The 68,391-nt window shown below is 64.3% G+C and overlaps 2 protein-coding genes across 9 annotated transcripts in view; both read right to left on the bottom strand.

The window, feature by feature from the left end:
- The window catches only part of USP36 (ubiquitin specific peptidase 36), a 37,763-nt gene extending 27,874 nt beyond the window's left edge, over positions 1-9,889 (bottom strand). For 2 of the 3 annotated variants that reach the window (XM_070060220.1, XM_070060223.1), the window contains exons 1-3: positions 9,733-9,889; positions 5,238-5,499; positions 4,664-4,885 (exon numbers count right to left, since the gene is read on the bottom strand). In XM_070060220.1, the coding sequence (XP_069916321.1) occupies positions 4,664-4,885; positions 5,238-5,490 (475 nt within the window). In that variant the 5' untranslated portion in view covers positions 5,491-5,499; positions 9,733-9,889. Of the gene's footprint in view, positions 1-4,663; positions 4,886-5,237; positions 5,500-9,702 lie in introns of all 3 variants that reach the window. The other variant, XM_070060221.1, reaches the window with a different exon arrangement.
- Positions 9,890-17,661: 7,772 nt separating this feature from the next.
- TIMP2 (TIMP metallopeptidase inhibitor 2) lies at positions 17,662-60,275 on the bottom strand. Of its 6 annotated transcripts, XM_051829929.2 has the most exons (6): positions 48,361-48,494; positions 47,682-47,793; positions 28,599-28,699; positions 27,453-27,561; positions 21,669-21,793; positions 17,662-20,314 (listed from the first exon to the last, which is right to left on the bottom strand). In XM_051829929.2, coding segments are annotated over exons 2-6 (534 nt in total). In that variant the 5' UTR covers positions 47,683-47,793; positions 48,361-48,494; the 3' UTR covers positions 17,662-20,116. The 6 variants fall into 6 exon arrangements, with proteins under 6 accessions (XP_051685889.1, XP_069916316.1, XP_069916312.1 ...); XM_070060215.1 differs by lacking the exons at positions 47,682-47,793; positions 48,361-48,494 and adding an exon at positions 59,769-60,275; XM_070060211.1 differs by lacking the exons at positions 17,662-20,314; positions 21,669-21,793; positions 27,453-27,561; positions 28,599-28,699 and adding an exon at positions 37,526-41,007 and having other exon boundaries at positions 47,682-47,890; positions 48,361-48,690.
- Between the last annotated feature and the right edge of the window lie 8,116 nt (positions 60,276-68,391).

The following is a 68,391-nucleotide window of genomic DNA, read 5'->3' as shown; positions in this document are numbered from 1 at the left end:
CATCAGCCGGATCAGGAGAGGGCAGCTGCGACTGGAACCGGTGCTCACACAGGATGTCGGCAAACCAGGCAGCGGCCACCACCACCCCCTCCGATTTTTATATACTTCAAGTAGACCGCTAAGTGGCAACAAAGCAAGCCATTTGTAACATACATAGAAATAAAATATGTGACATGAGTTCAAAGGTCACATTTTTTTCTTTCTTATTTAAAGATTTATCTATTTATTCCAAAGCCAGAGAGACAGAGAGACCTTCCATTATTACCTTCACTCCCCAAACGGCCACAGCAGCAGGGCTGGGCCAGGCCGAAGCAGAGCCTGGAGCTCCTTCCTGGTCCCCCCCCCCCCCCCCCCGTGTGGCAGGGGATCAGGCACCTTGCTCACCACTGCCTTGCCAGGCACATCAGCAAGCCGGACCAGCAGCGCAGCGGAGGCTGGAACCGGCCGTCTTAAAGGCGTGCCCGGGTCTCAAACTACCGCACCACAGCCGGCACCTCTGCCTGATTTCTAAAAAACCATTTTCTTTAGTTTTATCACATGGACATGTAGCTAAGTACTAACTTGTCCTGCTTTCCAACTCACAAACAGGAGTTTACACTCTGTAGTCCTCGGGGAGGCGGGTCCCCAGTGGCCGCCATGGCTGGGAGGGGCACCCAGCAGCTGAACCCCTCCTCGGCCCACCGGGCCCCGCGCCCACCAGGCCGCCACTCTGCTGCAGACCTCACTCACTGCCAGCCTTCCCAAAGGCTCCAGTCGAACGTGCTGGGTAACGTTTTCTGAAAGGAGACAGCCGACTCTGCCCGCCCAGGGAGGGAGCGTAAGTCAGGGAACTCCGTCCTCTGGGCGCCGGGACTTTGGAGCTTCTACACGACGCCGTGAGAAACAGCACCTGTGGCTGCCACGCCCTCCCCGACCGCCAGATCACCGCCGGCCTGAGCCCCGCTTCCAGCCCCCCGCGAACGCCCCTCATGGCTTCACCTATCTTTAAACAGGTCTCCCCCCGCCTGGTGGCTGCTCTGTCTGTATTCTCGATGCCGATCCTGACTGCTGCAGCGTCTGTCTTCCAGGGTGGGGCTGGTCCCTTTAAATGGTTTTTTTTTTTTCATGAATAAAACTCAATTTTAATGCTGTTGAATTTGTTTTCCTTTTACAGCAAGCACTTTGCATCTTGCTTAAGAAATCCCCCAGCCCAAGGTCAGAAAGATACATCTGTAAGTTTTGCTTTTGACAGTTAAGTTCTTAATCCATTTTTTTCTGACAGGCAGAGTTAGACAGTGAGAGAGAGAGACAGAGAGAAAGGTCTTCCTTTTCTGTTGGTTCACCCCTCAATGGCCGCTACGGCTGGCGCTGCGCCAATCTGAAGCCAGGAGCCAGGTGCCTCCTCCTGGTCTCCATGGGGTGCAGGGCCCAAGCACTTGGGCCATCCTCCACTGTCCTCCCCGGCCACAGCAGAGAGCTGGACTGGAAGAGGAGCAACCAGGACAGAATCCAGCGCCCAAACCAGGACTAGAACCCGGTGTGCCGGCGCCGCAGGTGGAGGACTATCCAAGTGAGCCAAGGTACTGGCTCCTTAATCCATTTTTATGCAAACGATGTGACACGGGAACTCTGTTGCTCCCCATATGTAAAACCAAGTTTTGTTTTTTTTTTGTTTTTTTCAAGTTCCATTTATATGAAATGGTAGATCCGCAGGCTGGCATTGCGGTGCAGCATGTTAAGTCGTCAGTTCAAGTCCTGGCTGCTCTGCTTCCAGCCCAGCTTCCCATTAGCGCACCGGTGAAGGCCTCGGAAGTTGACACAATTGCCCGGGCCTCTGCAGCCCCCGGGAGACTACGATGGACTCCTGACCCTGGCCTCGGCCTGACCCAGACTTGTCTGTCGCCGCCGTCCGGGGAGTGAATCAGCAGACGCAAGATCTGCCTTTCCGTTTCTCTCTGCTGCTCTTTCAGATAAATAAATAAATAACCAACCACAGTTGGGAATGAAAGATGCATGATGAGATGCTCATATAGCGTTCTAGAAACCCTTTAAATAAATAAATACATAAATAGTGCAGCCATATGGGAATTCAGAATGCAGCCACATCTCTGCCCCTGGGCGCCCACCCTGACCCCGGTCAGCGTGCCGGCCCCGGGCTAACACACGACACCTCAGCCTCCGTCACTTCACGGATGACTCATCCCCTCCCCTCTCCTGTTCTTCTTAGACATGTTTATTACCGGAGCCAGCACTGTGGCACAGTGGACTAAGCCTCTCCTGAGGCACCAACACCCATAGGAGCACCTGCTCATGTCCCGGCTGCTCCGCTTCCGATGCAGCTCCCTGCTGTGGCCTGGGAAAGCAGTGGAAGATGGCCCAGTCCTTGGGCCCCTGCACCCGCATGGGAGACTCGGAAGAAGCACCTGGGTCCTGGCTCCTGGCTTTGGGGCAGCCCAGCTCATCTCTGGCTGTTGCGGCCATTTGGGGAGTGAACCAGTGAATGGAAGACCTCTCTCTCTCTCTCTAACTCCACTTCTCAAATAAATAAAAATGAAATCTTTAGGGGCCGGCGCGGTGGTGTAGCGGGCAAAGCTGCCGCCTGCAGTGCCAGCATCCCATGAGCGCCAGTTCCAGTCCCGGCTGCTCCTCTTCTGATCCAGCTCCCTGCTGTGGCCTGGGAAAGCAGAAGATGGCCCAAGTCCTTGAGCTCTTGCACCTGCGTGTGAGACCCGGAGAAGCTCCTGGCTTTGGACTGGCTCAGCTCTGGCCATGGCAGCCAACTGGAGAGTGAAGCAACTGATGAAGACCTCTCTCTCTCAATCTCTCCTTCTCTCTGTGTAACTCTTTCAAATAAATAAATAAATATTTAAAAATAAGTAAATAAAAATAAAATTTTAAAAAGAAAAAGGTTCCTTTACGTCTTCAGAGAGATATTCCATCGCTGGCTCACTTCCCAAATGCCCACAACAGCGGGGGCTGGGCCAGGCGGAAGCCAGAGGCTGGAGCTCCACCTGACTCCCACACGGCGGCAGAGGCCCAAGCAGCTGCCTTCCCAGGATGCACATCACAGGAAGCTGGGTCCGAGTGGAGCCAGGACTTCCTCCCAGGCACCCACCACGGCACATGGGGGCCCAAGCAGAAGTCTAGCCCACTGCTCCTCAGTGCCCTCCACTTCCGCTTTAGAATCAACTGAGCTAGCGTGACCTGCACACGCATACGCGGAGAACAACATGGCCACAGTATTCCTCTCCCCTGGGGAGGCAGCTACAGCTCACTACCCTTCAGGGAAGCGTTTCTACACACATCTTGCTAGACGCGGGGCTGGGTCCTTTCATTTTGTGTCATTTTAAATCTTCAAAATAGCCAATTTCTCACCAACTGTTGTGTGGTGTAGGTGAACTGGTAAACCGGTGTACACCGGTACCTTTGGGTATACTGGTGTCTATGGAGCCACGCTGCCACACTGCCTTGGCCAGCGCCCTACTCGGCTTCACGCTCCCGTGTCTGCCACGCAGAAACACACCGCGCGCCTGACGGGGTGACCCGCCCCGCTTCCTCCTCACTCCCTGTGTGCCTGCCCTGCTGGGAGCACAGCACGGTCAGCACGGGCAGGGGCAGCCCTCCTGGCCGCAGCCCTGGCTTTGAAGGGCAGCTTCCCAGCACCTCCTGAGGCCGGCGCCCTTCCTGGTCTCAGGGCTGCGCTTTCTTGGGTGAAGCGAGCACCCTCTGTCAGTACTGTTCAGTCATGAACTCGGGAAGGGGGAGGCATCTACTTCCCTGGGACTTTGCTCTTTTAGTCTGTTAATGCAGAGACAAGCATTGACTGAGTAGCAAAGCTGGCAGGGACTTCTGTGCGCTCCCTGTGTACCAAGCAGGACTCCAAGCACTGGACAGAGCTCGTCTGCACCTCACACAACTCCGTGAGGAAGACAACGCTATCATCAACAAAACAGGAACAGAAGGCGTAGCAAGGTCACGGAGCGGTCTCAAGGACACACAGCGGCTCCGCGGCAGAAGCAGGTGCAGAGCCGGCAGGCCAGCCCCAGCCTCACGCCGGGACCGCTCGCTGCGCGGACTCCGCGACCGGGTCACGTAAGGTTACGGAAGCGTGTGAGCTGCTCGGTGCTGTCAAGTGTTGCTCTGCTGGTGTTGTCTGAGTTTTTATGACTACGTCCCTGAGCACGACAGGACTGCATTTTTCTTTCTCATCATCCTCGTTCACTTCTGTCGTCCGAGCGTGGGAGAATCCCATGAGGTGAGCTGGGAGGACTCCTCCTTCCGCTCCGCGAAACTGCCCCGGCCTGGCGTCCCTCCGAGGGAAGACTCCAGCCGCTGCGTCGGCTCCTCACACTGTGAAAGCCTCTGCGGGCTCGTGCGCTCCTCAGGTCCCGTGAGTTTCTATCTGACCTCACGCTACTCTCTCCTGATTTCTACTTTGGGGGCTGTTTTACAACACACATTCAACACACTGGCGCACCAGATAAAGTAACTGAAAACACGTACTTCAGAAGCAGCATCTCTGAAAATCCTGGCTTCTGTCTGGCTAATTACTGGCAGCAGAGTTTGGAGAACACGACCCCACCTGAGTGACTGGCTTTTGTGGCCCATTCTGCAGCAGGCACCGCTCAAAACCAGGTCTTATCAGTTCCGCCACCCCACGCGCGAGGGCGCGGGGCTCACTCACAGTTGCGTGCGTGCTCCTGGGAGAGCAGGTAGTTGGCCAGCGGCGGCGTGTAGGTCAAGCACTGCACCGTGGAGTTCAGGAAGCAGGTGTTGCCCAGGTTGTGCAGCCCCGCACCCACGCGGAAGACGCGCTCCCAGCTCAGGGACAACCGCTCCGTGGGGAAGAGCACTTTCTGGGGGGCTGGGACCCCGTCACTGCCCCCCTCCAATGCATTCTCGCTGCCTGAGAAAGGGCGAGGGAGAGAGGAACAGCGTTAGCTCAGTCAGGCAGAGAGCAATCTCTGACACACACTGGACACAGTCCCGCGGGGTGCGCTCTCCCGGCTGGCCGCCCCCAGGCCCCCAGACGCCCTGTGGATGACAGGACCTGACGGGGAGGAGCAGCTGAAGGAACCAGGCCCAGGCACGCCCACACACTGCGTCCCCAGTGCAGCCCACCCATGTCCCCTTCTTCCTGCCAAGTCCCGCCTCTGTCCCCAGTAATCCCAGGGCAGGGGTGTCGAGGGCCGGGGTGCCTTCCCACCAGACCGTATCATCACTCTGCAGCCGTCCTGCCACCGCCTCCGCGCCCGTACCGGGTCTCCTGGCCTGGGGCGCCTCAGCACTCCGGGGGCGGCCGGCCCCCTCTGTCCTGGGGCTCAGCAGCACGTATCTGCTCTTCAAGGCGTCCAGCTGGAAGGAGAGGCTCCTGCGGGCGGGCTCGAACTCGATCCTCTGCAAGAGGACCCTCTTGGCGGAGGACGCCAGGAGCTTCCCCAGGTCCCCATCGTCGGCCGCGTCCCTGCGCCCGGGCTTCAGGGCTTCCTTCAGCTTCTCCACGATCGGCATGGCGCAGCACTGCGGGGACAAGACAGCCACCGCCCGTCAGCAGCGCAGTCCCGGCAACGGCCGCGCTTCGGCGATCAGGACGCCGGCCCGGAGGCGCGTCCCTGGGTCCACTGCCAGGCCTTGGGGAAGCGGGACAGGGCCCAGAGCCCCCAGCAAGGACAGGGACGGCACCAGGGCGCCCGACCGTCCGGCCGTGCGTGCCCCTCCACAGACACTCATCGAGGGGCTCTGGCCGCTGCACTTGGAGCCACTTCCTTCAAAAGGCCATCGAGCGGTCCTAAGCACTTACCGAAACTAGGGACGCACTAATCCGCACACCCACCGGCTACGCGGGCACACAAATCCACGCAGCAAGGGAACAAGTCTGCACGTGGGACACGCACGCACGCCATACGGGCTTGGGCTCCTCACCAGGAAGGCCACAGGCCACATGCGGCTACTGAGCACGTGAAACAGGGCCAGTTCAGAGACGCGCCGCAACTGCTGAAGCACACACCAGGGGCGGCACTGTGGCTCAGGGGCTAAGTCATCGCCTGTAACACAGCATCCCATGTGGGCACCGGTTCAAGTCCCAGCTGCTCCATTTCTGATCCAGCTCCCTGCCAATGCACCTGGGAAAGCAGTGGAAGATGGCCCAGTCCTTGGGCCCCTGCACAAATGTAGCAGACCCAGAGGAAGTTTCTGGCTCCTGGCTTCGGATCAGGCCAACTCTGGTCGTTACAGCCATCTGGGGAGTGAACCAGTGGATGGAAGACCTCTCTCTCTGTCTCTGCCTCTCTGTAACTCTAGCTTTCTAATAAAGAAATTTTTTTTTTAAAGGCATATTCCAGATATCGAGATCAAGAAAAGAATGTAAAGTGGCTCTAAGTTTCAGGCCTGCAGTGTCTTGAAGTGGGATTTTATACACAAGGGTTAAATAAAGTAAATGACGGCAGCTTCCCCTGCTTTCTTTCAGTGCGGCTACCGTACACTTGATCACGTCTGTGGTTTGCAGCGTATTTCTACTTGATGGTGCAGGACAAATTCCATCTCAACGTAAGGGGAGGGAGCACGGGGCAAGGTGGCAGGCGAGGGAGAGTGCCGCGGTGGAGAGGAGCTGGGGGCTTCACCGGCGCTCAGGCGCTCACCCATGTGGGGCGGCCAGGTCACAGGGGCCTGGACTGCCCCATCGCCCTCAGCTGTGAAACCAAGGACAATGCCTTCAACCGCTCCAAGCCTCCAATTCTTCACCTGCAAAACAGTCACCAACTTGGTTCAAAGGGGATCAGACACAGACCCTGGGAGAGGCCCCTAGTGCACACAGGACCCTGGAGAGAGGCTCCTAGGGCACACAGGACCCTGGCCTTGGGAAGAGGCCCCTAGGGCACACAGGACCCTGGAGAGAGGCCCCTAGGAGCACACAGGACCCTGGCCTTGGGAAGAGGCCCCTAGGGCACACAGGACCCTGGAGAGAGGCCCCTAGGGCACACAGGATCCTAGGGAGAGGCTCCTAGGAGCAGACAGGACCCTGGGAAGAGGCCCCTAGGTGCGGATGCAGAGACTGTGGCAGGAAGACCCTCACCCCCCGCCTCCCATCGCCACACTGGCCTCACTGATCTACCACCCTCGGCTGGGAGCTCAGAGCCCAAGCTTCAAATAGTTAAGCCACATCAAAAAAGCATGTCCCGGGCCAGCCTTCTGGCACTGGGGATGAAGTCGCGCTGGCGATCCTGGCTGCTCGGCTTCCAATTTCGCTTCCTGCTAATGTGCCTGGGAAGGCAGTGGGAGATGGCCCACCTGGGGCACTGGATAGTTCCAGGCTCCCGGCCCAGCCCTGACCCTTGCAGCCATTTTTGGAGTGAACCAGGAGAATGGAAGATCTCTTTCTCCCTTTCTCTGTAACTCTGCCTTTCTAATAAATAGATAAATCTTGAAAAGAAAAAACGAGAGCGAGAGAGACCAGGCTGGGCTAGGGTGAGTCAGGAGACAGGACTCGACCCAGGTCGCCCCTCTGTGGGACAGCCCAGTCAGCCGGGCCACCACTGCTTCCTCCAGAGGCCTGCGCTGGCAGGAAGCTGGCGTCAGGAGCCAGAGCTGGAGTTCAAACCCAGGTATTGTGGTGCAGGGCACGGGCACCTTAACCTCCAGCCTAAACACCTGCTCCAACACTCACTCGCAAGAAAACCAGCGTGAAAGTCTTTCCGAAGGGAAAGGACTTGAGGCTGCTCACCAACCAAAGGGTCCCTGCCGGGTCTCGGGGGTAACGGGCTGGACTGTAACCAGGGCGGAACCGTGCCGGCCCACCTGGGTGTCTACACACCGGCCGGGTCTCAGGGGTAACAGCGTGCACTGTAACCAGGGAGGAACCGTGCCAGCTCACCTGAGTGTCTACACACCAGCCGGGTCTCGGGGGTAACGGCACGCACTGTAACCAGGGCAGAACCGTGCCGGCCCACCTGGGTGTCTATGTACCAGCCGGGTCTCGGGGGTAACGGCACGCACTATAACCAGGCTGGAACCGTGCCGGCCCACCTGGGTGTCTACACACCGGCCAGGTCTCAGGGGTAACAGCGTGCACTGTAACCAGGGAGGAACCGTGCCAGCTCACCTGAGTGTCTACACACCAGCCGGGTCTCGGGGGTAACGGCACGCACTGTAACCAGGGCAGAACCGTGCCAGCCCACCTGGGTGTCTATGCACCGGCCGGGTCTCGGGGGTAACGGCATAGACTGTAACCAGGGCGGAACCGTGCCGGCCCACCTGAGTGTCTATGCACCGGCCGGGCCTCGGGGATAACGGCACACACTGTAACCAGGGCGGAACCGTGCCAGCTCACCTGGGTGTCTACGCACAGACCTGCAGCTTCGGCCTGCACCATGGAGCGGGTCTGACCGGCCAGGTGCTGTCCTGGGCCCTCAGAACCGGCACTCCTGGACTCAGCACAGGTGTCGGCGCCTGTGGGGAGCCCAGCAAGACCGTCACACACGGCGACAGGCGCGGGCCCAGGCTGTGAGCGCGACCAGGAAGAGTCAAAGTTACAGGTGCACTCACTGCCCCTGCAGACACGCGAACCACGGCCAGCCGCTCCGTGTCCTCACCCCGAAAACCGAGAAAGTCAGGGGCCGAAAACCCCCGCCCAGCGACGTCCCCTGCGGCCTGACGCACTTCCCGGGGCTCAGGGGCATTCAGCTGAAGTCTCCAAGCTCATGGGTTCACTCGCTGCGCGGATCCACAGCTAAAACCATCACGGTGACCGCCCAGACCGGAAGTCCTTCGGGGCTGACGTCACAGGGCAGCAGGTGAAGCCGCTCCGCTCCAGCTCCCTGCTGGGGCGCCTGGGGGAGCAGCCGCCCACGTGGAGTCCCGGGCAGCCCCGCCCCGTCCTCGCAGCCAGGGCACAGCACTCCGCCCCGCATCTGTCATTCTGCCTTTCGAATAAAGCAAGCATGCGTTTTTTAACTGAAGTACACACAGCGGAAGTGGGCGCTGGGAGCGCGGCGGGCACCAGGGGTTCGGGGCCCCCTCCGGCCAGTCTGGGTCCTCCCGTCCCGGGGTCGTGCACAGCAAGCTTCTCGCCCATTACTCCGCCCGACCCCGAGGTGCGACAGGGCCCGCAAAGGCGGCCCGCCTGGCAAAGCCTCCCGAGCCGACCACCGGGGCGCAGGGGCTGGCTAAGGCGCGGGAGCCCCGAGCCCCGCCGCTTAGGTCAGACTGGACACACACAACTTTCCGAGTCGTGACGTCAGCCTCACTCCGAGCAGTCACCTTAAAATGACACCGCCGCGGCCCGGGAGCCGCCCCCCGCAAGCCCCCGGGCCAGCTCGGCCTACACAGCCCCCACCTCCTGCCTCCACAGTCGCCGCTCCAGGGCCACCTGCTCCCGGGGCTCAACCGCGAGCTGCGGGCAGAGCCGGGGCCGGGGAGCCGGGGAGCCTCTCCCCGACGCGGGCCGCGGGCGTGCGGGCGCCCCCCGCTGCCGACGCCGCTCCCGCCCGGCCCCGCGCCCCCAGGCGCGCTCCCCGACCCCGCACCTGCGGCGCGGGCCACCCTGCGCCCCGCGTCCCGGCGCGGGCCCGCTCGGCCTGTCCAGTCTCCCGCCAGCGAGCTGCGGGCCCCGGCGCTGGAGCCGTCCTCGGGCCCTCCGAGACCCCCGCTGACAGCGCCGCCGGGCCCCCGGTCCCCTCTGCGCCGCGCACCCGCGCCGTCCCCGAGCGCGCCCCCGTGCCCACGCACCTCCCGCGTCCCGATGCAGCCCCAGCCTACCCAGGACTCTCGGCCGGGCCGCCTCAGGCCGCGCGGCGCTGGCCTCAGGCTCGCGGCTCCTCACAGCACCATCCGGGCCTCCGGCGCCTCACACACGTGTCACGGCGGCGCTTAAAGGCGCCGCGCGCAGCCGCCACGCGGTGCTCCCGCCGGAAGGCCCGGGAGCCTTTAGGAGGCGGACCTAGCCCGGACCCTCCCGCCCCGGACCCGCCCACTGCGGCCCTACGCGCCGCCTACGTCACCTCCCCACGCCGCGTCCCCGCCCGCCTACGCCGTGACGCAAGCGCGCAGAGCCGAAGCCGCCCCGCCCCCAGGCCGAGTCGCGCGAGCTCCTGCGGGCGCCGCGCTTCCGGGTCGGCGGGCGGGTGGGCGGGGCGCCGGGCGGGCTGCGCGCGCTCGGGTGCGCAGAGGAGCGAGCCCCGCCCCGGAAGGGGAGACGGGGCGGCCCCGCGGGGCTCTGGGCGCGTCTGGGGCTCTGTCCTCGCGGTGGGCGCGGCGTGGGCAGGGGTGGCGAGGGTGGTCTCCGGCTGACCGCCGCCACTCTGGGACCCCAGGGCACACGGGGCCGGCTGCTTGGCACGCCGCATCCTCTGGGCGCCTGTTCGAGTCCCGGCTGCCGCACCTGCGGGCCAGCACCCTGCTGACGGCCTGGGAAGCGGCGGAGGCCCCTGCACCCACGCGGGAGGCCCAGAGGAAGCTCGCGGCTGCGGCCCGGCGCAGTCCTGGCCGTTGGGGCCATTTGGGGAGTGAACCGGCGGATTCACGATCTCCCTCCCTCTCTCTCTGTCACTCTCCTTTTCAAATAAATTTTTAAAAAATGCAAACGCAAACAAGCCGTGCGAGGCGAAGCCTGTACCCCGTCCACGCGCGGCTCCCGGCTCCGCTCCACTCAGACCGGGCCTGCGGGGTGGGGGGGTGCGTGGACGGTGGGCGCAGCTGGGTCCGCCAATTCTGCCCTCAAGACTGGGGTGCTGGGGCACTTACCCAGGCCTCCCGCACCTGGGGGGCGCCCCGCGGCGCCTCTGATTCCTGTAGTTGTCACTGCTGGTCCCCGGGACCCAGCCGGTCACTGGGACCCAGCCGGTCACCGCGGCACAGTCTCCGCAGCCCACGGACTGTCCCTGTCCTCGTCCTCGTGCTACAGGGCGACAGCTCAACCCGCTGGGCGCGAGGTTTGAACCCGTGTCCTCAGAGTTCACCCCAAGGCAGCAGTCGCCAGAAAGTGCAGCCGGGGACCCTCGGGGGACCCCGGGCCCGGGACCCTGGGGGCACACGCCCCCTCCCGGCTCAGGGCTCCAGAGACCCGGGACGGGCACAGTTCGCGCCAGGATAAAAGTCGGGGCTCGGTGTTGGAGAGGCCCAGCCTTCGGGGAGTATAAATGATGCAACTGGTTTGGGAGATAATTTGGAGGTTTTAAGTAAAACAAGCAGCTACCCCGCGAGCGGGCCGTGGCCGTAACCACAGTCGGAACTCCAGTTCTGGGCGTGCGGACCCTTCCTCCCCCAGCGCCCGGCCTTGGAAGCAGGGTGCTGGACAGCGCCCGCGAACGTCCTGTGCGCACTGCAAGGCACCGTGTCCAGGAAGGGACGCACCCCCCTCCCCAGGGCGGCCTTCCCCCTCCCCAGGGCGGCCTCCCCCCTCCCAGGGCGGCCTCCCCCTCCCCAGGGTGGCCTCCCCCCTCCCCCCTCCCAGGGTGGCCTCCCCCCTCCCAGGGCGGCCTCCCCTCCCCAGGGTGGCCTCCCCCCTCCCCCCTCCCCAGGGCGGCCTCCCCCTCCCCAGGGCGGTCTCCCCCTCCCCAGGGCAGCCTCCCCCCTCCCAGGGCGGTCTCCCCCTCCCCCCCCAGGGTGGCCTCCCCCTCCCCAGGGCGGCCTCCACCTCCCCAGGGCGGCCTCCCCCCTCCCAGGGCGGCCTCCCCCTCCCCCCTCCCAGGGTGGCCTCCCCCTCCCAGGGAAGCCTCCCCCTCCCCCTCCCCAGGGCGGCCTCCCTCTCCCCAGGGCGGCCTCCCCCCCCCTCCCAGGGTGGCCTCCCCCTCCCCAGGGCGGCCTCCACCTCCCCAGGGCGGCCTCCCCCCTCCCAGGACAGCCTCCCCCTCCCAGGACGGCCTCCCCCTCCCCAGGGGGGCCTCCCCCCTCCCAGGGCCGCCTCCCCCTCCCGCCCTGGTGCCTGCTTGGCCTGAAGCACTGGGACAAATCGGGTCACAGCAGGCCTGACGCACGCTGGCAGCGTTTCCAGGTTCCTTATGAACTGGTTTCCAAACGGCTCCAGCTGCTGGGGCGCTGGGGGCACTGGCGGTGCTGAGGGGCGTAGGGAAGGGCAGGGCCTCTTCTGCCCCCCCCCCCATGGCTCCCTGCCGCTGTGGCTTCTGGGTCGTCCACTTCCACTCAGGCATCTCAGGGAGTCTTCTCGTCAGGAGATAACCTCAGGTGATCGGTGCCTACACTAATCCCTGCTGTTCTGTTTACTTTTTAAAAAACATTTATTTATTGAAAGAGTTACATGGGGCCGGCGCTGTGGCGCAGCGGGTTAATGCCCTGGCCTGCAATGTCGGCATCCCACATGGGCACGGGTTCGAGTCCCGGCTGCTCCACCTCCGATCCGGCTCCCTGCTAATGCCCCTGGGAAGGCAGCGGTGGTGGCCCCAGGGCTTAGGCCCCTGCACCCGCGTGGGAGACCCGGACGGAGCTCCTGGCTCCTGGCTCTGGCCTGGCCCAGCCCTGACTGTTGTGGGCATTTAGGGAGTGAGCCAGCGGATGGAAGGTGTTCCCTTCTCTGTGTCTGTCTCATTATCCGTCGCTTTACCTTTCAAATAAATACAAATAAACGTTAAAAAAAGGCAATAACCAAAATGAGTCAAATTCTTTTTTTTTTTTTTTTTGGACAGGCAGAGTGGACAGTGAAAGAGAGAGATGGAGAGAAAGGTCTTCCTTTGCCGTTGGTTCACCCTCCAATGGCCGCTGCGGCTGGCACGCTGCGCTGATCCGAAGCCAGGAGCCAGGTACTTCTCCTGGTCTCCCATGGGGTGCAGGGCCCAAGTACTTGGGCCATCCTCCACTGCACTCCCGGGCCGCATCAGAGAGCTGGCCTGGAAGAGGGGCAACCGGGACAGAATCCGGCGCCCCGACCGGGACTAGAACCCGGTGTGCTGGTGCCGCAGGTGGAGGATCAGCCTAGTGAGCCGCGGTGCTGACCTTTTTTCTCTTTCTTTCTTTCTTTCTTTCTTTCTTTTTTTTTTTTTTTCAAATTCTAACTGACCTCAAGGAGCATCAGGTGTGTTTTCCCCCAGACGTCGCCTCTTGGCTCCTGCCCTGGAGGTCAAGGCAGAATCCGCCGGGCCCCTCCCTCCAGCTCACACCCATCTGGGAGAGGCCGAAGATTTGTGCCAATTTCTGACCAGACCTGCGTCGCGTGCTTGATTCTAAGTGAATCACTCCTTTGGGACATCAGCGCCGGCCGAGGTGCATTTTGGTTCCAGGGGCTGCTCTTGCCTACACCCCGGCGATTTCCAGTTTCTTAGCCAAATTAAGACCAAACGCTGGTCCGGTTGAGCCCACGGAGGAGGCGCCGTGTGGTGGGGCCTCTCGTACCCTCTCCGCTCCGGGCACTTTCTCCCAGACGCGTTTGGTGGGTTGACGCATACGTGGCCAGCAAGCTTTGAGCCGGTGTGCTGGCCCCGGGGGAACAGCCTCTCAAAACCCTCACCCGCCATCCATGACGGCTGTGTGCCTCCTGCAGCACCGGATCGGCTCCTGGCCTTGCAGCTGGAATTCTGCCTGGATCTGCCCCTCCTCCCCATGCACCAGCCACTCCCTCCACCCAGCCCGGCTGCCCTCGCCTCCTCCCTGGGGATGCTGCCAAAGCAGCTGGGTCTGTTTTCTTTTCGGTCCCAGGGGTGCTTCGTAATCCAGCGTTGCTTTGCCCCCCTCCTCTTGTTCTTTCCAGGGCACTGCCTGTGTCTGTGGCCTCCGGGATCAGAACGCAGGGGTGTGGCCCTTTCAAGACCCAGTCTTGGACCTGACCTTGTACTGAGACCGATTACACCCAGGAGGCCCAAGTAGACAGCTTCTCCCTGCCAGGTCTGGGCCCCCAAGAATGAAGCGGGGACCAAGGCCAGAAGCTGCCGTTCTGTGTAGGGTTGAGTGGTCGCTGCCCCCTACCCCGTGCCCCGCAGATGCAGCCCGGTACCAGTGCAGGTGGCTCTGTTTAGAAACAGGGTCTCTAGGAGCCAGTGCTGTGGCATACTGGGCTGAGCCTCTGCCTGTGGCGCTGGCATCCCAAATGAGTGCCGGTTCGAGTCCCAGCTGCTCCTCTTCTGATCCAGCTCTCTGCTGTGGCCTGGGAAAGCAGTGGAGGATGATCCAAGTCCTTGGGCCCCTGCACCCGCATGGGAGACCTGGGAGAAGCTCTTGGCTCCTGGCTTTGGATGGGCTCAGCTCTGGCCTTTGCGGCCATTTTGGGAGTAAACCATTGGATGGAAGACCTTTCTCTCTGCCTCTCCCTCTCTCTGTCTGTAACTCTCTCTCTCAAATAGATAAATAAAAGCCATCGTTTGTGTGATGAGAGGACACAGAGAGACCCAGAGAAGCCAGGTGAAGACAGCCAGGGAGCGAGGCAGCTGCGAGCCCCGGAATGCCGGGGCCACCAAGTCTGGAGGAGGCGGGAAGGGTCCCCCCGACCCCGAGCCCTGGGAGACGCTCGGCCCTGATCTCTAACTCCCGGCCTCCAGCGCGGGGACGTGCAACCTGCTACCATTCTGAAGCCACAAGGAGCTCAGAGGCAGCCCACAGGGCTCGTTCCCGACGGCAGTGGGTGGGTGAGCTGGGGCGAGGGGGCCCAGGAGGACGCGGGGCTCTGCAGGGAAGAGCTCTGCACCAGGGTCACCAGCACCGGTGCCGGGATATTCTCGTGGGGACCCCGGGGGAGCGGAGTCTCTAGGGAAAGCCGGACGTCCGTGCAGGGCACACACCGCCCGCCCGGCGTGCTCAGTGCTGGGATGACGACGCCACAGCTGCTGCCCAACCGGCAAGAGGGCTGGGGCCGGGGCTGCCTGCTCCCCGGGGGGACCTGTCGGGAGCCCAGAAGACCCCTGTGTGGGCTCAGAGGCTGAGGGCTCCTTCCAGGCCGCCCTGCTGTGCTGAGTGTACCAGGGCTGGGACCCGGCTCTCCAGGGCACCCAGCGCTGCTGGTCAGCCGTCGGGAGTTCCGGTAACGGTGCAGTCTGTGCGGGGGGCGCCGCAGCCAGAGCCCCCCATCCTGAGTGTGGGCCTCGGCCCAGATCACCTGGGAAACCGTGGGGAGCCAGCATCCCCCCCACCGCCCTGGTGCCCTGCTCAGAGCCTGACCTTACCTGGTCTCAGGGGAGCACGCTGGGGGAAGTCCCGCCCTGCAGGGCCCGGGAGTGCCAGTGCGGGGTCTCACACTCAGGGGAGGGCTGCCGCGTTTCAAGGGGGCAGTTACATGTGCCCGGGTAAAATCGGGGAAACAATACTAAAACCGAGCATGTTTTAAAAGGCCATGGCAACAAGTACGGCTCCATCGATGTGAAATGTCCCAAATAAGTAAATCCACGGACAGAAAGCAGGTTGGGGGCGGGGCTGTCTGGTGGGCTTCCTTTGGGGCGATGATGACTTCCTGGGGTAGACGGAGGTGAGGGACGTGTGAGCTCACGGCTGTCCTGGCCAGTACCAGCTGTGCGGTGTAAAAGGTTAAAACGGTAGATCTAGGGTAACAGGAATTCTATCCCAATAAATGAACTACTCAGGCAAATTGCCCGTAATAAAGGTGGCGCCAGTGACAGCTGGAACCTCACTGCTTGCGTTTGATTTTTTACGTTCGCACAAAAACAGCCATCAGTAATCAGGAGGGCTGGCCTGGTGGCGCAGTGGGTTAAGCCATTGCTTGCAACACTGGCGCCCACCTCTGAGTGCCCATGGAAGTCCCGGCTGCTCTGCGTCCGATCCAGCTGCCTGCTAACGCACCTGGGAAGGCAGTGGTTGACCCAAGTGCTTGGGCCCCTGCACCGGCGTGGGAGATCTGAACAGAGTTCCGACTGCTGGCTTCAGCCTGGCCCGGCTCCCACCACTGAGGCCATCTGGGGCGTGAAGCAGCGGATGGGACCAGCTCTGTCTCTGTCCCTCCCTCTTTCTCTGCCTTTCAAGGATATAAAAGAACCTTCTAGAGAGAGGGTAGCCCCACTACTCTGTGTGAGATCCAGTCCTGCCCGCAGCTTGAGGGGGCCTACGCAGCCCTGCCCCCAGGCCTCGGGGGGGGGGGGGCAGCGCGGCGTCTGTGTGTTTCCACGCACGGCCCACGTGTCTGGCTGTGCGGGCCGGCAAGCCAGGCTGTCCACCGTTGTCCCCATTTGCTTCTCTGTCTCAGAATGAGCAAGTCTGAGGGTGGAGTGATGTGGTCTGGTGGCGTCCCTCACAGTCTGGCGTCCCCATATGTGGGTCTACAAACACACGTCCGATTGTTTGCAGGGAGCGCGAGTGGGATGGCGGACGCCACACTGGCTCGTGGACATGTGCGCCTGTTGCAGCACGCTCAGCACTTTGTGTGAGTAAAAACTTTCCACAGCGGAACTTCTTTTTTTTTTAAGTCACATTTGAGCCAAAGCCATAAACAAATGGGAAGCTAACATCGGGTGTGATGTTTGCTGGGAGCACAACCCTGGCCTGTTCCGAGGCCGGGCTGACGCAGCCAGACTGCCGGCAGCGCCGCGGCGTGCGGCCGCGCCCTTTTCCCACCGGGAACAAGCCATCCACGGGTCCTGCCGTGGGCGAGGATCGGCGGGTTTGCTCGTGCCGTTCAGGCAGTAGCTGAGCAAAATGGGAAACACGAGCCTTCCCGCTGCGCCTGGCACCGCGAGTCCCGCACAAGGGCCAGCGGGCAGGGGCCTCCGAGTAGACCCGCCTCGGGGGCTCGAGCTGGACTTCTGATTACAGTTTGGACCGCGACAGGATCATCCTTCCAGCACGAGACGCAGTGCGGGGAAGGAGGAGGAGCCTGCAGAATAAGAGACGCGGGAGACAGCTCGGGTCTCCCTCGTGTGAAATGCCTCGGGCGCACCTCAGATTCTGCCATAGTAGCAGACACCTTGGGGACGGGACCCAAGTCTACACCCGAGATTACGTGCATTTACTTATGTTGTATTTACCTTCTTCACACAGCTTGAAGGTAGCGTTAAGCTGTGTTTCTAGTAACTTTAAATATGGAACAGAGTTTCACACTCAAGGTCTAGTGTGAAAGTTCAACTTAGGACGCCATGTTGCTGCTCAAGAACCTTCCCGTTCTTTAAGCGCTGATTCTCACCTACGGAAAGGGCGAGCGAGACAGACAATCTCCCACCTGCTGGTTCACTCGCAAGCGCCTGCAGGAGCCAGGGCTGGGCCAGGCTGAAGCCAGGAGCCAGCAGCTCCATCCAGATCTCCCCCACAGGTGGCAGGGACCCACGCACTTGGGCTGCCCCACTTCCGATCCAGCTCCCTGCTATGGCCTGGGAAAGCAGTGGAAGATGGCCCAAGTGCTTGGGCCCCTGCACCCACGTGGGACACCTGGGAGAAGCTCCTGGCTCCGGGCTTTGGATCAGCTCAGCTCCAACTGCTGCAGCTGTTTGGGGAGTGAACCAGTGGATGGAAGACCTCTCTCTCTCTCTCTCTCTCTCTCTCTCTCTCTCTCTCCCACCCCCGCCTCTGCCTCTCTGTAACTCTGCCTTTCAAATAAATAAATTTTTGAAATCACACTGTCAGCCCTGTCTCTGCTGCCCCCCCGGCCCCCCACCCCCCAGAGAGCACCCAGACTCCTGTCTGACTTGGGGACAAAGCAAGATCTGTCTCTTTCCGGCTGGGGCGGGAGCTTTGCTGCTGCTCAGCCCCCAGTCCGAGGCTGCCAAGCGGCAGTGGCGCCGGGACACAGCCACACAGGAGAGCCGGTCTCTTTGATAACACTGTTTATTGTCCATTGACCGAGCGATCACTCAAGAATGATACAAAGCGTCAGAGACATGCGCAGTTGCTTGTGGACCCTCAACGACTCTCACACGCGTTCCCGGCACAGACTTCGTGTTCCAGCATCAGCACATTGCTCCCCGACAAAGAAAACCCCAACACAAACAAAATCAACAAAGCTTTAAATTACGGCAGCAAGTCCGATAGCTCTTAATACTTATCAAGCGGAGATCTGAACGTACTACAATGTAAACTTCGTTTTCAATATTTTCGAGTTGTTCGCATGATGAAAAGAACAGAGGGAGGACAGAGTAGTGCTCAGACTATAACATAAATTAAACAATGCCAAATGGAGATACACAACAGGGCAGCCATCCACCGCGACCGGATCCGCGCGAACTCGGGGCTGCCACGGGCACGTCGCCTTCTGTGTTTTGTCTGCTCAGCGTGGATACAAGATCGGAGAGCGAGGCCATCTTTGAAAGCCAACTTACCCAAAGAGCCTTTACTTTGAAATAATGGAACCAAAGGGGGAATAAGGGGGTGGGGGATGGAGCAGGCAGGGGTGCTCACAGAACAAAGCCAAGGCATGAAGGACCCACCGCCGTAGGCCGGCTCCACGCCACGCCCTCCACTCCGGGTCAAGTGCTTCCTCCAGACAGAAACCTCTTTTCAAAGTGCAAGTCTCACACCTACCAAGGGCAACGGAAACACAGCACGGGAGGGGTTACAGCGATGTCAGGGACAAACCAGAACTCGGCAGAACTCGGCAGAAGCAGGAGCCAATGGTACATATGATATCACCATACAGGAAGCAAACGGGGCGGGGGTGATACTGACGGGAGGGCCCAGCGGTGGTGCCTACACGGGAATCAGGGGCTGGTCCACTGGACATCTCACCGGCTTTACAGAACTGTACAGCATGAACACGCCTCTGGGGGTGGGGGGCTGGTGCCTGGGTGGTCTCACGGTCTGTGCTGACCAGGTCCCGGGTGGGCGCGGGGGCTGCGTGCCCCTCGGGGGCCAGGAGTCTCACGCCGTGGCTCTGGGGTCACTGCAGAACATGACAGGCTTGGGAGACGACGCCCAGGGAGCCGCTGTGCGGGAGGCGCACGCGTGGGCTGCCCGGCTCCGGGCTCACGGTGTGCGTGTACACGTGTGCACGCTGCTTTATGCGCACGCGTGTCCTTGGGACGGTTTCTCTCTACCACACAGGCGGGAGGGCAGAAAGAGATGACCTTTGTCTCACCGAGCAAGCCTGCCTGCCTCCCCCCATCCTGGGAACCGGAAGACCAGTTTGCAGGGAACAAGTGAGCTCCCGTGAGGTTCTGAGACTGGGTCATCCTTGTGCTACAAGAAACAGAAGCATGGGCGGCGCTCTTGTAAGGGGTTCACGCATGATCTGAAACTTCGTCTTTACAAAAATAAGATGTCTTCTCCACCAGGCCACGGCGTCCTGGGGGCGTGGAAGGAAGGGGCAGGGTGTCCCGAGGGCTTCCCTCCCCAGGCGGGACCTCGTCCACCTGCAGACGCCTGTTTTACGCGCCCTGCGGCACCCAGCGAAACCGGCTTCTTACGTCCTCGGGACCGGCAAACCCGGAGCAGAGTCGGTCGCTGGCGCCAGCCACACACAACCCCAGGAAAGCAAAGCCCTGCGGCTCAACCAGGCCGCCTGGCTGGAATGGGAAGGGGAAGCGCCCAGGACACCTGCCCCCAGACGGCCGCCCCCGGCACAGGGGCTGGGGAGTGCAGGCGGGGTGGGGGAGGGGAGGGGCCCAATGATTTGGCTGAAGCTGGAAGTGGCTCAGAGAGGGCTCCTGCTCCCACGTCTGTACACAGCCCCAGAGGGAGGCTCCCAGGACTCTGCGAATTCATGGGCTCAACCGGGGCTCCAGGGCCGCCCCTGGACGTGCGGCAGTCACAGGCGCAGGGGGTCCGAGGCAGACACTGGGGCTACCAGGGGCAGGGTGGGGGGCTTGCTGGGGGCAGGGAGTGCCACCCTGGTCAGAGGGGTGGTCGCTGCAGAAGACGAGGGACACGCCCCTCCTGAGACGAGAGGGACCCGGTAGGCCTGCTACCAGTCTCGCAACGACCCTCAGAAGTTGCCACAACGCGCGTGTTTCCAGGCTCTGCCCACGCCAGGCCAGGGAGACCCCTCAGCGCCGCCTGCTTGGCGTTGGTGATGGTGCCAGGTGGGGCCTGGGCGGGAAGTCCGTGTGTCCCGCCCCTGCCCGCGACCTGGGCTGGCAGAGGGAGCCCGCCTCTGCCCCCAGACCCACAGCCACGCTGGAGAGGGACGGGGGCGGGGGCAGAAGCACACGGATTTGAACCCACTTGGATGACAGTTTTATTCATGCTGTTTCCAGGAAGGGATACCAGAGCCGGACCAGGCTAAACCCTCGCAGGCTTCTCCTTCGGCCACAGGGCTGCCGGCGGCGGCTTACGGGTCCTCGATGTCCAGAAACTCCTGCTTGGGGGGCGCCGCGCCGCGGTACCACGCGCAGGAGCCGTCGCTCCTCTTGATGCAGGCGAAGAACTTGGCCTGGTGCCCGTTGATGTTCTTCTCCGTGACCCAGTCCATCCAGAGGCACTCGTCCGGAGAGGAGATGTAGCACGGGATCATGGGGCAGCGCGAGATCTGGGGGCACAGCAGGCAGCCTCAGGCCGGGCCCAGGCCGCTCGGGGCGAACCCAGGCCCAGAGGCGCCCGGGGCCACCTTCTCCAAACCGTGGCCAGTGGAGGTCTGGGGGGAGCCTGTGCACCCACCCGCCTGCCCACGGACCCCGTGCACCTCCCACGGATGCAGGTGTGACCTCTGCTCTGAGCACAGCCCACCCTCTCGGGAGCCATAACAACAGGAGGTCTGGAACCTACCGGAGACAGATTTTTTAAGAATTTTTTTTTCAGATTAATGTAGTTATTTGAAAGGCAGAATGATAGATAGATGATAGGTAGGTAGGAAGGTAGATGAGAAAGAGAGAGAGGATCTCCTACCCACTGGTTCACTCCCCAGATGCCCACAACGGCTGGATTGGGCCAGGTAGAGCCAGCAGCCGGGACTCCTTCTGGGTCTCCCACACGGGTGGGAGGGGCTCAAGCACCCAAGCCACCGCCTGCTGCTTCCTGGGTGCATTCGCAGCAAGTGGAGGCGGAACCCGACCCCAGGCACGGAGCTGTGGGGGGTGGGCACCCCAGATGGCAGTTTAACCCTGCTGTGCCTCCCTGCCCCCCTGCAGACAAATGTGAACCCGATACAAAGCCCCCAGCCCCGCTCTCAAGCCGGGGCCCTGAGCTGATGGGCAGCTGGTATTTTACCAAAGGAACCGAGGCAGCCAGGGGCACCACGTTCAGGGTCGTGTAGAGAGAAAGGAAGGGCCGCTCTGGACGCGCTAAGGGCTGGGCTGGCACCAGCGGGGAAAGACGGAGGCCCCACGGCGGCTCCGGCCACCCAATCCTGCCCTGGCCCGGCGTCTCCTGGTGCCAGACTCTCATCTGGCAACACCAGGGTCCCTGGGGCTCGGCAGTGCGTCCTGTGCCAGGGCGGCGGGGGCGGCAGCGGCCCCGGCTGCAGATCTCTCACCTTCCCTGACCACACCTAAGGGTCAGCGCTGCCACAGGCGCCCTGGGCTGACTTACGTGCACCCATGCTTGGAAACTTCTAGAATGTTGGGGAAAGTACAATGCATGAGGCACTCACTCACGCGGCACACGAGTGTCTGCACTTGGACATTCGTAGAAAAACTCAAGACCAGTCCCCCCACCTCCCGAGTGCCCCTCCCCAGAAGGCTTCTAGAAACTTCTAGACGCTCTGGGCTGCTTGGCCAGACTTGAACGCTCGCCATCCAGGCCCCAGCTTCCCTGTGTCCCTTGGTAGAGGTGCACTGGGGGCAGTCGGCACTGGGCCCAAAGGCTCCGCTCCGTTAGCTGGCGAGCAGGCCACGCCTTCCGAGGCCCCGCTGGCAGGGCGGGAGGGCCGGCACGGCGTCACTCACCTTGCACTCGCAGCCCATCTGGTACCTGTGGTTCAGGCTCTTCTTCTGCGTGCTGCTCAGGGAGTCCCAGGGCACGATGAAGTCACAGAGCGTGATGTGCATCCTGCCGTCGCCCTCGGCCTTCCCTGCGCAGAGAGGGGCACGGCTCAGGGCGACCCACGAGACCCACTCCTGCCCGGGCGTGGGGCTCAGTTCTCGCAAGCCCTGTGGATGGGTTATTCTTTTTTCCAAAATGATGAATATTTATTTAATTGAAAGGCAACAGTAACAGAGAGAGAGAGAGAGAGAGAGAGAGAGAGAGAGAATCTTCCATCCACTGGTTCATTCACTCTTTGAATGCACACAACAGCTAAGACTGGGCCAGGCTGGAGCCAGGAGCCGGGAGCCAGGAGCTCCATCCAGGTCTCCCATGCAGGTGCAGGGGCCCGAGCCCCTGGGCCATGTTCCGTTGCTCTCCGGGCCATAGCAGGGAGCTGGATCAGAAGTGGAGCAGCCGGGACTCGAATTTGCGCCCACATGGGATGCCGGCCCTGCAGGCGGTGGCTTTACCTGCTGTGCCACAGTGCCAGCCCCAGGACCTCCTCCTTCATCATGGCTCCTCCCATCCCTGACCACCAGCCCCACCCCGGCCCGCCCTGCCCATTCCCGACTCCGGACCAGCATCCACGCCTCCTGGGCCGTTTGCTGGCTTTCTGAGGCATCGGCTTGCTCCCCAGAGATCACAGGCACGAAGCGTAGAGGTGGGGCCCAAATGCTTCTGCACCCACAGCTCCTCGCGTCAGCGGCTGCTCAGTGAAACCTGACTGATGGCGTGGAGGGGCGCCTGCGCCAGCGATCGCTTCCCGTCTCCCTTTCCCTGCTGCTTCTCTTGGGCCTTTCACCACCAACGCCAGGAAGCCGCTTCCTGCCACCCACGTGGGAGACCCGGATGGAGCTCCAGGCCCAGCCCCGGCTGTCGGGGACATTTGGAGAGTGAACCAGCAGATGTCTCTCCATCCCACCTCATCTCTCTGTAATTGTGCCTTCCAAAGAAATAAAATAAGCCTCTCTTTATTTGTATGTATCTCATAATAAAACAAGTCCTAAAGCAATAAAGAAGATGGCCTTTCGGGTAACAGACTCCGTCGCACACACAGGATATGGGCATCTGTTGTAACATTCTGCTTCTGTCTGTCCTGGATACAGAAAAACAAGGATCAATTAGAATGTGTAACCGGGGGTTGTCTGTTTATTCTTCCTTTGAGAGGAGAGGACTGTAGCAGGAAATTACAGGGCCTGGCCTGTGGCCGTTCCTGGACACGCGTCTCACTGTGCCCGAGTCAGCAGCCCGTGGGGAGGGGCCGCACGGGCTCGCCGGGTCTCCCGCCCTGGGATTTCTGGCTCGCCCCTGGCTACCGGGCCCCATGCCGACTCCAGGTGCTGGGCCTCAGGAAATAAAGCCCAGACTGGACCCCGTTCACTGGACCGTGCCTGGGAGAGAAGCCAGACCAGAGCAGTGCCGAGGGCGAGGGGCTCCGGAGTGGGGAGTGAGGCCCCGCACCCCCACTGCCCGCGGAGACGCAGAACCGCTGGCCTCGGGAGGAGAGACCAGAAAGGTCTGCACGGAGGACAGGGCAGGCTGCGGAACACGGCCCCACTCAGGGGGCGCGAGACCCTCCCTGCGGCACCCCCAGCTCGCTCCCCTGAGCCTGCAGGTGCACCCTCTCCCACGCGGGGCTCAGCCACACGCACCCATCACCACCACCTCTAGCGGAAGAACTGGAATTCTCTGCCACCCCCGAGGAGGCCTCGACCACGGTGCCCAGACCCCAGGGAGTCCCCGCTTCCACGCCCTCCACAACCCCAGCAGCACACACTCCCGCCGCTGCGCCCAGTACGCACAGACAGGCAGACAGGCAAAGCCACTTGGCCAAGGACACCGGCTGGCCAGGCGCCAGAACCTGGGACCGGAGCAGGCGTCCCAGAGCCTCCGTTTCCATTACACGGACTTGTTCTCGACAAGACACCATGACCACTTGACACGGAGTGAGTGCCACATCGCCAAAGGTCCCCGACGGCTCCTGGGAACACTACGTAGCAGAAGTGCTGAGCTAATGTTAACAGCAGCGAACACACGCAGAATTCAGCCGACCACCACATTCAAAACAAAAAACCATCTGCACCGGAGCTGGTGCCGGGCTCAGCAGTCCCACGTGAGCTCCAGCTGGAGTCTCGCCTGCTGCATTTCCAATCCGGCTTCCGGCTAAAGCGCCGGGGAAGGCAGGTGCTGACAGCCGCACCACCGGGGGCCCGACACCCACAGACCCAGGCCACTTCCTGGGTGAGCCTTAAAGACCTGGTGCTGAGGGAAGCAGGCCCTGGCACAGGACACGCGCTGTGGGTCCCACGGATCCGAGCTCCAGGACCAGTCAGTCTTGGGGACCCAAAGCAGCGTAGGAGCGGGGAGGGGGACAGAGCAGTGCTGGATTTTTGGTTGACAGGGATGATGAAAATTCTGGAAACAGTGACAGTCACACAGCACTGAGCACGAGCTATTATTACTGTAGTGTTTACTTATTCTGGGCCGGCGTCGTGGCCTAACGGGTTAACCTGCAGCGCCGGCATTCCACATGGGCGCTGGTGTGAGTCCCGGCTGCTCCACTTCCCATCCAGCTCTCTGCTGTGGCCTGAGAAAGCAGTGGAAGATGGCTGAGTGCTTGGGCCCCTGCACCCGCGTGGGAGACCCAGAAGAAGCTCCTGGCTCCTGGCTTCGGCCTGGCCCAGCCTCAGCTGGTAAAGCATTTGGGGAGTGAAGTGGAGGATGGAAGATTTCTCTGTATCTCTGCCTTACAATAAAAAAATAAATATTTCTAAAAAGATTTATGTATTTGAAAGGCAGAGTCAGAGAGACACAGAGGGAGGGACAGCTCTTCCATCCCCTGGTTCTCTCCCCGAAGGGCCACAACGGCTGGTGGGCCAGGCCGCACCAGGAGTCTCCCCTGGGTCTCCCACCACTCTCCACGTGCATCAGCAGGGAGCTGGATGGGAAGTGGGGCAGCCGGGACTGGAACCGGCACTCGCACGGGAGCCGGCGGTGGTTAACCGCTGGGCCCAGAGTTGCGAGTTTCCAAGGTTACAGCGGCCAACTTCACGTTGTCTATCTTCTACTGCAGCTTCCTCGGGAGCGGGCCACGCGCCCTTTATCGATCCCGTGGGACTAAAGCGCACGGCTTGCTCTGGGTGTTGAGTGCGAAGGCGGCTTTGGTGCCAGGTACGCAGTCGTCGTGACAGCATTTTCAGACGTCTGGCACGTGGGCTGTACGTGGGACCAGAATGTGGGCGGTCCCAGCTTTCAGCCAGCTGAGACTGTCTCCTTGCTCAGGTGGGGACAGCGACGGACCCTTGTGTGGCAATATCGCTGCACACATGCTAGGGACGATCTCAAAGAGCTGGGAGAAAAAAAACAAACCCAGGGGCTGGCGCTGTGGCGCAGCGGGTAAAGCCACCGCCTGTGGTGCCAGCATCCCATAGGAGCGCCGGTTCAAGTCCTGGCTGCTCCACTTCCGATCCAGCTCTCTGCTGTGGCCTGGGAAAGCAGTGGAGGATGGCCCAGGTCCTTGGGCCCCTGCACCCACGTGGGAGACCTGGAGGAGGCTCCTGGCTCCTGGCTTTGGATAAGCACAGCTCCGACCATTGCGGCCATCTGGGGAGTGAACCAGCAGATGGAAGACCTCTCTCTCTGTCTCTCTGTCTCTCTCTCTCCCTCTCTGCCTCTCCTTCTCTGTGTAACTCTGACTTTAAAATAAATAAGTAAATCTTAAAAAGAAAAAAAACGAATCCAGAGATGTGTCTGCCGTGGTGGAAAAGTCCACACGGCTTTTCCTTAGCCTGCGTTGTCCACGAACTCGGGGAGGGAGGCCTCTCACGTTTTGCTCGTTCAAAAACCTTCGATAGCAAACACGAGGGGCTGAGCACCCATGTGACAGAGAACATAGCCAGGCCTCTCCCCGTACGGTTCTAGAACATTCCACGCAGACAGAGCGCGCTCCGTGTTAGCGGCCTCTCCCACTACTGCGTCAGCAGGCAGAACAGAGGCGGCACGGACCCCGGGGAGGTGGAGCGGACGCGGCTGCGGCTTGAGCCACACACCACGGGGGCGCTCGGGCCAGGGCTGCTGACTGCTGGGCCTCGCCCAGCTCCTGGGTGGTCCTGCCCGGGCGCCAGCCCCGCAGGGCCTGGGCTGACCAGTGGCAGCGGCTCTGGAAGGCCGCTCCTCCTTTGCTCGGAGCAGGGAGGGTTCTGTGCAGACGCTGCCCCCGCCCCGGCTTCACGCTGGACTCCTGAGGGAGACTGAAAATGCGGATGTGCAGGCCCCGAGCTGGGCTTTCCCGAGCTCCCCAGGGAACTGAGTGGGCACTGGGTCAGAAGCAGGGTCCTGAGAATTCCGAAGCCTGCACCGAAGGAGCCCGGCCCCGCTGCTGCCCACGCCTGCGGCTGCCGCACCACAGCTGAGCCCGCAGGCCGCCCCGCCCGCCCCGCCGGGGCAGGAGCTCCAGTTTGCAGCACCGGCCGAAGTCAGCCACAGAAATGCTCCCGCCATGGCCGGCTTCAACTTGGCACCGCCAGCTCGCCAAACTGCAAACTGGGTGCTCGGCTCCCGATAGCCGTGCCAGCGGCTCTCGATGTTCGCCCGGGGCCACAGCAGGCGACTGCACCTCAGTTTTCCTCATTTGTGAAATGGGCACCTACAAGCGCCTTTGTCCCGAGGAGTCGTGAGGACAGAATCGCCAAGAGTTTGGGTCAAACCTGCACCACTGCAGTGCCCGGGGAAGGACGTGCCTGAGGGCCTGGTGTAGGAGTCAGCCGCGGATGTCCCAGGCCACCGGACTGCCCAGGGGCCACCTGTTCCCGGCCCCTCTCTTTGAGAGAAGCGCCTGCAGCTCTGCAGTTCGACCAGAGGCCCCTAGAGGGCAGTGTGGAGAGACAGGGACTTTACCAGGTTGTCCTGGGGCCGGGACAAGAGGACTTGGAAGCTGCTGGACTGTTAGGGCCATGGGTTCCCTGCACCACAGAGGTGTGGCCACTTCTCCCTCTTCTCCGGATCCTACTTTCTGCTCAGTACAGCAGCGGACGCCATGGGTTTTAAAGGTTAGCAAAGGCAGCCAAGCATTCAAAAGGAGACACCACGCAGCCACACGGCCGTGTGCACCTGCTTGTGCACACCACCAGACCCCGTCCTCGCCCTGGCGCCCCCAGATCCCCGCACCCTGGGGCGTCCGGCCCCCTGCCCCTCTCTCCCTGTGATCGTATTTTCCTCTGTGAAAGAACAATAGGACCCGGAGCCGGTCTGGCAGCTCCCCGAGTGGCTACAGCCGCAGTCTGAGGGCCCTGCAGTTCCACTCCTGGGATCCACTTGAGAAACGGGAAATCGCGGCCGTGCGAAGTGCGTGTGCAGACTTCTGCTGCGGCAAGAGCCACACGCCCCACCCGCCACCAAACAGACGCCAGACGCAGTCCAGGGCAACGGGCATGGTCTCCCCCACCCCCGACACGCCCAAGAGGTCCGCGCCTGTGTGCTCCCAGCATCCCACACTGGCCTCCCTTCTAAGGACCGCCCACCTCTCTGTGTCCACCAGCCCCAGATCTCCCGTTGGCACGGCTGCCTCGGTCCACGCCACAGTGGCTCCGTGCACCGGCAGGGAGGAGCGCCCTCGCAGGGGGTGAAACCCCCCCGGAGTTCTCATCTAGAGGGCCGGGGCCTGACGCTCCGGGCGGGCTCTGGCGGGGGCCCCCACGCGTACCCACCTGCAATGAGATACTCCTTCTTGCCTCCCACGTCCAGGGACACGCCGCACACGGCCGAGGACGGCGCTGTGTAGATGAACTCGATGTCCTTGTCGGGGCCTTTGAACATCTGGACAGACAAGGGGGAGGTGAGCGGAGCAGCGACTTCCGCTCCCGCCCAGAACCTCCCAGGGCGGCCCGGCCTGCACCCAGGGCACCGCCGGATGTGTGCCAGCCACAGAGACCGGCGGACGACCCCTGCTCCCGCGGGCGAGGCCGGGGGGTTCTGTGCTCGGCAGGCAGGCCCAGCGCGGTCACCCTCCTCGGACGGCTCGTCTGTCTCCCCGGGATTCTGGCCACCACGGGGGCCCAGACTTTTGCATGGTTCCAGGAATTCCGACAAAGCTGACGGGAACGTGGCCCCCCGGGGAAGGGGGACTGATTTCCTGACATCCGTTCCGTCCGCAGCCCAGGTGACAAGGGGCTTTTCTGAGCGCTCTGGGGGGCGGTGGGGACTTCTGTCTCAGTGAGCAACCCCAAACGGAGCGAGGTCATTCCTGATGTCACGGCAGATCGGGAAGCTACACCCCAGCAACACCAACCAACGACATCAACCAACGACGTCATTCACCAAGAGCACCGGGCGTTGACGCCTTCGCGACCCCCTGAGGGCCTGGGCCCGGCCTGTGCTTCCTGTTTCATAAACAGACTCAGGCAGCCCGACCGGGCGTGAGTAAGCCTTCCTTGGACCTCCCCCTCCGAGGCCTTGGTTTCCCACTGCTTTCTGTTTCTGCAGCAGAAGTCAGTCCCGTGGTACAACTGCTATGTATCACCAAGCCGCCCGGAGCCCGGGGGCCAGAGCCCGGGTCCTCCTCTCCCTCCCTCTCAACAGCCGAGCCTCGGGCCCAGGTCACGGCCCCCGTTCTATCTACACTGGCCGCAGCACTCCACCTGGGACTTCAAAAAGTATTAATTTATTTACTTATTTGAAAGGCAGAGCGACAGACAGAGCCCTTCCATCCACTGGTTCACTCCCCAGTTGTCTGCAACAGCCAGGGCCGGGCCAGGCTCAAGCCAGGTACCGGGTCCGCCTGCTCCCGGCACCGGCCCGGCTGCCGCCGTGTGCCAGGGCCCAGGCCGTGCGGTGCGGGCGGGGACGGCGCTCACCTTGATCTGCTTGATCTCATACTGGATCCTCTTGATGGGGTTGCCGTAGATGTCGTTCCCAGAGTCCACCTCCTTCTCGCTGACCGCTTTGGCCCTGATCACTACAAAACAGAAAACACGGAGTGAAGACAGTTCCAGAAAGACCCTCGGGGCTCCAGGGGAGAGCTGCGGGAGGCCAGAGGATCCCAGCCAGGCAGGGCCCGATCCCCCTACAGGCAGGAGCCTTCCGATGGGCGGGACTCAGCCCGGGCGCCCCCAGGCCCAGCGCATCTGCTGATGTCCTGCTGTGTGCTGCAGGCTTTTTAATTCTCTGGCACTCACGGTGATGGGCGGCGGGAGCACAGGGACCAACAGGTAAGGGTGCACCCACCCCGGGGCCCATCAGCAAACAGGCTTTGCAGGCTGAGGCCAGAGGGGCCGTCCTCTGGGTGTGGGCTCTTAGCTTGAAAGGTCTGCCCGGCTGCCCGCCCACTCTGTCCTCGAGAGCACCCCCCGGTGGTTCTTCATAGCCACGCGGGTTGTTCCGCGCACGCTGTAAGACGGGAAGTGTACCAGCGCAGCTGCAGCTGGAACAGCCCAGGGACATACGTGGGGGAGGAAGGGCAAATGACCGAAGACGGGGGTGGGGAGGAACGTTCTGGAATGTTCCGGAGCCTGAGGTTGCTGATGCGCTGTGCACGAGGCTTTCTACAGGCAATTAAGCTGGCCCCGTGCCACCCCTGTAACCCGACGGGCGTGGGTCAGTGGCTCACGCCGTCACTTGGACGGGGCCCTGCCTCTCTGTCAGCCTTGTCGGCTGGTGGCACGGCCTGTTTTAATGCCTTTAAAAGCTTTGCCCTGCAAAGTCCCGTGGCCCAGGGTCACTGGCGAGCGTCACACCCGCGTGTGTAAGAGGAAAACAGGGAGCAGGCAGTGCCAAGCGCGAGCAGCCCCTCCCCCTGCCTACCCCCCCAACCCCGGGCTCGGCTCAGGTCTCTCGCACACCCGCTCCTGGGTGCGCCTTCTGCACCCATCCCCCGGACCCCAGCCTCGCCCAGAGCCTCGCCCAGAGCCTGGCCCAGAGCCTGGCCCAGGCCTACGTCCCACTCCGACTCCTGGCGAAGCTGAGTCACCGCCGGCCCAGGCCGCAGGTTCCTGTTTCCCAGCCGCAGCCTGCAAAGCCACGTGTGCCGTGACTGTGCCGCCCGGGGGTCACCCGGGAACAGAGGGCTCTGCCCGTGGGAGCAGGTCCCGCCCCCACTGACCCCTCTCACCTGCTGCCCGCGCTGCCCACTCATGCTCCAGAGGCTTCCAGCTCAGACCCCTTCCTCAGCTGCCCACGCCCTCTGGGACCCGGTGCCACACACCTGCCACAGCTGCCCTGTCCAACACCCCTCCCCGGGTCTGAACACGCCCAGTGTGCACACCCCTGCACGAACGCCACCTCCCTTCCCTGCCTGGAGGCTCCTCCTCCTTGCAGACCCAGCTGAAACGGCCCCTTCTGGGGTAGGAGTCTTCCCGCAGTCATCTCTCGTCCATTCTGCCGTGGGCACCCGTGCACCTGTCTGCGCAGGGCCCTGGGGAGTCCTAACAGGTGGAGGCTACTCTAACCGCAGCACAGTCGGCGCGCGCGAGATGGCCACCAGGTGCAGAAGGCCACACGGGGCAGCCCTGGGCTGGAGGCCCCGCCTAGCGCCTGCCCGATCTACAGACCTCCCTGCAATGCTGCACGGAGAACCAGCAAACGCCAGGGTAACCCTGCCGTAAACTCGCTCTTCCCACAGCCCGGGCAGCAGCCCCAAACAAGCCGCCGGGGCCCCCGAGAGCCACGGAGCCCGAGAGCAGCAATGAGCTGGGAGCTTGCCGCCGGAGTCTGCCTGTCTGGAGGAAACTTCTAGAACTGCTCCTCAGAGGTCCACTCCATTGCACAACGCTTGCCACGTGAGGGCTGTGCCGTAACACACCATCGGCAATCAGAGAACAGCCCCAGGGTCACGCACTGTTCCCCTGCCGAGGCAGTAAAGGCACAGACACTGTGGCACAGCCCGCCAGCCACCACGGGAACCAGAGACGCTGCTGGCGTCACCGGGTCACGGTCACCCGACTTCTCGAGGCTGTGCTGGGGTCAGGGCGGCGCGGTCCGCGGCACGCAGCGCCTAGCACACGGCATGTGCCTGTTTAGGATGACAACCTAAACAGCACCGCGGGGCAGAGCAGGGCAAGCGGCCGTGCGTGGGGAGGGCCCCGGGGAGCACACGGGGCCGGGCGCCCCGTGCACAGCGTGGGCCAGGTCAGCGCGCCGTGTGCACGCCCCACAGCGCCTCCTGGACCCTGGCTTCGCTCCAGACTGCGACAGCAGCTTCCCTTTGTCAACTGGTGGGGCCCATGCGGTGGCACCGTCTGCCAACACCGTAGCTGAGCTGTCTCCTGCGACACCGCCGTCCCGCATGAGCGAGGTTAGATGCCCAGCAGTTGCACGTCCCATCCAGCTCCCTGCTAAGGCACCTGGGAAAAGCTGTGGAAGACGGCCCGAGGGCTTGGGCCCCTGCACCTGCTTGGGAAACCGGGCAGAAGCTCCTGACTCCTGGCTTTGGATCTGCCCAGCCTGGGCTGTTGCGGCCACTTGGGGAGTGAACCAGCGGATGAAGACCTCTCTGTGTCTCTCCTTTTCTCTGCAATTCTGCCTTTAAAATAAATTTAAAAATCTTAAAAAAGAAGGGTCCAGGGTAGATTTGTAGTGTCAAGACTAGAAACTTGGGGCCAGTGCTGTGGCATAGTGAGTAAAGCCACCGCCTGCAGTGCCGGCATCCCATATGGGCACCAGTTCGAGTCCCGGCTGCTCCACTTCTGATCCAGCTCTCTGCTGTGGCCAAGAAGGCAGTGGAAGATGGCCCAAGTCCCTGGGCCCCTGCACCCACGTGGGAGACCCAGAGAAGCTCCTGGCTCCTGGCTTCAGCCTGGCCCAGCTCTGTTTGTTGCAGCCAACTGGGGAATGAAGCAGCAGATGGAAGCTCTCTCTCTCTCTCTCTCTCTCTCTCTCTCTCTGCCTCTCCTTTTCTCTGTGTGTAACTCTGACTTTCAAATAAATAAATAAATAAATAAATCTTTTAAAAAAATAAATAAGCTGGCACCGAGGTGGCCGGACGCCTGCAGGGAGCGGGGGAAGGGAAGCAGAGAGCCTTGGCCTCCCGCTGTGCCGCCCGGCCCTGGGACCCCATGGGGACTCTCCCTTCCACTCGGGTGACAGCCTCCTTCCTCACTGTGCAACGACAGAGGCTGTGAGGGAGAGAAATCGGGGTCCAGCAGGAGGTTCCACGGAAACCTGGCCACACCCCGCCCAGCTGGCGAGAGCACCACGCTGCCCCTGGCCTGGTGGCCACCTGTCAAGGTCTCCAGCAACAGACCCACTCCGAGGGCACGCAGTGCAGGCAGGGACAGAGGCAAAGGGCGCCCCAGACCCCCAGCCACGGCCACCACTGTGGGCTCCAAGAGGACCCAGGGATGCAGAGCTGAGCCCTCCCCAGAGGCGGCGGGTCCGAGCCCCGGCCCTGAGAGGGACCGGTCAGGGACGGGGTAAAGCCCAGGCGGACACCTGTTCACTGACACTGACTGCGTGCCGGCCCTGGCTCAGGGACCAGAGGCAGCGCAGGGGCGGCCTGCGTGGCGACTCGGTTCTAACGGCTTTGCGCCCCCAAACCAGGGCCTCTCCCCAGGCGGCCCAGGGTGTTTCTTTTTCCCTCTCTCTTCTGCTGTTCACACAACATCTGGGTTTGAGATCAAGGGCGAAACACTGGCTGACAAATTCTCTGCAGACCCGGCTACTGGAATGCACCACCAGACTCCGTTCAAAGCACACGAACCGCATGGCCCCGCCGCACCCCTGGGCCCAGGGCCACGTGAAGTCACTCCCCACCCCCACCCCGCCAGAGGGGCCTGCAAAAACACCCGGAGGCCGCGCAGCCAGAACCAGGCGGGGGAGGCTGGGGAAAACAGAGGTCGCGGGGCCGAGCCAGAGGACTGCGGCCAGAGCAAAGGCGGGGGGCCAGGCCTGCAGCTGGAGGGGCTGCTGGAAACCGGGGGTCACCGGCCCAGGGGCGCAGCACCGGCAACGGGCTCCCCCGCTCCGTGGACCCGTGGGGGCCTCCAGTCACCCTCACGCAGCCCACCAAGGTCTTCCGGATCCAAGCACCACCGTAGCAGTTCCTGGGGAGGGCCAGCACGGGAGTCCGGCCCCCGCACACAGCCTACGGCTCCCACACTCGCTGAACTGCCGCCTCGCCGGGCGATGCCGCTCTCCCCACCACATGCCGTCCCGGGGGGCCGCTCTGAGGCTGTGGCTGGGTCAGCCACCCCGAGGGGCAGCCGTGTGGTCACAGGGCCAGCCCTGCAGGAGGACGGCTGCTTCCTGGCGGCACACACGCTCACCGCGGCTGCAGCCGCACACACGAACGCCCCAGCCCTCCCGCTGCGTCCTTGACTCCGGCAGAGTCACCCGCCAGCCGGCAGAGTCACCCGCCAGCCGTCTCAGGGGAATTCAAAAGGAAAACAGCTTCCTCTCCGCTTGCTGTGCTCGGCGTCCCCGTCCATTCGGGGAGAAACGCAAAGTCCTGTGGCCTTCATCTCGATGCTCGGGGGCGGGGGCACCCCGCGGCTGCCGCGCAGAGTAACCTGGCCAAGGCCATCTGACCTCCGAGTTCCGACCCGCTGTTCCGGAGGGTGGCCTTGGGGGCCTCCGTCTCAGCCACCCACGAGGCTCTCCAGTGGGAGTCTGGGCAGGGAGGCGGTGGTCCATCTCCCCGCTCAGCTGGGGACACACGTCCAGCAGTACCGCTGGAGACTCCGCCCCATGACCCCCCAGGTGTCCACAGGTACTTGAACGGCCTCCCTGGGATTACAGGGGGAGAGGAGAGACCAGCTGGAGCCCCTCTGCCCCGCCCCAGCCCGATCCCCGCTGGGATGGCGCCTGCTTCTGTTCATATGCCATGCTGACCTGTGCAGGGGCGGGGCACTGCCAGGGGAGGCACAGGGGGGTGGGCAGAGAGCCTGCAGGCCTGTGGGGTGTCCTCAGACCCACACATGGGCATGGTGGGCCGAGCAGGAAGCCGTCTCAAGGAAGGCACAGCTCGGGCCACCTGTCACCTGGGGCTCCGTCTCCCCCACCCCCACCCCCACCCCCACCCCGGCGCCCTCGTGGGCAGCTGAGCACTGGGTTCTGGCCCGCCCCTTTCGGTCAGCGGGGGAGCAGACCTCCTCCAAGTTCGCTCCTTTTAGGGAAATGAGGGGGAAAAGGGGCTGAGTAATTAAAAACAGCCTTGCGGGAGTGGGCGGGGCCCAGGGCCACCGCCTCCCACAGCAGGGTCCCCCACAGTCCTCTCCCCACAAGAGTTAGGGTGTGGGCAAACCCAGCCTGCTGGGCGCTGGGGAGGGTGGGGACAGCCGTGGCCACCCCACGACTCAGGCCACTCACAGCAGAGTATTTGGGGCTGGGGGCAGGGTTGAGAGGGGACAGGGAGGGTGGCAGGAGCACATGGCAGGAACAGGGGACAGCAGAGCCCCCCTCACGAGCCTGGCATCTGAGGATGCGGCGGCCGCCTGCCTAGCGCAGACTCCCTGCCCCGCCGCGTCCACGTGAGCTGCGGCCACTGGGTGCCCGTCTCCATGGAGACCAGCTCTCCCATCCCCAATGCCTGCCTGTTTGCTTTGGCTCGCCTCGCGGTGCAGCGTGCCAGACACACGCAGCGCCCTCTGCCCGTCTCCCGCTGCCTTCCCCTGGCCCCCCGGGCCCCGGCCCCTGCCACCCTCTGCGACACCCCCCCACGCCCAGTCCCTCTCCCCACACCAGAGCCTCAGGCTGGGCCCTGCCCACTCACGTGCTGCTGACTCATTTGAAAAAAATGCTCGGGCTCCCGGGAGGGTTTGCTGAGAACAGTGCGGCTTTGTGGAGGGAACTGCACACAGCACTTTCTCCGCCAAGACCCCGCCGAGGAGCCCGAGCCCCAGGCCGGCCACCGCGCGGGCGGGGGCGGGCGCAGCCTGGAGGGGCGCCCCGGGAACCCACCACCCCGCAGGCTGAGGGGGGCGCCGGCAGCGGACAAGGGTCCTCTTGTCCCGCGGCTCCTGGTGGGCCGTGTGACCCCAGCAGCAGCACCAGGCCTCCCTGGCTGACTCATTTCACGAGGGCTGGACCCTTGTTTCAGGCCAGGCCAGCACCGACAGCCCAGAGCCCTGGCCCAGCCCTGGGACCCTGAGGGCTGAAGCAGGCCGGCTGTGCTTCTGGGAGATAGAACCAGTGCCCAGAGCCAGGGGCCCCTGTGGGCTCCTCTTTGCCTTCTTGCTAGCGCAGCCTGGCAAAGAAGACCAAGCTGCCAGCCCCCCCTTCCCAGGTGGCCCCTCCAAGCTGGACGCAGGTGGGGGCTGCAGCCGGCGCAGCCCCGTCCCCAGCCTGGGGTGGCCGGGCAGCAGCAGCCAGGCTGCGGCCGGAAGCTACACATCCACTGGTCTGTGACAGGGCTGCTGGGAGCTGAGACGCCTTCCGCGTCTTTGCAGGGGTCCTGGGCTAAGCTCTGAGTCCTGCCAGTGAGCACAGGCACACTGGCCAGCTCTGGGCTGGGAGAGGTGCCTCTGAGCAGAGGGGCCACGTCCAAACCAACTGCCCAGCCACGCACCTGCCAAAGCCCTACCCTGCGACAGCTGACCCCACCAGCAACCCCAGCTGATGTCACTGCCCCCAACCCCCTCCCAAAAACCTCTCGGACAGGGCGACCCATCCACCACCAGGTCAGCCACAGAGGCCTTCCCAAGTCCCCAGAGTTTGGGCAGAAAGGACCGCAAAGCAGGCAGGCAAGGAAGTGACCAGACAGGAGGGCTGCGGCAGAGTGGCGTGGGGAAGAGAGACTGTCCCCGGATGTGGGGACGAAGCACAAGGGCAGTGTAAGGCTCGGGGGCCACCAAGCACCCGAGAGGACCCCTGGGAGGAGCCAGGAGTGCTCTGGGAAGATGGGCTGGGCCTCCGTGTCGGGGCCCTCCCCGCCACCCCACAGCACCCTGGGGTGCCCTCTGCCCACCCACGTGGTGCCACCCCCTATTCTTCAGATGGAGGCTGGGCAAGGCAAGGCCGCCTGCAGGGCTGGGCGTGGCTCCAGGCCGGACCCCCAGGGCCGCTCCAGGGGGCGCTGAGGGAGGCCAGGCAGGCGCCAGCAGGGACGCACACCAGCAGGGATAAAGGCGGCGGTGAAGACGACGCCCGACGCGGGCACGAGGCTGGGGCGCGGCGCCCGGCTCAGAAGGAGCCTGAAGACACCAACACCGTGCCGGGCGGCAGAGCCACTGTCCTCGCCACCATGTTTCAGTCCTCGTGGAGGCTGCAGGGGGCGTGGAGAGGAGAGCCCAGGGAAACCTGCAGCCTCCCCAGACCCTCCAGGCCCCTGTGCGGTCGGGAGCAGGAGGGGAGCCAAGACCCCTAGGCCCCTGGGGACGGGAAGTCCCACCGCCTGCACAGGGGTCGCTGCAGAGCCGCCTCTCGGCGGGGGCAGGGTCCCAGGGGACTCTGTTGGCCACACCGCCGGCTTTGTTCAGAACAGGTGGGGAGGTGCAGGTGTCCCGTCTGGCTTCCAGGGGACAGTGGGTGTGGCGTCCCAGCAGAGATGACTCACCCCTCCCCCCCCCCCCCGTGGCCTGCTGCCCATGCCTACTTTTAGCTCACGCGAGGCCGAGAATGGGCACTCGCTCCATCACCTGCAACGCACAGGCCACAAATGCCGCCCTTGGCGATGGAAACAAAAACAAGCAGGCGAGGGCTGGCTCAGACGGCTGCTTCCACGCCGCGGCCCTAAACCCAGTGACCCCCCCACGCCCTGAATGCCCCCCAGGCGGGGGCGGGCGGGCTCCGGGTCACCGCGGGACTCGCTGCGGAGCGAGGACGATGCATTTGGCGTGGAAGAACCGCAGGCCTCCAGGTCCCAGCATTCTTGACGTTTTACTTTCCATTTTATTTGAAAGAAAAAGATCTTCCATCTGCTGTTCACTCCACAGATGCCCGCAACAGCCAGGACCGGGCGGGGCCAAAGCCAGGAGCTGGGAACTCCATCCACGGCCCCCACGCGGGCGGGCAGGGGCCCAGGTACCTGCGCCAGCACCTGCTGCCTCCAGGGTGTGCAGCAGCGGGGGCTGGGTCGGAGGCGGGGCCAGGCCTCGGATACAGGATGTGGGGGTTCCAAGTGGTGTCTCAACGGCTCACCTGCTACCCGTTGTTCCTCCTTCCTCATGTGCAGCTTGGACGCAGGTGGGGAATGAAACCGGGACCCTAACCCACGACACTCTAGAACAGTGACAGCAAACCAAATCTCTGTGTCCACCATGGGAAAGCCACAGCCAGGAAACAGAGACCCAGGCGATCAGGACGTGAGATGCGGTTTCCTTGCTGAGGTTTCTGAGAGTTTAAAAAAACCAAACCACCAACCCCGTGGGACGCTGCCTCTGTCCCACTGGCATGAGTGGGACCCGTGACGGCTCTGCCAGCCTCGTGGTCTCCAGGAAACACAGCGATGACTCCCCAAAGTCCCGTGCGCTGGGCCAGCACCTCGCCCGGCGCTACAGGCTGCACCCTGCCAGGCACTGGGGTGTGTTTTACGCATCGCCGTGGGCTCGCCAGGAGGGGGGTCCTGTGCTTCTGCTGTGCGTCGCTCCCCGTCCAGCCCAGTGGCCGGCACGGTGTGGGTGGCACTCACTCTTATGTGTAAATGAGAAGGACTGTAGAAGCAGGTCCAGGCTTTGCCGAGGCGTAAACGGTGGACGTGGGAAGGAAAAGCCCACAAATGGACACCCCAGCTGTGCTGTCCAACGCTTCCAAAAGTGCTGTCCCCATCGGCACCGAAGCCGGGATGAAGCCACAGAAGCGCTTGTGACACCTGACCCGCTGCCCCAAATGCATTATGGGTACAGAACCAGGATGCTGGGAAGACGACTCAGACAGCAACAGGAGAACTTGTCTGCCGTGAAAATGACCCGGAGAGACCTCCGTATGGCACGGCCACACGCTGTCACGTTGGGCACGTGTGTATGGTAACCCCAACGTGAGCAGGTGTGCACCTAGGGAGGGGCGGGGCAGGAGAGGGGTGTGCCGGGGGCTCCGCAGCTATCCCAGGCCGTGGGTTTGGGTGGTGGCCCGCCATCACCCCTCCCATCCTCTACAAGACATAACGAGGTAACTCAGGCTGGCCGTGGATCACTGACACCCACGGCCGTCTCCAGGGCCAGGGATCCGTTGTGCTGGTGGGGGGGGGTGTGTGTGGTAGGGAGGCTCCCAAGTCACCCTAGTCCAGGGGCCCAAGGGTCAGATCCGCCCCCACCCATCTTTACTGGAAGGTAACCACACCCACTCACCACCCACTCTGTGTGCTGTCCACGCCCCAGGATTATAGCTGGCAGGAAAAAAGCCAGCCTGGGTCTCCACGGCTGCTGTAGGGGAGGGAAGCTGAGGGGTGGCAACTCCACTGCCACCCAGGGGAGTCTCCCAGGAGGGTGGGCTCTCTGGCTTCTCCCTCCCTCCCTCCCTCCCTCTGCCAAATTAAAGTTTTAAGACTGTATTAAAGGGGCCGGCGCTGTGGTGTAGCAGTTAAAGCCCTGCCCTGCAGGGCCGGCATCCCATATGGGCGCTGGTTTGTGTTCCGGCTGCTCCACTTCTGATCCAGCTCTCTGCTGTGGCCTGGGAAAGCAGCACAAGATGGCCCAGGTCTTTGGGCCCCTGCACCCACGTGGGAGACCCAGAAGAAGCTCCTGGCTCCTGGCTTTGGATCGGCACAGTGCCAGCCATTGTAGTCATTTGGGGAGTGAACCAGTGGATGGAAGACCTCTCTCTCTCCCTCTCTCTCTCTCTCTGCCTCTCTATAACTCTGCCTTTCAAATAAATAAAATAGATGTTTAAAAATAAAATAAAAGATAAGTTTCTATAAAAAAAGGAGACTGCACTAAGAGACTGACATTGTGGTCCAGCCTGCTACGCCATCACCTGCAGTGCTGGCATCCACGTCTGAGCACCGGTTCAAGTCCCGGCTGCTCCACTTCCCATCCAGCTCTCTGCTAATACACCTGGGAAAGCAGTGGAAGATGCCCGAGTGCTTGGGCCCTGCACCCGTGTGGGAGACCCAGATTGAGTTCCAGGCTCCTGCCTTCAGCCTGGCTGTTGGCGCCATTTGGGAAGTGAACCAGTGGATGGAAGCTCGCTCTCTCTCTCTCCCTCCCTCTCTCCCTCTTTGTTGCTCAGCTTTTCTTTCTTTCTTTCTTTCTTTCTTTCTTTCTTTCTTTCTTTCTTTCTTTCTTTCTTTTTTGTTGCTCAGCTTTTCAAATAAATAAATTTAAAAAAAAAACCCACAAACATATTTTTCTCCTTTGAAAGACAGAGAGGTTTTGGTTCAATCTCTCAGTCCACGTCTCAGCCAGCAGCGAAGCAACAAATGATGTATCTCTTGAAACCGTGCCTGTCTGACCTTGGGCGCCCCTGAGAGCCCAGCGTTCATTTGGCTAAAACGTCGGAGGAGCTGAATTCACCCAGAGTTCCCATCTGTCCCCGCGCACAGGAAAAGACACAGCCGGTGCGCGCGGGCTGGCCGCCTCCCTGGGCCCGCTCGGGCTCCCGTCTGGGTGCGAGGAGCTTCCCCACGGGGAACGCTGTCTGAAAGGCAGGACTAGGGAGGGAGCCCGGGGGAAGGACCCGACACTGCCAGTGTCACAGACGCCTAAGGAGAGACGCAGACACTGATCGGAGAGAGGCAGGTGCCGGCCGCTCCCCAGCCGGCATCGGCGTGTATTGGTCCCGGCGGGGCCCCTCCTCCTAGCAGGCCCTCTGGAACTCCTGCAGACGCCTCCGGGCCTGCTCCAGAAACTGCTGATGGGCCTTGTTCTGCTCCAGGATCTGCTGCTGCAGGTCGCGGACCATCTGACTCTGCCTGTCCTCATCCACCCCGGCGCTGCCCAGAGGGCACGTGTAGTCCCTCTCCTTGGTCTGGGCCGTGCTGGGGCAGGACTTCAGGTGCGCCAGGAGCGCCCTCCTCCGCTCCCGCCGCTCCTCCTCCAGCTCCGCCATGTAGTGGATTTCCAAGCTCATGTCCGGGTGTTCGGTTTGTTCCAGCAGCGCCTGCTCCAGCTCCGACTTCCGCCTTTGTCTCGACGCCGTCCAGCCTGCCCGGGCCTCCACCAGCGAGGCCGGCGTGGGTGGCTCTGGTCCGGACTCGGAGCTGTGCAGCCGCGGGGCCTCCAGGTCCGTAGACGTTCCTGCCTCGGGGGGCGGGGGCTGACTTTCGTTCTTCAGCGTGGGCTTGGCCGTCGGATGGTGTCTGGGGTTCTCCGCCTCGCTTAGTAAGTGCTTCAAATCGGTTTTGAATAAAATCTGCGAGGGCTCCGCCTCTATCGGGCTCCCAGGATCCCCAGCGGGCACTGCTGCGTCGACAGCTCTCTCCCCGGCCGGGGCCCCTCCTCCAGGTTCCTGCGTCTCCGAGGAGCCCCGTCCTGCACTGGGGTCCCGGTCCAGCTCGGGCCTCAGTTTAAGGTGCAAACTCAGGTGCTCCTTCAGCTTCTGGTTTGTGTTAAACAGCGCCTCCAGGGCAAGCTGCAGCTCTCTCTGGTACCTGTTCTTGGCACCCTGCTGGCGAGGAGCCGCCTGGGGCCCCGCCCCTCTCTCTCGGGTGGGGCCCACGGGGCCCTTGGCACTCGGATCCCAGCAGCCCCTCCCCGGCTGCCACCGACCCTGCTGACCTGGAGCCCTCTCCCCTCCCTCCTGTGGCCTGACGTCACCCATGGGAGCCAGGAGCGGGTGCAGCCTCTCCCGGGCCGGCCCTCTGCTCCCCCGGGGCTCCCCGGGCCGGCGGCTGCTGCTGCTGCTGGCCGCAGGTGCCCGCTTCCCTTTGCTCTTCTCCAGGGGCCCCGGGGAGAGGGGGCCTCCCGGCTTCCCTGGGCCCCCCGACTTCTTGTGGGACTTGGCCTGCCCGTTCTGCGGCTTCGTCAGCTTCTCTTCTCGCAGGCCGGCCTTGTGCTTCTTGGCCCACGGGGGGCTCGGTGCTCCTCGCCGGGCCGGCTCCACCGAGTCACACTGGTTCTCTGCTGGCCCTCCTGTCCCACGCAACAGCCGTGCCAAGGACAGCCGCTCCGGGCCCCGCACCTGCAGGGGCTGCGCGCCCTCCCACAGCACCCTCAGCTCCTCAGCCAGGCGCAGCAGCTGCTGGCCCTGCAGGGCCCCGGCGCCTTCTTCTCTGAGCGTGGGATTCTGCCAGGAGAGCGAGGCTTCGGCGGCGGCGGCCGGGCTGGGCCGAGCGCCTTGCTCCCGGCCTCTCTGCATGCGTGCGAGCCCTGTGGACCCGGCTGCCCGGGGCAGGTGGCGGCGGCCAGGAGCCGGAGCTTCTGGAGGCCCCAGACGATCCACAACTGTTCCACGGCACACCTGCAGGGAAGGGACGATGCGCAGGCTCCCAGGGCCTTCGCACAGCCCCGCCCCTGCCCGCCAGGCCCCCCAGGACCCGTGCACGGCCCCGCCCCTGCCCGCCAGGCCCCCCAGGGCCCGCGCACGGCCCCGCCCCTGCCCACCAGGCCCCCCAGGGCCCGCGCACGGCCCCGCCCCTGCCCGCCAGGCCCCCCAGGGCCCGCGCACGGCCCCGCCCCTGCCCGCCAGGCCCCCCAGGGCCTTCACACAGCCCCGCCCCTGCCCGCCAGGCCCCCCAGGGCCTTCGCACAGCCCCGCCCCTGCCCGCCAGGCCCTCCAGGGCCTTCGCAAGCCCCGCCCCTGCCCGCCAGGCCCCGCCCCATGCCCCCCCCCCATGGGAGCTCCTGGGCAGCTTTTTTTTTTTTTTTAACCGTGTGTGGTTTTGCTTCCCGGGGGCAGCACTGGAGGGAGGGGTGCTGGTGGCCGGTGGTCTGCGGAGGCGGGGATTCCGCCACACATCCTGTAGCGCACAGGACGGCCCTGGCCAGATGCTGACCGAGCTGGCACTGAGACCCCCACCCCAGGGGGCTGGGCCCGGGCTGTGGGGGAGGGGCAGAATGGCAGCACCTGAAGGCAAATCTGGGGGAGCAGCTGTGGGCTCTGCTGCTTAGGGGGGAAGGAAGAGAGGAGGAGGCGCTCGGCAGGGTGTGTGAGCGAGCGTCCGTGTGTGCGAGCGTCTGTGTGTCCCGGGTATGTGTGTGTGAGCGAGTGTCTGTGTGTGGGAGCGTCCATGTGTGCAGGGTGTGTGTGTGTGTGTGCGGGGTGTGTGTGCGAGCATCTGTGTGTGGGAGCATCCGTGTGTGCAGGGTGTGTGTGTGCAGGGTGTGTGTGTGCAGGGTGTGTGAGCGAGCGTCTGTGTGTGCGTCCGTGTGTGCAGGGTGTGTGTGTGTGCAGGGTGTGTGTGTGTGTGCAGGGTGTGTGTGTGTGTGCGGGGTGTGTGTGCGAGCATCCGTGTGTGGGAGCATCCGTGTGTGCAGGGTGTGTGTGTGCAGGGTGTGTGAGCGAGCGTCTGTGTGTGCGTCCGTGTGTGCAGGGTGTGTGTGTGTGCAGGGTGTGTGTGTGTGTGCAGGGTGTGTGTGTGTGTGCGGGGTGTGTGTGCGAGCATCTGTGTGTGGGAGCATCCGTGTGTGCAGGGTGTGTGTGTGCAGGGTGTGTATGTGTGTGCAGGGTGTGTGTGTGCAGGGTGTGTGAGCGAGCGTCTGTGTGTGCGTCCGTGTGTGCAGGGTGTGTGTGTGTGCAGGGTGTGTGTGTGTGTGCAGGGTGTGTGTGTGTGTGCGGGGTGTGTGTGCGAGCATCCGTGTGTGGGAGCATCCGTGTGTGCAGGGTGTGTGTGTGCAGGGTGTGTGAGCGAGCGTCTGTGTGTGCGTCCGTGTGTGCAGGGTGTGTGTGTGTGCAGGGTGTGTGTGTGTGTGCAGGGTGTGTGTGCAAGCGTCCGTGTGTGGGAGCATCCGTGTGTGGGAGCGTCCGTGTGTGCAGGGTGTGTATGTGTGTGCAGGGTGTGTGAGCGAGCATCCGTGTGTGCGAGTGTCTGTGTGTGCATCTGTGTGTGCGAGCGTCCGTGTGTGCGAGAGTCTGTGTGTGCGTCCGTGTGTGCAGGGTGTGTGTGTGCACGTGTATCCACATCCGTGTGTGGGAGTGTCCATGTGGGAGTGTCTGTGTGTGCAGGGTGTGTGTGTGCAGGGTGTGTGTGCAGGGTGTGTATGTGTGTGCAGGGTGTGTCTGTGTGTGTAGGGAGTGTCCGTGTGTGCAGGGTGTGTGTGTGTGTGCAGGGTGTGTCTGTGTGTGCAGGGTGTGTGAGCGAGCGTCTGTGTGTGTCCGTGTGTGCGTGCACGTGTATCCACATCTGTGCGTGCGTGCACGACTGCTGATCGCCTCTCTCTGAACCCCAGTGGGCGCCTCATGAGTTAGCAGAGGCCGCCTCGCCTGGGCCCCGGCAGCAGGAAGGCCCGGGCCGTCAGGCCTTCCCGGGGCGCAGTGGCTCCACACCCAAAGTTCACCGGCTTGCAGCTCATGCCAGAGACGGCCCGACTTGTCAGCTAAAGGAGCCGCTTCCAGGGCAGCCGTGCCCCGCCCTGCCCGGCCCCTTCATGACAGGAGCCCCAGCAGCCGGAGTGGAACGCAGCCAGGGCACTCAGACACCGCCAGTGTCCGCATCACAGCCACAGGAGCCGTGTGGCTGCCACCGCCCGCCCCCAGCACTTCCGCCCACTCGTCGTTTTCACACCCTGCAAAGGTGAGGAGCTGTTACCACCCTGGTTCACAGACGGGGAAACTGAGGCAGGCAGACACGGAGCCACCTGACCAGGGTCACAGCCAGCGAGGGGCAGACAAACCAGGCCACGGACAGGATCGCACACTCAGAACAGTGGCTGGCGTGACGGTCGCCTGCCTTCCGCTGTGGCGGGCCGGGCCGGGGACAGGTGCAGGGCTCAGGGAGAAAGCTGGGTACCGAGACTGTCGACCAAGGTGCCGCAGAGAGGAATCCAGACCCTGGCCTCACAGCACACGCAAAAGCTAACTCACAGGGACCCACGGCCCTCGATGGAACGTGGAAAATCCTTCATGCTTCGAGTGACGCCCAGGTGCACACGGGTTCACGACCTCGGGCGTGGCGAGGACTTCTCAGTGCCAGACACACAGGCAGTAAACAGGGAATCGGCAAATGGGCGTCACCAAAGCTAAACCCTCCGCCAGGACACCCCTCTCAAGACGCCGACTGGAAGGGAGGAGTAAGACTTAAATCCAGACAAACCAACCAGACGGCAAGAGGGCGGATCGGCTAACTAAAACGCGTCCGGGGCTCACACGGCCACCAGGGCGCACAGACAGACGTCCAGCCTCAGCCGTGGCTAGGGAAAGGTGGACGGGAGGGAACGGACACACTGACACCCCCGAGGACGGCCATGACTCAAGAGCTGGCAGCAGGCGGAGAAGCCGGAGCCTTCTGAACAGTGCCCGCGGGGCTGCCGGCAGGTGCAGCCGCCGTGGAAAGCAGCCGAGGTAAGGCTGGGCTCACCGGACGACCAGGAACTCCGACCCCGTGTCTACTCGCACGGGAACTGGAAGCCAGTGTCCACGCAAAGACGGAAGCAGGGGTTGAAGGAGCTGGGTTTGAGTCGGGGTCTCAGATGCCAAAGCCCGAGCGTTTCCCACCACCGTAACGGCCACAGGGGCGTCCAGAGAGGTGGGGAGGGGTCCGTCTTGGAAGATGCCTGGCGAGAACGTGTGTGAGGTCCGACTGCTCTGCCTGAGCCACTGGCCCACACCTCACACCCTCCCTGGACACAGCAAAACCTGTAGGAGCCTGCGCCGCCCGTGCCCTCTTGGCTCCACCCCGACCCCGCTGCACCCTGTGCCGCGTCCACCGCAGAACTGCGCCGTGGAGTTTTCTGGAGACACACACACGGAGAGACGGACAACTCTGGACAGAGATCTTGAGGACAAAGTCCAGCAAAGTGCAGTCAGCTGACACGGCTGTCACGCCTGTGGCCACCACCACAGCCCCAGCCAACGGGAGACCAGAGGCGGGGTCTCATGGTTGCTGAAGCGCTGGCCACGCCCACGGTGCCCAGGGACAGCGCCTGCTCGCCCGCCGAGCTGGTGGCCTCCCCTGCGGGGACCTGCCTGCTCTCCAGGCGTCCCCGTCTCTCCAGTCCCTCAGACAGGCTGCCAGGGTCCCAGGCAGGACGCTGGCCAAGGGGGACCCGTGCTCGGGCTGGGGTCCTCGTGCCGGTGCCCTCTGCAGAGCCCCCACCCTCCCTGCTTGCTGCACAGGGGCGTCCCAGCGCCCGAGTCCCTCACGTCCTTCTGGGCAGCCCTGAGCGTCCTGGGCTCACCCTCCCGGCTCCTCCGCCACCGCACGCCCATGGGTCCCGCTCCCCAAACAACCTCTGTCCCTCGGAGCAAACGGCTGCCTCGTGCTGGCCGCCATCAATCACCAGGATGGAGCCAGGCTCTGCAGCAGGCGGGGGGCGAGGGGCGGGGCACCCACCTGGGCCCTGGGCAGCACCCGAGCCTCCCAGGGCATAGCGTGGACACTGGGCCCGTTCTCTCGTGCGCTATTTGGCCCTGCGGCCCTGTGCACGGAGCCAGCCACAGCGGCCACACCTAGGCGGCTGTTCAGACCCCTGCACGAGAGGGACCCTTGTCACGGGCCAGGGAAGCACCAGGGTCTGCAGCCGGTTCGCTGGCCTCCTTGCTCCCCACAGCCTGTGGGCAGCCCGGGGACAACAAGTGTCAGGGGTCCAGGCCGTGCAGCGGCCCCGAGGGGCTCCCAGAGGAGGGGCCGGCATGCAACTCTGTCTCAGTGCCAGCAGCACGAGGCCGTCCACTCAGGTCCACTGGGGGGTACTGCGGTATAAACACGGCACAGGCCCACCCAGGACCCTGCTCCTGAGAGGCAGGTGGTCACACAGCGGCTCAGCCCTCCAACGGGGCGGCGGGGGGGGGGGTTGCTGTCACCGCACTGCTACCAGCTGCACACAGCCAAGTGTGCAGGGCTGACCCTGGTACATGGTTCTCCCCGAACAACCCACACAGCCGACACCAGCCCGGTCCTCTCCCAGGATGACCGCAGGACGCGGGCGGCCTCCTCCCTCCCGAGTCAGCCCCTCCCTTCCGCCACCCGGGGCTGGAAGCCGTTACAGCAGCTCCGAGCCCTGGGGACCGTGCGCAGCTGTTTCACACACGGAAGGAAGCAGGGTTGAAGGGAGCTGGCTGTGTGGACGAGGCACTGGGCACACCCACCCCTGGCTGACAGCTCACCTGGTGACTTCACCCCACGCCTCCCCATCACACACGGCCTCACCTGGAGGGCGACACCTACACCCCCGTCCCCATTTCCGACGCTGGGACACGCGGGTTAAGGCCAAGGTCGGGGCCTAGCCTGAGTCTGCAGGGCCAGGGAGCTCCTACGGCCCCACCGCTGCTGGCCACGGACCACACACTGGGCACCGAGGCCCTGGTCAACGGGGCTGCACCGCCTTGCCTTACTCTGCCCCTCCTCCTCCCCGCTCCATAGCCGAGCCCTGACCATCTCTCTCCAGAGCCCCTGAAGCCCCTGTGGCACCCCCACGCCTCCCGCCACTGGGTCCCCAGTGTCGGACCAGCAGGAATGCAGAGGCGGTCGCAGCCCCCGCGGCCCTGCGGTCAAAGCTCTGATGCCCAGGCCTGCCCCGGACAGCCTGCCCCAGCCTCTGTGGGGAGCGGCCTGGGCTTCACTCAGTTCCCCAGAGACTCACCACCCAGCTCCCCGGCCCGTCTGTCCCATCCCAGAGAGCTGGGTACAGGGCGGGGCCCGGCGGCGCCAAGCACCCCCAGCCGGGTCTGGCATCCTTACCTTGCACCGAGACTTAGCCGCCTCCCCACCTTCCCCAGCCCAGGCTCCACCCACTCCCCAGAGGACGCCTCCCAACCTCCCACAGGGCCAGCGCCCAGGCCACACAAAACTGGCCACAGCAAGGACGTCCCGAGTCCCTGAGCGAATCCAACCGGCATTTCTGCCCTGGGGAGCACACGGAGGCGCCCGTTTGAGAGCTCTGGGCTGTGTCTGGGGAGCACACGGAGGCGCCCGTTTGAGAGCTCTGGGCTGTGTCTGGGGAGCACACGGAGGCGCCCGTTTGAGAGCTCTGGGCTGTGTCTGTGGGGTGATGAGAGAGGACATCCCTCCAGGCTTCCAGGGTGCACACAGTGCGCCCCTAAGCTACACGTGATGTGGGTTTGGAAGCCGACGGTAGCTCCCCAGGCCCTCCTCCCCTCTGGAAAAGTTTCCATCCACCGGTCCGATGGCAGCTTAGCCCCCAAAACCACCGTGACGGTCACCCACGTGAGCAAGCACCTTACACTTGTGTCCAAGTAACAGCAAACCAGGTCAGAGGTAGCTCCAGACCCTCCCCACCCACCCAGGACGCACACGGCCCCCGGGGGGGACGGAGCTCACACCTCCCGAGAGCCAGGGCAGCTCCCACACGCGGCCAACCCTGCGACGGACGGCAAGAACGGCAACTGGCCCCCCACTCACACGGGGTCCCCACATCCAGCCACGCAAGCACACAGCCAGAGAAGGCAGCGACGAGGGGCGAGGGGCAAGCGTGGGCAGACACGTGGTCACCCAGACAGCCAAGCCGATCCGCACCTGTGTGCACACACCTGCGGCGAGCCCAGCCCCACGCCCGCCAGACCTCACCAGGACGCCCAGCACCCGGCTCTGAGACCCGGCACTCGAGCTCGGCAGGTCCCAGGCACACGGTGTCCTCAAGGACTCGGTGCCCCAGGCACAGCCAGGGCCACGGCGTGAAGTGGCAAGCTCACGACAGAAGGGCTGACCCGAGGAGGGCTCAGCAAGCTGGCCGAGCAGCGGGAGAGACGAGCGGCGGCGCCGGCAGCGCTCGGAGAGGGGCAGCGGGGTCACCATGGGCCGGGGGAGGCGGCTGCAGGCTCGGGGCTCAGGAGATGAAAGAAACGGGAGGAGTCCACAGGCGCCAGGGGCAGGCAGGGCAGGGGACAGAGCCGCCTAGAGCAGGCTGGTGTGGAACCGGCCACGGCATGGCCTCGGCCAGCTGCCTGACCCAGGCTGCCTCAGTTTGCTCGTCTGTAAGGTGGGTCCGTAGTTGCTGGGGACCAGGGTAGTTACTCACTGTGCGTGTCTGCAGACGACCGCGCTACGCCGCTGGGCACACATCACGTGCAGGGAGGCACCCTCTACGGCGCTGTCTTGAACTCATTGGGCAGGCAGCGGAACGCCCATCCCTGGAGGCACCCAAGCCAGGCCCAGACAAAACGGTCGTCAGAAACACGGCGACCCCGCATCTCCAACACCACACCTGGGACCCCCGTGAGCTGGGGGCTGTGGGAGACCAGGAGCCCCGTCAGCCCCGGGAGGCCGCTTCACCCGTGCACGTCTCTCGCCGTCTCCCTGGTGCGCGGCCAGCAACGGGCCGCTCCAGGCGGCTGGGCACTCAGCCCCTGGGGAGCCAGCTCAGCTCACTGCACCCAGTTCCTCCTCCACACACCCACACCGAGGCAGCCCGGCCTGCAGACTTACAGCTGAGGGGCCGCGGACACAGCTGCTGGCTTACTAAACAGACAACGGCAACTTCTGCCCCCACGTGCCCTGCCCAGGCCGGGGTCCCGGTTCCAGCAGCTGCTCCTGCCCTGCCAGAACACCCCCTCCACCCCACCCCCCCCCAGTTCTCCAAACAGCCCCTTCCCCCTCCAGAACAAACGCCCGGGGAGGGCCCGTGGTGCCGGGGCTTCCTCCCAGCTCAGCCCAGAGGCCCTCAGCTGCCTCCTCCCTCCCAAAGACGCAACAGTAACCTCGGCCTCGAGGCGTCCCTGCGGGGTCTCCGGGGCCCACTGACCACGGCCGCTGGAGCTGCAGCTCCCACCTCCACCTGCAGCCCAGCCGCCTGCCCCCGCTGGTGCACTGTGGCCGGTGCGGCCATGGGAACAGCACAGCTGTGCTGTGACATCACCGCAGAGCAAGGTCAGGGCCAGTGCCCAGCCAAGGGGCCCCTGGCAAGGCCGTGGCTCAGGCAGCAGCCGACCAGCCGGGGCGGGGGCCTCGGGAGAAAGGGGCACACAGGGTGGCACCCCCACGACCGCCCCTCCCCCCCGCGAGCTGTGCACATCAGAGAGGCACACGTCAAGGTCAGGTCTCCCTGCGACTCCTTCTGCCGGGGGGGGGGGGGGGGGAGCGTCGTCCTCTGACTGGGGTAGAGGACTTCTGCTTCCCGGGGCCCAACCCGGCTGGACGCGCAGGGAGAGGGAACCCTGGCCTGCCCCGTCCAGGGAAGGGGCCGGACAAGCCTGGCCCCGCAGCTCTGACGACGGGGACCGCGCCCGGGGTCCCAGGGAGGTGAGGCAGCGGCTGTGGCAGGAACGCGGCCACTGTGCAAGGGCTGCGAAGACTAAGTCTCAGGAGAGCTGAGCCCGCCCACTTTCTGGGTCTTTCTTTTTGACCCCTGTGATGGTTAAGTCTGTGGTCAGCTTGCCGGGGTCAGGGCGCTCCCAGACGGCTGATAAGGCAATCACTTCTGGGCGCGTCCGAGGGCACTTCCAGGAGAGACCAGCAAAGAGCTGAGTGAGCAGAACGGGACAAAAGGAGGGGAAAAAAATCCTTTCTGTGACCTTGAACTTGAACTCTGCATCAACACACCCTCGGCCTCAAACCGACGTCACAGCATCGGCTGAGTCCTGGCACCGGCTCTCCGGGGTGCAGACGGCAGACCAGGGCCACCCCCGCCTTCACAATAGCACGCCTCGCCCCCCCCCCCATCAACACCCGCTCCTGTGTCCCCAGGTATCCTGCTCGTTCTGCTGACCGACACAGCCCACAGGTTCCCAGTCTCAAGGCCACTTCCCCTCCCCCGAGAACATCCCCAAACCCTGGAGCCCCCGCAGGCTGGACACCACCCACCCTTCAGGGAGGACACAGCACGGCTCCCCAGACCTCCTTCTCCGGGCCTGTCTGGGACTCCCACGCCCAGCTCTCCTGTCTCTGCCCTGGCAAATCCTGGAACACGGCCCCGGCCCCTCAATTAACCCAGTCTGCTGAAAGACCCTCCCCCCAGGATCCACCACTGGTCTTGAAGAGCAGCCTGGCCCCCAGGGTCTGGGTCTGTCCACTCCCACCAGATCCACACTTGAGCAAGCGTGGACTTTACAGATTACACGTGGGGCGGGCCTGGCGCAGCGGGTTGAGCCGGGGAACCCCCACCCCGTATCCAAGTGCCCGGTTCAAGTCCCGGCTCTTCCACTTCTGATCCAGCTCCCTGCTAACGCACACCCTGGGAGGCAGCAGATGACAGCTCCAGTGCTTGGACCCCCGCCACCCCTGGGGAGACCCAGACAGAGTTCCGGGCTCCTGGCTTCGGCCTGGCCCTGCCCCAGCTGCTGCAGGCATTTGGGGAGTGAACCAGCGGATGGAGAATCAGTTCTCTCTGCCCCTTTCAAGTAGATGAAAACAAACGCATTTTAAAAATCACGTCTGACACAAGTGCACGGAGAACAATCAGCCAGCACACACTCGCAGGGGACACAAGTGCACACAGCACAACACTCGCAGGGGACACAAGTGCACACAGAACAATCAGCCAGCACAACACTCGCAGGGGACACAAGTGCACGCAGAACAACACTCGCAGGGGGAAGCTGCTCTCCCCCACACACCTGTTCCTTCCACGCCTCCAGAAGAGTCCACACTGCCGGTCACCTGCAGGAAGCCCGCAGCCATGATCCATTCACACCGCCTGCCCGGCCGCGGCGTGCACGGGGGGCCTCCACCATTCCCCCGAGACAAGCAGGACCCAGAGGAACGGCCTGTGACTAAACGCTCACACGTGTCCCCAGTTACGTCCCTGGAAACATCCCTCAGCGTAGAGCTGCCAGGTCAAAGAGAGCTTCTTTCCTAAGAACTCGCCCTCCGAGCCGCCAGGCCACGGCACCCACGGCCACGGCGGGCCGCCAGGGACGGGCAGGTCTCCCGGCCGCGCAGATTGGGGCAGCGGGGAGTCCATGGCTACGCAGTCCCATCCTATCTCCTGGGGCTCCCGCTGCTGACCTTGGGGGAGTCCTGGGCCACCTGCCTCCACCCTGACAGGACAGCACAGCCGTCTCTCATCGCCCATGGAGTCCAGGGGGGGGGGGAGAGAGAAGGAGGGAGAGAGGGAGGGAGGGAGAGAGGGAGTGAAGAAGGGAGGGAGGGAGGGAGCAAGGGAGAAAGAGGGAAGGGGGGGGAGAGGGTGTACAGAAGGCCCTTGGGCACAGAAAAGCCCCAGGCAATTTGTATTGTTTTGTATTTTAATTTTGTATTGTATTGTCTTTTAAAGCTTTATTTGTAAGCCAGAATTACAGAGAGACCACACACACACACACACACACACACACACACACACACACAATCTTCCATCCACTGGTTCACTCCCCAGATGGCCACAATGGCCAGAGCAGGGCCAGGCCCGAGTCAGGAGCTCCATCCGGGTCTCCCACGTGGGCGCAGGGGCCCCAGCAGTCAGGCGTCTTCCACTGCTCTCCCAGGTGCCCGCAGGGGATGCGGTGGCCTCACCCCTATGCCCCGGCGCCGGCCCCCATGTCTCTGTGACAGCCTGTCCTACCCCTGCAGAGACCACCAGAGTCATTCCTCTGTCCCCTGTGGGCCGCAGGGCCAAGAGCCCAGGACAGGCGATGTCCGTGCAGCTCACTGCCCACGCCCACACCCAGGCACACGGTTCCTCCCTGGGCAGAGCCACACTGGCCCTGTGTTCCCAGAGGCACCCCAGGGAGGGCTCAGAGCTGGGGGGCTACGGAGGAAGCCCCCGGCGAGGAGCCAGGCAAGGAGCCCTGGAGACGGTTGCACGTGGGCAACTGCATCTCAGCCTTATGCCCAAGCGGCACCGGGAGCCCAGGGGCCCCCACAACGCAGCCTGGACGCAGCACCCTGCCACAGGGTGACGGCAAGGAGACGTCCCAGGGTGCCCAGGGACCTCGGGGCTCCGTTCCTGCAAACACTCGGGACCCACGGCGTGGCACTCCCATCAGGCCACATTCCCACAGCTCTGTGGCCCCCTGGCTCCCCCTGAACCCTCTCCTGTTTCCCACCCCCTCCTCATCACAGGACACAGGTGAGGACATGGGGCCTGGGCAAGGCCCAGTTTGCTCTGCCACACCCACGGGGGGACCCTGGCCCCACCGCACCTCCAGACCACAGAGCAGAGAGGACCGAGGTCTCAGCCAAGTGGACCCGGCCTCTGAAGACGCCCCGCTGAGTCTCGGGTCTCTCTGAGCTCGGAACATCCCACAGCACAATGCCAGGCTCCTCCCCCCTCTGCTCGTTCACTCCCGGCCTCCAGGGCCCAGGGCAGGTGCACGGAGGCTTTGCACCTTCAGGTCAGCTGGGGGAGTGACTCCCACAGGTGTCACCCCGAGTGCCCCTGGGAAGCGGGGGGCGGGCCACGAGGCAGGAGAGGAGCCTAAACCAGCCATCACAGACCAGGAGGCCAGGCCCGCGGAGAGCTAGGCCAGGTCAGAAAGATTTCTCTCTGAAGGCCAGAAGTCCAGCCTTGAGGGCCAGACGATATGTGTCACGTCCCGGAAACGGTGCTGGGCCTGGCGGTGGTGCAGCTCGCCAAGCCTAGAGACAGGCCAGCAAGCTTCCTGGAGGTCAGCTCCCTTCTCGGCGACCCGGCCACTGGCCCCCCACGCCGCCCCCTGATGCACGCACAGCGAGGGCCCCAGGCTGGCCTCTGTGGCACCTCTGGCAGAAGACCCGAGCTGGGCTACCTGGGCCCAGGTAAGCCCGGGGTGGGCACTCGGGGCGCCGCAGGCCCCATGGCGGCAGTGGCTGCCCAATCCCGTGACGTCCTCAAAGCCACAGGATGGCAGGCTCGAGAGGGCGACCGTCGTGCGAGCGACCACCCTCACAGGGCGCAGTGAGCCCCTGGTGCCACGCCCGTGTCTCCAGGACCCCGGGACAGTGAGGTGCGCGTGGAGGAGGTCCCTCCCTCCCGGTCAGCTCTCCCCTGTCTCCCCACTGGCACCCTAGTGCCTTTCTATAGAGCTTCGACCTCGGAGGCAGGAGGACAAAGCTCCCATCCCCAAATGCCCAACGACAGCCAGGACCAGAGCCCATCCAGGTCTCCCCCGTGGCGGCAGGGACCCGAGCACGCGGGCCGTCTGTGCTGCCTCGAGGGCAGCATGAGCGAGCGGCTGGAGTCGGAGCCCAGAGCCTCTGACGTGGGATGCTGGCAGCTCAGCGGATGGGCCAAACTCCTCCCCTCCCCTCCCCAATGCCGCTGAGCTCAACCACACAACTACACGCCAATCGCGGAAAACGGAGAGGAAACCACATAAGCAAAAAGAGAAAGGACATCTGCCTCCATCTTCCTCACTGCCTAGACTGCGCCGGACTTGGCTTGGGCTGGTTTTCCGCACAGGCAGGAGGCACATGGCTCAGCGGGTCAAAGCCGCCTCCTGCAGCTCCGCCATCCCATATGGGCACCGTTTCGAGTCCCGGCTACTCCACCTCCCATCCGGCTCCCTGCTAATGGCCTGGGAAAGCAGTGGAGGATGGGCCAAGTGCTTGGGCCCCGGCACCCATGGGAGACCCGGAGGAAGCTCCTGGCTCCTGGCTTCAGCCTGGCCCAGCCCTGGTCATTGTGGTGATTTGGGGAGTGAAGCAGGAGATGGAAGATCTCTCTGTCTCTCCCTCTCTCTGTAACTCCGCCTTTCAAATAAATAAATAAATACATCTTTAAGAAAAGGCATGGAGCGGAGTGGTTAACTGGCGGGAGGGGGACCTGGCGCCGGGAGGGACAGACAAGCTGGGGCTGCTTCTCGCCGCGGGCGTGCGCTCGATCACCCTCCACGCCAGCCTCGTGCATCTTAAACGTTCGTCTGTTCCACCTGACGACCTTCAGAGGACGCGCGCACTCACAGGCTGAACCTGGGTGCACAGAGACGCACTCCGGTGTGTTTCTAGGTCGCACACGGTGTCCACGCCACCGTCTCAGAGGCCGCTTCCTGTTTTGCCGTCAGGACACAGCTCAATTTGTTCAGCTCGCTTGCAACACACGGGCAGACGACAGGAAGGAGGCCAGCGCCCGGGCCTGGGCCGCGCCCCCACCCGGGCTGCTCCAGCGCCCACCATCGGCATCCACCCCCCCGCCCCCGACATCAGCATCCACCCCTCTCCCCCGGAGCCTGGGATCGGATCAGCAGTGCTCTGCCCATGGCGCCTCTTATTTCAAAAGCCCTCTCTTCCTGCTTTGCCATTCCCTAGCCATGTGCCCTGAGCGGGCAACTCAACGAGCCGGCGCCTCAGCTTGGCCATCTATAAAATGGGTTTACAACAGAATGAACCACGTTGACACCAGCAAGGGGCAGCGTAGGAAGCCCGGGTGACAGCTGTCACTGCCGCTGCCGCCGCGACTGAACTTGGCGGAATCAGCCTGCTTGGCCTCCGAGCTCCCTGAAGCCAACTCCAGGTCTCCCCACTGGGCCCTAAGCACAGGACACCGACAGGCGGGCGCTGACCCAGACAGGGCAGGCGTGCCGCTGACCTCAGAGAGCCTCCCGCGTGCGTGTTCCGCTCCCAAACATGCAGCCCTGGGCGGTGGGCAAGAGACTGCCTGCTCCGGCGTCCGAGGCCAGCGTGACCCACGCCCCCACCCCCGTCCTTTTTCCTCCAGGGAGGGGTCACTTCCTGTTCCCGCTGCATCCCCTGCACACATTTTCCGTGGTCTGCTGAAGCCCAGCTGGGACTTCCTGTCCCAGACCCCTCCCCAGCGGAACCCGGGGACCCCAAGCAGCTACAGGAACCCCGGATCCCAGGCACCGCTCACCCCCCGGGGACTCTGCCTCGACTCGGCTCCGTCTCCTGCGCCCAGGATGACTGCGTCTCTCCGCCGGGCCCCTGGCCCAGCCTGCTGCCGCCTGCCCACCGCCCAGGGCCGACAGCTCTGCAGGGGCCACAGGAGCCTTCCCTGGGTGCCCCCGCGGGAATCCAGGCCACACCTCGGCTCCCGGGGCCCACCCCGGGCTTGGGCCTGGCTCCACCCCTCCGGGCCTCTCCCAGAGGCCAAATCTCCCACCGGGTCTCAGTGTGGCCATGGTCCAGCGAGACAGAGCCAGGGCTGAGTCATGTTTTAAAATTCCTCCAGGCACCCGTAAGGTACTCCATGTTCAGTAAATGCCTACAAAGTGACTCTTCAATTGTAGAACACAACAAGAAACCCAACACATAAATCCCATTAAAAGCAGGTAGCTTGGAGCCAGCACTGTGGCACAACGGGTTAAGCTGCCACCGCGACAGTGGCTTCCTGTAGGACGGGTTCAAGTCCCGGCTGCTCCACTTCCGATCCAGCTCCCTGCTAATGCTCTTCGGAAAGCAGTGGAGGATGGGCCACGTGCCTCGACCCCTGCACCCGCGTGGGAGACCCGGATGAGGCTCCTGGCTTCAGTCTGGCCCAGCCCTGGCCGTTGCAGCCATTTGGGGAGTGAACCAACTGGTGGAAGATCTCTCTCTGTCTCTGTCTCTCCCTCTCTGTAACTTTTTCAAATAAATTAAAAAAAAAAAAAAATACAAACTGGCAGCATCCGCCCTTGGAGGTCACATATCACTTTGAGACTGGTGGTAGCCTGGGCCCCGTCTGCTCCACAAACACGTGCAAGAACGTGCATGCGTCACACACATGCACACACATGTGATGGCACACGCACACACGCATGCACCCCTCACAGCTGCAGGGCTCGCGACCCCCGGGCCAACCTCTGCCCCAGTATCCCTGGGCCCCGTCTGCTTTTCAGAGCAGGTCCGCGCCCAGCCCGCCTCGCGGGGGCAGGAGCCACACCAGACCCTGACCCGTGCAACGGCTCCACCTGCACTGTCCCACGGGACTCGTCAGGGCCACAGGCAGCTCAGGCCTGGGGGCACCCCCCTCTGCGAAACGCTCCTGGCCACTCCTCCTCCCTCCCCCACCCCTGGCTGCCGCTCCTCCCCGTGGACCTGCCACGTAGCAGCCAAAAGCAGGGCTTGGCTGAGCCAGCACTCGGGGCCACCGCGGGCGGCTCTCAGTCCACGCACAAACCCGGCCCGTCTCGGGCCCCCCCCCCGGGACAGCAGCTCTGTGCCAGTGTTGGCGGCACTTGGGGAGCCTGACGAACCCCAGTGCCCGCCTCCAGGCTGGCGGCGTCTGCCTGCTACCACCCGCCTCCCCCAGAGCGGGTTCTGCTGCCATTCCACAGCTGGAACATCTCGGGCAGCGCGCCGGGGCCCTCGGGATGGAATGCGGACGCCATGTGACAAGCCGGAGTGGGGACATTTGGTCCACGCCTCCCTGCTGGGCCCCCTGACCCCAGCCTCCCTCCCTGGCCTGCTCGGCACCGCAAACAGCTACCCGTGCCACGGCCTCGCCACCGACAGGTGACACAGTGAGCGTGCCTAGTGCCTGCTCCCCTAACTCACCCCCCCAGTCTAGGGAACATCTCACGCCCCACCCTTGATTCCTCAGCCCCGCGGTCTGAGCCGCAGGACCCTGGCCCTGGCTGTACACAGCTGTGCTTGCGCTGGGGGAGTCCAGGGCCAGTGTCAGCCCGGCTCCAGAGAAAGAAGACCCTGTGGCCACACCCCTGCCCCTGAGTCCGCTTCCCCCTCCTCCTGGCTGCCCGGGACCCTCAGAGGATATCTCCCAGCCAGTCTGGAACCAAGACCACCACTCCACCCCACCCCACCCCTCAGGCATCGCATCAGGGCAAGTGGCTGCAGATCCCCCCCCCCCCCCGCCAGTAGTCTGGGCGTCACCTACATCCTGTTGTGCACGCGTGCAAACCAAAGGACGTGAGCTCCGCGCCTGGCAGACGGGGGACCTGCGCCCACCAGCACTCTCGGGCCACAGCGAAGGCTGCCGCTGGGCAGGGCCACAAGAAGGGCACAACCCCAGAGGCCTGAGAGGGTCCCAGGCTGGTGCGACGCCCGCAGCAGACGGGAGCGGCGAGTGCGTGCGCGTGTGCGTGCGTGCGCGTGTGCCTGTGCGCGTGGTGCTGCGGGAGCTGCCTTCCAGCGCCTGCCACGCCTCCTGCCTCACACACACCTCTCCCAGTTCCTGTCTCCCGACCTGGGCAGCTGCCAGCCACCCAGGGTTCAGTCCTCCCCACCCCCACCCCCACCCCGCAGAACACGCGCTTCCGGGACACAGCCCAAAGCCGAGCCCGGCAGCCCCAGTGCCCCACGGGGCCTCCCGCCCTCCCTGGGAGCCCTGGCTCCTGGCACCCCACGGACGCCTCTGTCGTCACGTGCCGTCCTCCGATTGCGGGTCACCTGGAAAGCACAGCTGTGGGCGGTAATTTGCCAAATGGCGCTGGGCCTGACCTTCTTTAGACCGCACGGTGGCGGCTGGGGAGGACCCGCAGGGCCCCCTTGCCCTGACAGGTGGTCTCAAGCCCACGCCTACACTGGCCGGTGTCCGTCTTTGGGGCTCCCCTCCCAGGGGCAGGAACAAGACCTTGCTTCCGCCTCAGGGCCCCGGGGGCAGAGCCAGCCACCCCGTGGGTGGGAGACTTGGGATGCACAGACCCATCAGGGACGCCAGACCACGGCCTCCACGCCCACAAGCCCAGACTCAACTCCCAGGAATCTGACGCCGCAGCACACGTGGCAGCCGTTCGGGGTGGGCCCTCCTACCTGTCCGGTCCCTGGAATGCAGTGACAGGAGTGATGTGTCCACAAGCTGGGCCCAGGAGGAAGCCCGGCTGCCCTCAGCCCACAGCCGTGGGCCCCTCCCTAGCTGGGGCCGGACGGTTTGAGACGGCACCTCCCGGAAACGGCAGCGTGGTGGACCGGCGAGGTGGCCACGGCCATCGCCACCCAGCTCGGAGGGCAGATCTGATTCTCTGTGATGCGCTCCAGAGAGCGCCTGATTCCAGAAACCAGCCCGGGTGTGCCAGCAGCTCAGCCGTGCCGAGTGACTCCGGGCTCCACGCGTGGAGCTGCTGAGCCGCCAGCCCCCCCTGGTTTCCAGCCAGACTGCCGGAGCTGCGCCGGCCCGCAAGGGGAATGGACCAGCAGCCCCTCAGCAGAGCTGCCAGGGAGACATCAAACACTCGTCGCCTGTCGGGCTCCAGGGACCCGGGCCCTTCCCCAAGGTGACCGGTGCACCTTTCGTCCTCAACGCCAGTGCCGCATCACGAATCCTCTTTGCGGACCACCGTTCCGATCCTAGCAAGTGCAGAGGCCCGGGGCCAGCCCTCCCACGGGCAGAGGGCAATCCGGTCTCCAGTCACCTCTCAGACACCAACACACTTCACAAGCCTGCTGGAGCCCAAAGCACAGGCAGCCAGCGCACCAGGAAAGTCGGCTGTGGCCAAGCCCCCGGGGGCACCTGGCTGCACTTGGGGGGAGGGGCTATAGAAAACCTGAGGCCCGAGCCAGACCCTCCGTCCCTCTTTTCTGCAAAGGAACCCAAAACACGGACATCCCTCAGCCGCTGGACCCGGGCCACTCTGCTCTGCGCCAGAGTGGGGGTCACCCCGAGCAGCCCCGGGCTCTGAGCCTCTCCCCGGCCACGGGCCTTGCTCTAGGGGCCCAGCCTGTGGCATCCTCAGCTTTTTATCCCAAGGGAATGAGAGGAAGGCCTGGGGTGTGCTGGGCCAAGCGGCCCCTCCTGATACACGTCCAGCCACAACCTGGGGGCATGACCTTGACCTTACCTGGACACGGGATCTTTGCTAAGACAAGATCATCCTGCATTAGGGTGGACCCCAGATCCAGTGACTTTCTAAGAGGAAATCTGGACACAGGCACACGGGGCAGGGCCGTGAGCTGCAGGAACACGGAGAACGGCCCGGAGCCACCAGGGACTGGAAGGGCCTGGGACAGCCTCCCTCAGGGCCTCCAGTGGGGACCCACGCTGCCTGCCCCGGGCCCTCCCTCCTCCACCCGCACGCCACCACGGCCACGGTCAGGCAGCAGGGCCGGCCGTGGGACCCTGGCATCTGCACTCAAAGTTGTGGCTGTGCTGGAGAACTGGCAAGAAGGGGCCCTGAGCCTGCACCCCAGCACTCACCCCTGCCGTCTCCGGTCCAGACCCAAAGCCTGGCAGGGGCCTCAGCACACTCCCCCTGCCCTTCCCCCCCCCCCCACGGCTGGGCAGCCGCTGTGGCCCCAAGGCCGCCAACTCCCCATTTCCCTCGGGACCTAGGTCTGACTCCCCCACCCTGGGGTGCCTCCCAGGGGCACCCCGACGCCTGGGGCTCCCCACGCCCACAGATCTGAGCACCAAAGCCAAAGTGGCGCAAAGACCCCATCCCCCCCAAGCAGGTTTTGCACAAACTCCTCCGCCAGCACTCACCACGCCTTGGCACAGGCGGCCTGAGCCAGCTCAGAGCACCCGCAAACCAGGCTCAGTAGGCCCGTGGGGCGTGGGCAGGAGAGCCTAGGGACAGGAGGCGAGGTGTGTGGTCTGGGCGGGCGAGGGGTGCCCGGCCAGCCGTGCAGAGGCCCAGCTGCTGCGCCACCGAGCCTGCACCTGCCCCAGGGTGAGCCCTGGAGACTGGCACCTGAGCCTGCTGGGAGTCCTGGCTTTCCCACCAGTCACAGCCAGGCCGGGGACTCCACCCTCGTCCCCGGCAGCACCCCTCTCCCGGGGCAGGGCGCCCTGGGGACCAACACAGACAGCCACCCAGTGCTGCCTCCCCTGCCGGCCCCGGTTTTTGTGCGCTTCCAGAAAACGCAGTCACCCACAGCCAAACACCCACGGGTGCGGGCCCTGCCTAGCCCTGCGTGTGGGCGGGGCACCGCGCAGTCCGCGGGCCTGGGGAGGGGGTAGCCCTCTCCCACCTGCCCCTCTGAGCCCAGGGAAGCCACCCCGGGAGGGAGGGAAGCTGGGCGCGATGACCCCCCCCAACAAGCGTGCCCAGAGCCCGTCCCCACCGGGCCCTGAGCCCACGTCACCTGTGGAAGTTTCTCCAGGAGTCCCCCGGCCCCCGGCCACCCCCATCTCACGCCGCGTCCCCCACCGTCCCCGCCCCCAGCACCAGCCTCGCGGGCGGCCCCGCAGCGGTTTTCGGCAGCATCGCGGCGCAGAGAGAGGGCCCCGGAGAGAGGGAGGGAGGGAGGCAGGGAGGGAGGAGGAGAAGGCGCGCCCGGGCGTCCCCTCGCGGGCTCCCGGCGCGGCGGGCGGGAGCCTGCGAAGCCCCGGGGGTCGCGGGGACGCGGGCGCCGCGCTCCTTACCTACGTCCGCATTGCAAAACGCCTGTTGCGGGTGCACCGGCGAGCAGCTGCAGGCGTCGGCCGGGCGCAGCAGGGTCGCCAGCAGCAGGAGGCCGAGCGCGAGCCGCAGGCTGCGGGCCGCGGCGCCCATGGCGGGCCGGGGGCTCGGCGGGGGCTGGGCCGCGCCGCCTGGCGTCCGGGCTCCTCGGGCCGGCGGGCTGGGGGGCGCGGGTGGGGGCTCAGGCTGCGCGCTCCGCCCCGGGCGCCAGGCGCACCCGCTCGCTCCGCGCCGCACTCACCGCGCAAACTTTCCGCGCTCTTTGTCCGGGGGCGGCGCGGGAGGGGCGCGGGGGCCGCGGCCGGGGGAGGGTGGGGGCGGCGGGCTTCAGCGCCTGCCGCGGCCTTCGAGGGACGCGTCTGCTGCGGGCGCGGGCCGCGCCGGGTGTTTTAACGCCGCCCTGCTCCTCCTCCCGGTGGCCGGCGGCCAATGCAGGCTCCGGGCGCTCCCAGCCACCCCTCCTCCCGCGCCGCCCGGGCCCTCCCCGGAGCCCGGGCTTTTGTTGTGCGGGGCCTGGCACGTCCGGGGGCCTCCCGCACCACCTGGCGCGGCACGGCGCGCGGGAGGGGCCCCCGCAGCTGCCCCAACCCGCCCGCGGCGTGGGGACTCGCGGCCGCCCCGCGGGGCACCAGGCCGCCCACCCCCACCCTTTCCCGCCCGCGCCCCCTCTGCGGAGCCCGGGTGCGTTCCGCGCCACCCCCTCCCCGTGGAAGTTACGGAGGAAAACGGAGGCCTCAGCATTTGAAGGGTGGGGGCTGGGGGTGGGGGTGTGGTTACTGCGAACAAAACAGGATTTTATATAAACTGGCCATATTTGTTTGACCAGCCAACAAGAGAGCCGGGGTGGGCCCAGGAGCCAGGCCAGAGGATGGAGTGGGAGGCTTTGGGGCAGCCCCTGCGCGCCCGCAGATGTGGGAGCGCGCACTTTTCCAGGCACTCGCGGGCGCCGGGTCCCTGTCTACCCGCCCGGGACCCCTGCTGGCTGCTGGGGGGACGTCGCCCTGACTGCCCGGAGCCGTCAGCCTGATTGCGGCTGGACTGGGCTGTGCTGACTCCAGACAGGAACCCTGGAAAATACTGGCAGAGTGGAAAACTGGTGTCTTTCCGCTTGTGTGCGCTTTGAAGCAGAAGCGGGGGGAGCAGTTACCCGGGCAGAGCGGCCGTGTGCAGCCCCGAGCCAGTCCAACGTCGCCTTTTTTCGGTTTCGGTTCGTGTGAAATTGTGTTGCTTGCAAAATGATGTTTGATGATGACTTTTTAAGAGCACTGTGGATTCAGAAAATGTTACATGTTGGCTGCCTGTAGCTATTTTTTTCCTTTTTTTTTTTTTTTTGCCTCCTTTTATGATGAGCAGAACAAGATACGGTTGGATTTACAGACTGTAGAATCAGTGTCAGCTATGGGACAGGTGACTTAGGGACCGTCCGTCTTCTAAGCAGGTGCAGACCTAAACCATCCAGTGTGTGTCAGGGTGACAGGCACCTTGGGTAGCTTGATGGTGGCCCAGGGAGGGAGCAGGCAGGGCCTTTTCGTGAAGGGGAGGGGTCCTAGGGTCCAGCTGCGGGGAGGGGGAGGGCGAGGCTGCTCTCCCAGCCACAGCCCCTCACCTGCGTCTGGGCGACCCCGGCCTGGATGGTTACCCCCACCAGCACCCAAACCCAGGCTGGATTTCTCCCAGGACGAGGTGTTCCCAGGAATCGATGCAGCCACGTCGTAGCCGGTGAGGCTCAGGTGCCTGGGGCCCTGCCACACGGAGCCCTGGGTGCGCTGTGGCCCGGCCCCGCCCCAGCTGTCGCGGGGACTTGGGGAGTGAACCGGTGGATGGAAGATCTCTCCCCATCTCCCCCGTCACTGCCTTTCAAGTGAATAAAATCCATCTTTTAAACACAAGCGACATCTTAAGCGCGATTGAGAAAGGAAGATGCCTGGTTTGAGTCCCGCCTCCAGCTCCTGACTCCAGCTTCCGGCCAGTGTGGGCTCCGGGAGGCGGCAGTGTGACTGGGTCCTGGCTTCAGTGCTGGCCTGCCCCGGCCACTGGGGGCAGTGGGGGGCGAGGACTAGTGGACAAGAGTGTCTCTCTCTGTCCCTCTCTCTCGCTCCCTGCTTCTCAAATAAACACATGGAGACTTAGGATTTCTTAAGATTTATTTATTTATTTGAGAGGTAGAGTCACAGAGAGAGAGAGGGAGAGACAGAGATGGCTTCCATCCGCTGATTCACTCCCCAGTGGCCGGAGCGGGACTGATCCGAAGCCAGGAGCCAGGAACTTCCGCGGGTCTCCCACGCAGGTGCAGGAGCCCAAGCACTTGGGCCATCGTCCGCTGCTTTCCCAGGCCACAGCAGGGAGCTGGACAGGAAGTGGAGCAGCCGGACTCTAACTGGCACCCCCATGTGGGATGGCCGCACTGCAGGGGGAGGCTTAGCTCACTACGCCACAGCGCCTGCCCAGAAATTTAGGGGTTTTTGACACATTCTCTCAACCTATCCTGCCCCTCCGCGTCACCCAAAGCTTCGATCTCTGGTTCTGCTCTTCCCTCCTTCCCGTCTTCCATCTACAGAAGCTGTCTACACAGCTGGACAAGCTTGGTGCGAGTGGGAACCGCGCGGCATCCAGGCCACAGCTCAGCCCGGCCCGCCTGAGGTTCGCTCAGAGCACCTGCGTTCACCCACAGCGGGCGTTGAGGGGGAGGCGCTTCCCACGCGTGGGCAGCCCGGGGAAAGAACAACATTCAGGGTTCGAGTCCCGAGTGCACAGCACGGTCCAGCCATCGTAACGTCAAACCACGGTAAGTCAGGGACACCGCACCCCACCCCAGCCACGCGCTGCCTCCCTGGCGGGGGGCGAGGTCTCTGCTCCGGGCTCAGTGTCAGTCCTGGCTCCCAGTTACAGTCTTGCCGGCCCAAGCCAAGGAAAGTGAGGGCGCAGGAGGACCTGAGCTGGGCAGTGGCTTTGAACCCGGCTACGGGGACGCGAGCTGATCTTCCAGTGCTGTCTGCGGGCCAGGAAGGCTCAGCAGTGTGGGAGGAGCTTGGGAAGGGGCCGCCTCTGGGGGAGGGGACAGGGCAGGCGCCCAGTGCCCAGGGCGAGAGCGGGCATAGGGTGGGGGCTGCTCTGTCTTTTCGGAGGTGGTGGGTGGGCTGCAGCAGCCTGCTGGGCCACAGCTTGTACCTGCCCCAGCGCTGGGTCTCGGGGACTCTCAGGGCAGGGGGAGGGGGCTGTGGACCCCACACAGCCCCCATTTCTGCCGGGACGCTTGCCTTGTACCCACAGCTGGCAGAGCCCTCAGCTTGGCCTGCCCACGCCCAGCCCGCACCTCCTGGGCTGGCCCAGGTGCAGACTGCCCCGGGCCAGGAGCAAGTGGGAGGCCTCTGTCCTGTCACCCCTCAGGTGGGCGATCAGGAGCCCTGCCGGGCTGGGCGGTGTCCCCCTCCACCCGTGGGCTCCCCCCCAGTCTGGGCGGGGCTCCCTCTCCCGAAGACAGCTCCGGTGGAGCGGAAGCCCCCGCTGTTCCTGGCGGATTCTGGAGAACCAGACTCTCCCGCCAGTAACGCGCGTCCAAACCGACCCCGACCACAAGGCAGCTGGACCCCAAGCTGACATCCAGGTCCGGAGGCTGTGGGGGTGCCCCGGCTCAGCCTGGGGGAGCAGGGGTGGGGCCGTGCCTGTGGGTGTGGTGTCGGGGAGCCTGCTGCCACGTGGGGCTCCAGCCAGCACCGTGGGGCCGCCGGCCACAATAGGCAGGTGACACCATCCAGCCGCGCTGTCCACCCCCAGTGTCCCCTGTCAGGGCTGAGGATGACAAGCGGGTGAGTCGAGGGTGACGGGGCGGCCTGGCGGCAGGCGGGGTACAGCGTGGGCAGGAAAGAGCGTTTGCACACGGCCCCTTATTCCTGCTGGGGGGGGTAGCGCCTGTGTCCTGGCACGGCTGGCATCGGGGCCAGTGACTGTGCTGGGAGCCGCTCGGCCTCCACCCACGCGTGCCAGGGGCGTCCTGTCCATCTTGTGACCACCAGAAATCTCTGAGAACCACTGACCTGAGAGACTGATAAACACGTCTGGCCGAGAGGCAGGCGTAGGGGCACGGCTCTGGCGTGCAGAGCGAGCCGCGGTTGCACAGGGCGGTGGCCGCTGGCTGCACTGGTGGGGACTCGGGAGGTCAGCGCTGGAGGTCAGGGGCAGCGAGAAGACGAGGGGTGCACTGATAAAGCCACACACTCGCGCCCCCCAGTGGTGGAAGGGGGACGGGGCGGACAGGTGAGGCCCAGCCCGGTGGGGACAGCCCTGGGGGCAGATCCAGACACCTGATTGGCGCTGGGTTGGGGGTCCTCTCTTCTGTGGGCAGGCGCCCCTTGGGGCAAAGGCACCCACCCTACAAACCCCCCGGAGCTCACCCCAGCCCCTGTCGCCACAATCAAGTCTCCAGGGGGACACCAAAGAGAGAGGGTGGGGCTGAGCCCGAAGGCCCGGGAGCCACAGGCTCTGTTTGGAACAGAGCCCAGACTGAAAGCACATCGGAGCTTCCTCCAGGCAGGCCGCCCTGATCCAGCCCTGTTTGCACACGGAACGGACTCAAGGGGCAGCCATCTCTGCCCTGTGGCCCCTTGGCCTGCTGGTGGCCATCTGGCGAGAGCTGGCTCAGGCCGGGACCCTGGCCCTCCTCCTGCACCAGCAGAGCCCCTCGCTGCGGGCTCTCCCGGATCCCCCTGCCGACCCTTCCTGGGACACAGATGCTGTGTGGCTCCGGATTTCCCGTGCCTGGCTCTTCCCCTTGGGCCCGGGCCCTGTGGTCATGTGCTTCCTCTCGTGGGCGGGCCCGGGCCCAGGGCCAGCTAGCAGAGAAGGGAACCCAGGGCTCCTCTTCCCCAGCTTTGTCCAGGGCGGGCGGGCGGGTGGGCGCGGGGACTGCTAGAGGCTTCGGGTTCCCGGCCGCGGACCTCGGCTTCCTCTGGAGCTGGGCGTGGTGGGCCCGCGGCCATGATGTCACTCCAGCAGGTCTGGCCCCGCCCCACCCCGCCCCGGCCCTGTTTTTCTTGCTGTGTTCCTGCTTCGCTGCTGCCTCCCCTCCTCCTCTGCTCCCTGGGGATGCTCAGGTTCCCAGTGACGTCAGCCCTGCGGCCGGCAGCACCATCTCGGCACCTTCAGATCCAAGCCCCGCCTCCGTCCCCTGCAAGCCTGGAGAACTGACTCAGCCCCAGCTGCGGGCCTGCCCTGGGGGCTGGGACGTGGGGGGACAGACCCAGGCCAGGAAGAGGACCTCTGCCCTGGCCAGTGGGTTCAGAGGTGAGGGCGCCATGAGCGGCGAGGGGGAGCGGGCTTCCATTTGGCTCCGCTCCCCGGCTCTGCTCTGAGAGCTCCCCTCCCACCAGGGGTGTGGCCCCTGCTGGCACCCAGAGCTCCCTGGGCCACTCACGGGTCCCAGCCCGAATCGCCCTGGGTCTGTCCTGATGCGCGGGGCCCAGCAGGAAGACGGGTCACTGTGCTGGTCCCTGCACAGTGTCCCCAGCTCCCTCCGGCCACCCCTGGAACGTGCCCTGTGACACAGAGCCCGGTCACTGCCAGGCCGGTCTCCCGGCCGAGGAGGCACCGTGGACACCCGTCAGTGCCCGTGGCAGTCACGTAGGCCTGTGGTTCTGTCTCCCGGCAGGAGGCGGGGGGTGTCCCAGGCGTGCCCCCAGGCCCACGGTCACCGCCCGCCCCTGCCCAGGCACCCACTGCTCTGGACTCTGGCACTCCCGCCCTACTGAGCTTGGACACGGCCTGGACCCCTGCCCGCCAGGCCCAGCCAGCGGAGGGGACCTGCGTTCACTTCCGTCCTCAGAAGGCGCCCAGCTGGGGCCGTGTGGCCCCGGAGCAGCAGGGGCCGGGGCGCAGGTGGGCGTGGAGCTCCTGTGGCCAGCGCAGCCCTCACCCCCCACACCCACTGTGTGCCCCGGGGCTTCGTGGCTGGGTCAACGCCTCTCAGGTCCGCCCTCCTCCCGGCTGGCCGCCCCTCAAGGCTGGGGGTCTCGCCTCATGCGTTCGCTCCCCAGGTGCTCACCGGGCACCAGCAGCGTGTGCCAGGCCTGGGCAGGAGCAGGGGTGCGCGGGGGACAGAAGCAGCCTCTCCCTCCTGCGGCACAAATGGCCCTTTGTTAGGGAGGACGGACAAAGAGACAATTGCAGGGAGCCCCAGGGCTGGCGCCGGCAAGGTTGGGGCTCTGGGGCCACTGCTGGGGGAGGGTGACATCTGCCCGAGCCGGGCCGTGGGTGGGGTCCGAGGTGTCCGGGAAAGGAGATGGCAGGGCGGGGGAGGGGGGGGCGGGACAGCAGGGGCCTTGGCCCCGTGGCCGCAGAAGGTGAGGGGCGTGCGCGGAGCCTGTGGCGGTGACTCACTGCCAAGCCCCGTGATTGGGAACACATGTGCCCGGCGCGGCACGCACATTACTCAGAGCTGAGGGTCCCGGACGACCCCGGCGGGAGGGGGCGGAGGAACTTGGTCGGCGGGGCCGTGGGGCAAGGTCTGCACCTCCCCCCCCCCCCCCGTCGCTGCTGTCCCACGTCGGCCCTGGGATGGCGCCCGGCTCTGGCTGTGTTCCCTGTCGTTACTACAGGGAAAACATTTTATTGTGAAAAAGTGGGAGAGGACGGCGCAGCGCTGGCCCAGGAACCCACGCCCAGCGTTGGATGCTGTCGGCTGGGCCAGTGCCGCCTCGCCACTCCCCTCCTTCGGCGACTTTGAAGTCAATCCCGGACACTTTAGTTCACATGTCAAGATGTTCTTTTTTAAAAACATTTTAAAATTTTATTTGGAAGACAGAGATGGCGCCCATCCACTGGTTCACCCCCGAAATGCCTACGGCTGCTGGGGCCTGGAACTCCGTCCTGTCTCCCCCACCCCGGGGGGGGGGGGGCTGCTGGAGCCGTCACCGGCTGCCTCCCCATGCACCTTAGCAGGAGCCGGGAGCAGAGCCAATGTTCTCAAAGCCACGCACCGTGACGCGGCTGGCTGGCAGCAGGCATCTCCGTCACACCAGGCGCACCCCCGCCCCCACGTCCCGGGCAGGTTCCCTTCTCGTCGGACGCTCGCTTTATTCCACGGGACTTCTCTCGGCACAAGAGGAGTTTCTTCTCGTAGGGCAAAACCAGCGCCCAGCACCCGGCCCTGAGATCCGCGCCCTGCGGAAACACATCGCTCCTCACCGTCCCGTGCGCGTCCCCAGGCCCCCAGGTGGATCTTGGACCTGTCAGACTGGCTCTCCACGGCCCGCGTGGGCCCTCTGACAGTCAGGGGCTGCCACGCCCCCGCGGGAGGGCCACGCTCGCCCATCGGCGGGGAGGTTCTGTCTGCTCTGCTTCTCCGTGGTGGATGAGGTTGGAGGCCCGGCCTGTTCCGCTCCCTCTCCTGGGTGCCCGTGGAGGACCGCGGCCACTCCAGGCCCGGACGTGACCTGGAACGTGCGTCTGGCGCTGCCGCTCTCACAGTGGCTGCCAAAAAAAATCCCTTTAGCAGCTTCTGCCCGAGCTGAGAATGGAAACCGCACACCCAGCAGGCCGAGCCGCTGGGCCTGGGGAGGAGCCGGGCTCTGCGTGAGAGTCGGGGGACACCCGGGGACCGCGGCTCTGCGGCCACAGTGGGGACCGCGGCCCTGCGGCCGGCCGAGACGGGGCCCAGCGAGCGCAGGGGACCTGGGGCCAGGGCAGACATGGGGTTGTTGGGAAAGCAGTGCCGTGAGACTTCAGCTGGGGAGACGGGCGGAGCCCGGATGCTGGCCGGGAGGAATGTTCTAGAACTGACTTCCTGCGGAGGCGCCGGCTGAAAGGAACCACAGCCGCAGAGTTTAAGTAAGCACCCAGGGCAGGCCGGGTTTGCACAGTTCAGGGAGAAAAAATCCAACCAGGCCGTCAGGGGCAATGGCGCCCACCACCCGTTTTCTTTATGCGCACACATGCTTGTGCTATGTTATATATAACATACGTGTGGTATGTTGCATATATGCCAGCACACATGTAGCAGGCGATGGTAGCACTAACATCTGGTGTCATTGAAACTTTCCTGCAGTGCCACGCGTGGCGTGGTGCTGTGTCGTGGGCTGCGCCCCCCAGGCACAGTGGTGTTGCCAAGGGCAGGGGAGGAGAGGGGAGGGGAGGGGGAAAGGGAGGGGAGCTGGCAGCCAGACACGCGTGGCGGTGCAGCTTTTCTCAAAGATCTCTTCATTTATCCAAAAGGCAGAGAGAGAGAGCGAGCGAGAGAGCGAGCGAGAGAGCGAGATCCTCCACCTGCCGGCTCACTCCCCAGATGGCCGAAACAGCCAGGGCTGGGCCAGGCGGAAGCCAGGAGCCAGCAGCTTCTTCCCGGTCTCCCACGTGGATGTTGGGGCCCAAGCTGCTTTCCCGGGCTCCTTAGCAGGGAAGCTGGATTGGAAGTGGAGCATTCGGGACTCGAACTGGCGCTGCGCTGCGGGCTGCCGGCACCACCAGCCACAACCAGCGCCCCGTGGCCTCCGGAACAGCGGGATCCCGGCTGGCCCTGAGCAAACACCTGGAAAGGCCCACGAACGGGCCAGCGAGAAGAGAAACCGGCTCAGTTCACCCGCACTCCTGTCCGTG

Source organism: Oryctolagus cuniculus, chromosome 17 (assembly GCF_964237555.1).
Source record: "Oryctolagus cuniculus chromosome 17, mOryCun1.1, whole genome shotgun sequence".
NCBI classification, from domain to species: Eukaryota; Metazoa; Chordata; class Mammalia; order Lagomorpha; family Leporidae; genus Oryctolagus; species Oryctolagus cuniculus.
This window is presented reverse-complemented; position numbering and strand designations above follow the sequence as displayed.

Bases quoted from the DNA above. Each gene is read 5' to 3' on its own strand.
- TIMP2 (XM_070060211.1), bottom strand. From the start codon at position 40,905: ATGCAGAGAGGCCGGGAGCAAGGCGCTCGGCCCAGCCCGGCCGCCGCC.